This window comes from Poecilia mexicana, unplaced genomic scaffold, assembly GCF_051168715.1.
Source record: "Poecilia mexicana isolate PSO_F unplaced genomic scaffold, ASM5116871v1 scaffold_10, whole genome shotgun sequence".
NCBI lineage: Eukaryota > Metazoa > Chordata > Actinopteri > Cyprinodontiformes > Poeciliidae > Poecilia > Poecilia mexicana.
The window spans coordinates 23,690,071-23,760,541 of record NW_028263379.1 but is presented as its reverse complement, the minus strand read 5'-3'; the positions used below and the strand labels follow the sequence as shown (position 1 = coordinate 23,760,541).

Below are 70,471 nucleotides of genomic sequence, written 5' to 3'. Positions count from 1 at the left end.
TGCATGATTTTGTAAATCATGCAAAATCATGATTTACAAGAGTTAATGCAACTTTTAGAGCAACTTTGCATTAAAAGTGTCATTATTTACAAAATGACACTTCATGACAACTGTCAAACATTCATAAAGACTTCTTTAAAAACAACGATATCAAACTGAATTAATATTCTGAAAATATTTCACATAGCATAACATTATGACTAAAGTAAGAAACTGAACGCATCAAAAACATTTTCTTACCGCTCAGTTTTGCAGCCATGCTCATGTGCGGTCCCAGGTAGGACTGAATGATCTTAAGGTGAAAATATAAAGGGAAATTCAAAATTAGTGAAAAACATCCATTTAAATTTTTTCCACGCCTTTAACCTTAGAACGTTAAAGATGCACCGAATCGTTGCTTTACACGCAGATCCGTAGCGTTAAGCATTAAGATTCAGCGCCAAAAACGCAAACGTTTCCCACACACAGAAAAGAATATTCAGTCGGTAACAGTTTGTTTTTCTGGCTTGAAATTTATTTTTGTGATTTCTACCAGTGAACACATCGTGGTTGTTTAGCTAACTTGGAAAAAACTGCTCAACTGATTATTTTAACTTAACAGAAACACACCGAACTGCGCAGCACGACATGTTAAGGTTAACATAAAGGAGCTGCTTCCAACTCCCTCGAAATTTGTTAAAAATTAAAACCTTTTACTGACCTGTGAAACGTTGGGGCTTGTTTTGTAGCGTTAGTAAAACACTGTGCTCCTTTCCTGTACAATTTGAGAGATAAAGTCGCTGTTGCTGGCAAGCAGGTCTTTTTGAGGGAGCTGGATCTCGTTTGAATACTGAATGCTGATTGGCTGTTTACTAGAGGAGTGTTTTTCAACCTCAGTGGCTCCTTTCCTTGTGACCTCATCGAGGTTGCCATTTGCTTGTGGTATTCCCAGGTACTTGTAGCTGTGCTCTATGCTACTATTGTTCCTTCTGGGAGTGAGACCCCTTCTGTGCGGACGACCTTCCCTCTCTTTGTAACCATCCGGCCACACTTCTCTAGTCCGAATGACATCTCAATGTCAGTGCTGTAGATCCTGGTGGTGTGGATCAGTGAGTCGATGTCTCGCTCGCTCTTAGCGTACAGTTTGATGTCATCCATGTAGAGGAGGTGACTGATTGTGGCCCAATTCTTGAGTCGGTATCCGTAGCCAGTCTTGTTGATGATTTGGCTGAGGGTGTTCAGGCCTATGCAGAACAGCAGTGGGGACAGAGCATCTCCTTGGTATATGCCACATTTGATGGACACTTGTGCAAGTGGTTTGCAGTTGGCTTAAAGGGTGGTTTTCCACAGCCTCATCAAGTTTGCAATGAAGGCAATTAGAGTCCTATTGATGTTGTACATCTCTAAGCATTCAATGATCCACGTGTGTGGCATTGAGTCATAGGCTTTCTTGTAATCAATCCAAGCGGTGCCCAGTGTGTCGGGTTTTGCAGTCTCGGGCGACTGTGTGGTCTACAAGGAGTTGGTGTTTGGCTCCTCTGCTGTTTATGCCGATGCCCTTCTGTGCCGTGCTCATGTATTTATCCATGTGTCCGCTTATCTTAGCTGTTATGATGCCTGACATGAGCTTCCATGTTGTAGAGAGACAGGTTATTGGCCGATAGTTGGATGGGACTGAACCCTTTGAGGGATCCTTCTGGATCAGGATTGTGCGCCCTTCAGTTAACCATTCAGGGTGAGTCCCATTTTGTTGGGCTGTGAGTTTCTTCAGCCAGTAGGCATATATCATGTCAGGTCCTGGTGCTGTCCAGTTTTTCATACCCGAGACTCTTTCTTGGACATCTGCCACAGTGATGGTTACCGGGGCTTGTTCAGGGAGGTTGCTGTGGTCCTCTCATAGAGAGGTTAGCCACTGTGCATTGCTGTTGTGGGACGCCTCCCTTTCCCATATGCCTTTCCAGTATTGTTCAGTCTCCAGCTTCAGGTATGGGCATCTGGCTGTACTTCTTGGGTACTGATCTTTTCATTGCACCCCTTTGGAGCTCTGACAGTTGGCTCACTTCCCTCCTTGTTATCTTGATCTTAGCCTCTAACTGTCTTTTCCATTTCCATGGTGTGTATTGGGTCTCATGGTTGCTCTTATAGCCAAGCAATATATATATATATATATATATATATATATATAAATTTAATTCCCTTCTCACCCTCTGCGGGTGGTCTCTCTTTCATCCTTTGAGCTCGGGTCCTCTACCAGAGGCCTGGGAGCTTGAGGGTTCTGTGCAGTACCTTGGCTGTGCCTAGAACTGCACATTTCTGGACTGAGATGTCTGATGTTGTTCCTGGGATCTGTTTGAGCCACTGCTCCAGTTTGGGGGTGATATATATATATATATATATATATATATATATATATATATATATATATATATATATATATATATATATATATATATATATATATATATATATTGAAAAAAAAAATATATATATACATATATATTTTTTTTTTCAAATATATTTTTGTAAAAACAAATCACTTCATATTGAAATTTTGTGTTTTTGATATTATAATAACATAGAAATTATTACTTTAAAAAAAACAATCAGCTCCACTGAGGGGGCCGCTTCGTGGCCTTGGGGCCCTAAGCGGCTTCTTTGCTCATGAAAGAGACTTCTGAAGCAGGTTCTCCAGCCTTAACATTACAAGGAAGTCGTTGGCCTTAGCATTACATTGAAGTCATTGAATTGTTCTTTTATCTGTCCTGGCTTTTAGTGAAGAAGACACATGTGCCTGCTGTCCAGTCTGCTGTCTGTCCTGTAACCAAGTAGATTATCAAACTATGTGATCAGAATGGACTCTGGCGTCACAAAGAGGATCCGGCGAGTTGGAGAGGTTGAGGGCGACGGGAGATCGGATGTATCGGCCAACCTGAGGAGTTTGTCTTCAGTTTACCTCCAAAAAATTGAACGAGGGGAGTCTGAGGTCTCGTCTCTGCGACTGCCAACTGACTGGATCCATAAGAACCTGAATAAATGCATCGGGTGAGGACTGCTTCAATTGGGTTTATTTTTTTTCCTCATATTTGCTGGGACAGGCTCCGACTGCTAGTGAACTAAAATTAACTGTCTAAAGAATAGATAGTGGGTGTTTTTATTCTTTTTTCACCTTTAAGTGAAGAAAGTAGCTATCTAAAAGGCAGATAGTGGGTATTTTTGAATTTTTTTCACCTTTAACGAAAGAAAGTAACTAAAAGGCACATAGTGGGTATTTTTAATCATTTTCACCTTTAACAAAAGATAGCATCTAAAAGGCATATAGTGGGTATTTTTAGTCTTTTTGCACCTTTAACAAAATAAAGTAACTAAAAGGCACATAGTGGGTATTTTGAATCATTTTTCACCTTTAACGAAAGAAAGTAACTAAAAGGCAGATAGTGGGTATTTTTAATTATTTTTCACCTCCAAGAGAGAAAGTAAAAAAAGTAATTATCGGAAGGTAGTGGTGTTTTTGTTCTTTTTTCGTGCCTAAAGAAACAAAGTAACTATCCAGGAAAGATAGTGGGTTGTAAGATTATGCCTTTCAAAAATGGGAATTTATTTTAAGGAACTTGTTTAGTTATTACAGAATACTAGTACTGTGTTGTAATTTAGCACTACCATCACAAGGTGATGGATATGAACTTTTGGATGAATTATTTTTGCATTACTTGTCATTAATAAAGGATGAAATCTATTTATTATCAATAGCAGGAAATCAAAAATAAAAATGAAGTGTAATTTAAGTACATTATATTAATAGTATATTTAAAATATATTTGAAGTATATTTAATATAATTTTGAGAAATAATTATATAATTATTATATTCTTAATAACACTCAAAATATAATTATATCAAAATATAATAATAAAGCTCTGAAATATGAAATTTAAAAAGTATACTTTAAGTATACTAAGTATACTTGAAGTTGTTCCAAAAAAGTATGTATAGTATACTAAAGTATATTATTAATTGTAATTTTATACTATTTAAATACTACTAAAGTATACTAAGTACAAAATTAGTTGTTCCAAAATAGTACAGTTGAAGTACATCAGTAAAAGTATACTAAAGTATGTTAAAATTTAGTATACTAAAGTATGCTCTTTTTTTTACCAGGGTGCAGCGGCTCTATTTCCCTCCTGTAGTGCCAGATCGATAGCCCTCAACTTAAAAGCTGCATCATACGAGTTTGAAAACATTTCTCTGTCATGCCTGCTGCTAGCATGTGGTTGTTCTAAATGAAAATTAGCACGTTCTTCTTTGATTTACAATTTTGACTTCTAATGATTCACTTCCTGCTAGAGAGCCCCCTGGTGGTTGAAGAAAAATACACAGAAAAGCAACACCGGGATACAATCCCGCATGGTTCAAAGCTTAGGAAAAAAGTAGCAGCTTATAGTCCAGAAAATATGTTACCGTAGGTGAAATTGAATAATTTCCATGGCACACCTGACGATCACTCACGACACACTAGTGTGCCGCGGAACAGAGGTTGAAAAACACTCCTCTAGTAAACAGCCAATCAGCATTCAGTATTCAAACGAGATCCAGCTCCCTCAAAAAGACCTGCTTGCCAGCAACAGCGACTTTATCTCTCAAATTGTACAGGAAAGGAGCACAGTGTTTTGCTAACGCTACAAAGCAAGCCCCAACGTTTCACAGGTCAGTAAAAGGTTTTAATTTTTAACAAATTTCGAGGGAGTTGGAAGCAGCTCCTTTATGTTAACCTTAACATGTCGTGCTGCGCAGTTCGGTGTGTTTCGGTTAAGTTAAAAATAATCAGTTGAGCAGTTTTTTCCAAGTTAGCTAAACAACCACGATGTGTTCACTGGTAGAAATCACAAAAATAAATTTCAAGCCAGAAAAACAAACTGTTACCGACTGAATATTCTTTTCTGTGTGTGGGAAACGTTTGCGTTTTTGGCGCTGAATCTTAATGCTTAACGCTACGGATCTGCGTGTAAAGCAACGATTCGGTGCATCTTTAACGTTCTAAGGTTAAAGGCGTGGAAAAAATTTAAATGGATGTTTTTCACTAATTTTGAATTTCCCTTTATATTTTCACCTTAAGATCATTCAGTCCTACCTGGGACCGCACATGAGCATGGCTGCAAAACTGAGCGGTAAGAAAATGTTTTTGATGCGTTCAGTTTCTTACTTTAGACATAATGTTATGCTATGTGAAATATTTTCAGAATATTAATTCAGTTTGATATCGTTGTTTTTAAAGAAGTCTTTATGAATGTTTGACAGTTGTCATGAAGTGTCATTTTGTAAATAATGACACTTTTAATGCAAAGTTGCTCTAAAAGTTGCATTAACTCTTGTAAATCATGATTTTGCATGATTTACAAAATCATGCAAACCAACTTTGCATGATTTTGTAAATTATGATAATTGAATGCAAAGTTGTCATTTTACCCCAATCCCATGAAGATTATATTTATTAACAATGCTAATGTATTAGGGGTTGCACCAACGACTAGTCGATTCTTTACTCTGCAATGACTTTTACAGGCGGTCAGTCCACTACTTGCAATCACGTGACAAAACTAATTTTTCCAAGAAAATGAAAGATCAACTATGAGTTTCTCAGACAGCTCGTATTGTATAAAAATGTAAATAATTCATCAGAGAGATACTGCAGACTTTAGCAAAAACTACCGCAATAGGGGCGCTATGTAGGGGGGCCCCACAAACACAGACTGTAGACCAGTGAGGCCCAAAGTGGGTCCTGGAGGCTGGGATCCTGCATGTGTTGGTTCTCTCCCTGGTGGTAGTAAGAACCATTTCAGCAAGTCAATATTCTTAGGCCTCATGAGCCATCATTTGATCCAGGTGTGCTAAACCGCTGCTGACAAAGATCTGTCTCTTGTACTTTTATTCCTGCAAAATAGACTTAAAGGGTTTTTTGTCAATATTTGCTGTGAATATGATTGCCTCTAAGTTGATATGAAGTATTTTTGAAATGGTACTATGACATCACTGCGATGAGTCCGACTTCTACTCAACTTTTATCATTTTATAGTCTACCTTAAAATATATGAAGTACATCAACCCCTAATACATAATCACACCCCCTTAACATTTCCGCCTGCCCCCTCGTGTATCCACGGCTAGAACCTGGCCTGCCCTCCAAACATATATGTATATTCAAGTAACGTTTCAGTCTGGGAGCACTAGGACCTGAGCTTGGTGCAGCCACAGAGATCTTCCAGTCTGAAGTTTCTCACTTTCTTTCTGAACAATTTTCAAGCAAGTGCAAGGCTCAGATAGGAGTGCTTGGATTGAAACGGTTTTTCTGCTCTTGGAGTTCTGTGAACGTGGACATACAAACTGGGATATTTTTCCGGAAGCTTCAGGAATTCTACATCTATGGGAGAAGATACTTTAAAGGTAGGTGGATTAAAAGTTCATTTACAATGCATGAATGTGCCATTACACTGTAAAAATAAGCAACCAAAAATCTCATTATTGAGTAAGCAAGCAAGCTATTTAAGATTTTAAGCTTTAATACACATAACATTTTGTGAACCGTCAGATAAAGCTTCTGCATGTTGGTGTTCCCGCTAAGTCCTGAATATGCCCAATTTCGGTTGTCTTGGCCCTTTTATCGCAGCCTGTGGGGTTTACCCTGACTGGGAACGAGAATACAACCTGCTGAATGTGACAGGTAGCCAATCAGAACGCGTGGTGACGTAAGAACAGAGGGGAATCCCAAACAGCTGACATATCGCGCAACTGTGAGTCCGGTGGATATCGGAGATGATATGTGGAAATGTTTATTATTATATGTAAAGGTCGTTATTATATATGTTTATGTTTATTCAGTTAAAAATGTTAACTATGAAAAAACATAGTCGCCTCCAAATCATAGTGCAGCAAATAGAGCGGCTGCTCCCGTCGTCTTTTATCCACCGCTTTTTCTTTTTGTTTCTTGTATCTCTTAAAATGAGTCCACAAACTGCCACTATTGCTTCTTCATCGTCATCCGTGTTTGGTTATTCTAAATTCCCGTATGCTATGTTGGGGGTTTTGTGGATTTTCTTCTGGAATCGCGATGTTTGTTACTGGAATCGGTTTGTGTTGCTCCTGCCTTGTGGCTGGAGACACAAACCGATCGAACCTGTTGTACTTTTATCAGCTCTGTGGTCACAGAGGTTTGGAGAATCGCCCGACAATCCTTAAATCTTGCCGTCTAAACCAGACTTAAGAGTCACAAGCTTTACTCATCTCCTCTCGACCACTGCCCAAACGCTCTCTGACTCTGGTCGCTATGGTAACGTTTACATATCCCTTGTGCCACAAAAACGAGCATTTTACTTTCGTGAAAATTTTAACTCACGATAATGACTAACGGGAGCTCTGAGCTTGTTTCTCTGCAACGAGACGGTCCCATCTGGGAGTGACGAGAGACAATGACACCTGAAGTGTTGCTTATATCCACAGCCTGCTTGGTCTCTACGAGGCGAAGCAGTTGGAAACTTCATTGCCTCATTAGCAGTCGGACGCCGCATGTTACGCAGAGCGGCTTGTAATGTGGGACTCACCTAACGGTCCGGGATAAATCCATTCTCCTGTCTCTTCTCTGGGCCTTTTCCCCTTTGCAAATAAACTTTCCAAAGACATCTGATCTGTTTCTTACTCATTTTGCTGCTTGTGGGCTCAATGTTGGCGCACAAGTAACTGAGAGAATCCGGTTAAAGAATTTTCAAAATAAAAGATCCTCCAGACTCAAATAATACATAAAACGGAAATATTTAATTATTTCTTGCGCAGCCCGGTACCAATTGGTCCACGGACCGGGGGTTGGGGACCACTGATTTAGACTGTTTTGACTGTTTTTGACAAGTAGGAATATAGTAACAGGGATCCAGTTTTGTTCCAAAGTAACATTTAAAATTGTGTATATTTGTTATGTAACAAGCAAACCTCAGTGAAATGGCTTCTGCTGTTTAGGCTGCACCCTAAACAAAAAGCAACAGAGGAAAACTGTCATTTTATCCAATGTTTAAAAGGAAAATAGAAAGAGACTACTTTTATTTTGGAATGTTTTACTCCTTGCTATTTTAATTTGTAAATGACTCTGTATGGTGAAACGCCATCATTTACATTTTGTCCATGTAGGTCAATTCTATACCTTTACAAAACTAATATTGCTAAGCGCTATCAAAAATAGCACTTAGCAATATTTATTTCAAACATTTTGAACTTTTGTGTCTTTTACATTAATGCAGCACATCTTAGTAAGGTAGATGTGTGTTCTATAACTTTTGTTGTATTAAGCACAACTGAAGAAGCTGATTATCAGCTCATTATTTTGGTATGTTCAGCATGTGATGAGCTGGTGAGGGGAACAAATCGTATCAACTTCTTCTTCCTGTATTGGTCTTGCAAAGAATGTCTTTACAGGGGGTTTTATGAGGCGACTGAGGTACTTTCTCGGCTTGTCTCTCAACAGGACTGAAGAGTTGAGACTTAGGAGGGCAGAGGTGTTCTGCATGGGGGCCAAAACCAGGCCTAATGGCAGGAGGCGCCCAGATCTGTGAGCTATAATCACGTCCTGTAGGAGCCTCTGAGGTGAAACGGTTCACACTGAGACACTGAAAAGTATGGCATGGAAAGTTGCCATTAAGTTTGTGTGCAGATATAATTCTGTAAATAGCATTTTCTTGGCTATTTATATAATTTTAAGCTTAATATGTAGGATTTGTGAAATATTTAACTGTATACAACATTCTGACTGTATTTCATCTAATGATGAAAGTTGTATAATGTTATTAAATTATACATTTTAACTTTGAACTAAATGTGAATGGTATTATTCTTATGCTGTCTAGGAAACTTGTACATCATTATTAATAAAAGATAATTAACTTCACATTATGTTATGTTGTTTTTATAGGAACTGTTGACATTTTAGCTTTTAATGTATTTTTGTTTGTCAATTAATTACATGTTTATTATTTTTAGTCGTCATCAAAACTGTGGTAAGTATTTGGATGACAAACTGGTTACTTTTAGTTGGGGAGATTACGAACCATTTATAAACTACTACAAATACATTGGCTATTATTCACCATGTACTTCAGACAGTTTTTACTTTTATACTTTATTTGAAACTTTGGGTCCTAATTACTGCAGAAGAGGTACAAGCCTCCCTAAAAAGCTGAAATTGTAGAAAGCTGTGATCTTATACACCTTGTTAGTTTTTAGCATTCAGCCAAATATGAAATGTAAAAAGGCAGAATGCTGAGCAGATACAAATAAAAAAAGAGCACAAAGAAATTATCCTTAAGATTTTATTTTGAACAAATTGACTATAGTGGCCTGCAAGTGCATTAAATTTGAAACTCTGACCCATTTGATTAAAAAGTTTGGACACCTCTGCTTGAGATCTTCTGAAACCTGTTAACCTGGAAATCCCAGAGCCAGATCTAAACAAGAAGGACCAAAACATAGTTTTTCTGCTACTTACACATAAAGGTCAGGTTTTATTTAATAGGTAATTGTATTTATCTATTACCTTATTAAACCACCAATTTAATCTTTGCTTTTTTTAGTGTGAAGCTTAAACTTTATTATCATTGTTTTTAAGTGTGTCATGTTTTTGATTATCTTCATCTGTGTTGCTTTTACTCTTCTGTGAAGCAGATTGAGTCACCTTTTGTATAAATGCTGCTATTCAGATGGACTTGCCTACGACCAAGCAGAAAATAAACTGGTGACCACACAAAGGTTTTAAATCCATTAGAGTTGGCTAAAAACGAGCACAAAACAAAGCTGAAGGGTGACTACTGTTTATGACTGCTGATGTTTCTGTAAAGTAGCTACTAAAACAGTGTTTTTCACATCAACGTACCAGAAGCTGGCGTCTTCTTTCCTTTGGATGTTTTTTTGATTGTGTTGTAACTAGAGGTGTGCTGATCGATCGCCCACCGATCATAATCGGCCGATTTCCGTGAAAAAGTGTATGATCGGTGATCGCCGACCACGGTCTCTTGTTGCCGATCACACAAACCGATCATCACCTGCATCTCATTTCCAGCCTGCCTGTGCAGCTGGTCTCCTCTTTCCTTCACTCTGCGCAAACGCGCAGCAACAAATCCTAAGCCATGTGGAACTATAACGCACTGAGTGAATGGTGAAGTTTGCGTGTTGCAGCAGATAATTGAAGCAGGTCAAAATGCATCAATACGACGAATCTAATATGGCATAAAAACAATGCCATAGTTGACGGAGTTTGGCTACATCGAGGCTCACTGCAGTAAGAAAGACATATGGAGGATCAGATAGCAGGTAAAGCAGCGCACAGCTACAAACACTCACCCGGATTAGCATGACGGTCAGAAAGCTAAACAAATAAACCGCAAAATAATTTAAGTCTTCGAGCTGCGATGTAAGACGCTGGTTCTGCTCTCCTGTTGAACCGCTGCTACGCTACAGGTAGTAATATTTCACAGACGGAGCGCCGCTTCTGCTCCACCTGGTAGTGACTCTCACACCGGACCTCTGCTTAAAGCTGCAGCATCTAACTTAAAAAAATACATTTTACATACGTATTAAAACTTTCGCTGTCCTAACATGAGACAGATAATCTCTAAAAAATAATCGATCTCCTCCCTGTTCTGCATAATTACTCCGCTCAGTCAGAAACAGCCACTCAGAGCTAGCAGTAATCAGCTAGCCGCCATGCTAACAGGAAGTTTTCATTCAGTAACTCTGGATTGTTTAATGTAATGGAACCTGTTTTTGCCTTTGAATGTTAAGTTTTATACTTTAATTTTTTGGCAATGTTGAGAGGTTTTATTTTGGCTCTTTGTATTAATTAGCCTCTTCAGAGCCTTCATATGTTATCAGTCTGTTAAAGGTAGTATTATCAATAGCAGTACAATTTGCACAATGCCTGTTTTGTTTAGTTTTCTTCTTGGAAAAAGTTATTAAAAACAAGTTTTTGTCTAAATTAAGGTGAATTCATGGTTCCTTTTTCCACATAATGTAACCGGTAGTGTTTATGATTAAAAAATAAATAAATAATTATGCAATCGGTATCGGTGATCGGCCGTCATGGGTGATCGGTATCGGTATCGGCAGAAAAAAACCTGATCGGCACATCTCTAGTTGTAACAGTTGTGTTTGCTCTTCTCATTGGTCATCTCAGATTGTGTGCCCATGAGGTCATCCATGCTGGCCGTGTTTCTCGTCTTAGCCATCATAGAGGTCTTGTGCAGCGTCACAACAGCGCAACAGGACGACCCCGCCTCCATTCCCTCTGTGGACCCCAAGCTCTTCAATAAGCGCCACTACTTCTCACCCAGGGTCCTTTTCAGCGCACAGCCCCCCGATACGGAGCCAGCAGGGCTACAGGGCCCTCCACAACGGGGGGTGTTCTCGGTGTGTAACAGTATTAGTAACTGGGTGCTCAACAAAACCAATGCCACAGACATTACAGGCAGGGAGGTGACAGTGCTTGGTCATGTGACAATAAACAATATTAAAATGAAACAGTTTTTCTTTGAGACAACGTGTCACGACAATCCATCTGAAAACTCGAGATGTTTGGGAATTGATGAGAGGAAGTGGCGCTCCCACTGCATGAACTCGCACATATTCGTCCGAGCACTGACTTCATTCGAGTCAAACGTGGCTTGGAGGTTCATTCGGATCAACGCGGAGTGTGTGTGTGCAATCCGCCGCAAATCGGGGTGAGTGAAGACTCACCCATAGAGTGAGTCTTCACTCACCCATAGAGTGAGTCTTCACTCCTGGCACACAGAACACAATGTAGACGGATGCATTAAAATGCAGGCTGTCTTATCACATAACTTATCACCAATGACTTCTCACGCTCTGCACAAAGTCAATTATTCTTGTATGTGTCAAAGTATCAGGACTGCATGTATGCACAGCAGACCTGGGTCAAAGAGTATCTGCAAGTAGTTTTAGCCATTGAAGTATTAACATGATTGTGAAGGTGTTTTAATCAGCTGTTGTTTTTATAAAAGAGGCAGTGTTTTGCAAAAACAAAACAAAGATATAGGAGTTGAATAATTTGTTTGATAGCTTTATACATTTAAATGTGACATAAAAGCAAAAACAGAATAAAATTTCAGCTGTAAAGATTTTTTCACATCACCCCATCTATGCAAGTCATACTGACTGTTTACCTTGCCAATGTTTTGACCTTAAGATAAGAGAACAATCCTAGAATCCAGCCAGCCTTAAACTAAGCAGTGATGCAGGGTTATAGCATTCAAAGACAATTGACCACAAGACAGAACAATTTTATGTCTCTCATAGTGCTTTTTGTTCTCTCCTGAAGGAACTGAATAATTGTCACATGTTTGTAAAGAGAAGTGAACAGTATTCAGTCGATTGCAGTCTGGCCCTTTACCACAAGATATCGCTAAGCCACAGTAAATTTAATGCAATTTGAAAGTTACATATAAGTAGAATCTCTTGCTAGTTTAAACTATTCTTTAATATTCTCTCAATTCCAAATGATCACTTTTATAAAACAGCCTTAGTTTAACAGGAATTTTAGTCCTTTCTTATTGCAGTTGAATACTTGCTGCTTAAAAAGGAATTAGGAGGTACTATCCAGTAGACAAAGAAGCAGGCTTGTGGACCCAAACCACAGCTGCACTGTAAACCACAGCTTCTGAAAACACAGCATTTTGGTTTACAAGTCTATTTGACTGTAGCTTTTACAAAGCAGAGGCTAAAATCTCTGTTGCTAATAGCAGCCGAGTCGATCACAGTAAAAATCCTGTAAAAAAAATTTGGCACAGCAACACAGTCAAATTTTTGCCTCACTGTTCACCGTCTTAAAGAAAACGCGTCTAGCTGAGAAAGATTAATAAAACCTTTCAGCAGATACAATTTAACCCAGGTCTGTTATAAGCAATTTGTTAATTTTTTAAAATAATAAATAATTATGATGTTATTTATTATATGAACATAAACTGTATGTTTCATGAAGTGGTTCCTGCAGCTATGAAGAAACATTACAACAATCTGTGTGAGATTTGCAGCTTTTGTTAAAAAATACAGACAAATGTAATGTTTTTGACAGATCATGAACTTGATTTATTGCTTTGCCTGGTCTTTATGTTGATTCTTCTCACCATCATTCAACAATTGATATGAATCAAGAAATATCTATTAAAAAGTACAACAGCAAATGATTCATGAGTCCTACTCACTGATTATATCATGGCTTAGCATATTCTTTGTTTTAGCAGTGACATTTCACTGTTGTCTGCACACAAAAAATTGGACGGCTGGCATTCAATCGGTATTAGTTGGGACATTTTTGGGTTCCCAGCCCAGGTTTGCGTCACAACTTGTGTTCATGAGCCAGTCTTGTGAAACTCCGGATTGGAAGCACAAGGGAAACTGAAATGAAATGATGAAGCTGGAAAGGAAGTGTTTTACAATAAGACATTTAACTTGTAATAGTTTCAACCTGTCAGATATAAATGCAGTTTTTCAACCGGAGCTCTTGAATCTTGAGCTACTCAAGAGCTGCTCCCAAAATCAGATGCAACACTTCCCTCTAGTGGACAAAGGCTAGAAGTGAACCTTGTCAGAACCTAAACCTACTGAACATGAGGAAAATCATTCTAGTTTCTACAGAATAAACAGTTTGAAATTACAGTCTGGTGGTAAAATGAAAAATACAATTAAGATGTTATATTTACTGAAACAACTCTAGAGGAAATATAATAAGGTTTGAGTTGATTGGATTTAGTCCTGTGTTCTACATTTACTCCACAAAAACCTGGTTAAGTCCAATTTAATTTAATTATTAAAATAAATGTATTTGTTAAAATAAAATAAAGCTAGGAGTTAAAGGGGGGATAGTATGTAAAATCGCCATTTTTGAGATTTATAGCATTTTGTTCCGTTTTTGCCTGTTTGAGAATATTAATTTCTCAAACATGCATTCCTCAATGTCTTTAAAAAATATGTAGCTTTATGTTATTAAAGCTAAAGTTTAATCTGTAATATCTTCATAACAAATTTATTTCGATCAGGATTTATGCCAAGTTGATATAACAAAGACATTCTGAATAATGTCAGCTTTGTATTAAAAGTGTCATGATTTATTGAATGACACTTTATGACAACAATCATAAATATTCATGAAGTCTTACAGGTTCATGACAGGTGTTATGTCATGTTTATGACGGTGTCATGATGACAGTCTTATTCAAAACCCACCAAGTAAAGTGTTACCGAACAGACTGTTCTGGCTAATATTAAGGGTATAGAACAGTATTTTCAAGTTGGACGAAACAGCTGCATAATGTATTTGCTAAAGGTCAAATCCAGCTGTTTTTGTTCACTACATTATACTCTGTGTTAGTAAAAAAAAATTCTGTATAATTAGTGTTATTATTTAGGTAGATATTGCAAAAATAATCTCACACAGACTCACAACACTGAGTACGGTATTGAATGCTTATCAATATTCTGCACATTATTCATATTTTTCTTTTAGCCAAACACTCATTTGTAGCTGATGGATTTTCCCCAGTCTTGTTTGTCGGGAGCAGCCTCCGATGATGCTGCTCCCGACCAGCTGCTTCTTTATGTTTTATTAAGACTGGTGAGATCAAAGTCTTGTCGCCATGCATTGTGTCCACCAAAGTCTTTGGGTCTGATTTGTAATCTGCAGACTCAGGTTAGATGTCTGCATCTAACCTGAGCAGTTTTATTTTCAAAGAATTTTCATCACAGAAAATTGCCATCAATCCTGGGAAACCTCAGAAGAAGATAAAAAAAAAAAACAACGCACAAATATATTTAAAATATATTTTGTGTATATTTTAAATATACACTTGAGCAAGTGTATATTTACACTTGGAAAAATACATATTTTGTTCACTTAAAGTATACTTTTACTTATATATTAAAAGTGTATTTTGGTACAATTATGTTTAAGTGTGTTTAAAGTTATAATTTCGAAACTGGTATAAGCATGCCTTTAGTATACTTCAGATATATTTATAGGTAGCACACTTAATACTTAGTATACTTAAAGTGTACTTTCATAAATGCAAGTATGTTTGAAATATACTTAAGTATACTTTTTTTCACCTGAGAAATATTGATTGAAATGTTTAGTATTGGAGTTAATAATCAGATACAAAAAGGTTTTGGGGGATTTTTTTATATTTTTATAATCATTCGGAATTAAGAAGTACATTTAACTTTCACACAAAATTATCCCAGATTTTCTGTGGCCTCAGAAAAAGTGGAATGAATCGATTGAGTCGTGATATCAACACAATCTCTCAAGAGTCCATGAGATGCTTTATTAAGTTGAGCAGAGGGTTGGAGTTGTCACATGGTGGCAGCAAATGGTCAGCCTGTTCCTGTATCCCCATAAGGAGGCTGAGAGGAGCGCAGACAAATCTGATGCCATAATGACATTTTCTGCATTGGAAACCGTGACAGCAGCTGACTTCAGGTCATCTCCCCCACTCTCCTCGTCTTTGGAGCCCCTCTACTTTCCGTTTTTCTGCTGGTAGCGAACCCGGAGATGCATTCATTTCAAACAGAGGGCGGCGTTAGTGATGACAGGCCTGTGAACACACTGACTGATTCGGCTATCGGACATCACAAGTCGTCCCCTTTTTCCTTTTGGCTGATATTTTATGAGTTTGGCCCTGCAGCACCAGCGGGTTGGTGCAAGGGCAGGCTTTGCTCCCGGGTCTGTGTCATCATCACACATTTACAGGGCAGCTCAGCGTGATGGAAAAGAAGTCAGAGTGAGGATAATTGTGTCAGGGATTTTAAAACACACTCATGAACCACCTACAATTCTTCCTCTTAAACCTTAAAGCCCGCTGCTAATTCAGTGCGCTAGCTAGCTGCTTTTGGAGACAAACGTAATATATCGTTTCAATGCTGTGGAAACTTCTCAATTTTTATTCATAAAACCCAAGATAATGTCAATTCAACCTTCTGGTCATGTGACGTTATGTGAGTTTGTGATATCATCTACAGATCTTTTTTGATGAAATATTGCAGCCAAACATTATACTGTCTATAAAAAAAATAATCTTGGAAAAATAAAACAATTTCTTGAACAAAATGTCAAATAACACAAACTGATATCATCATAATATTTGACAATCACAGAAAAAAAAAATCAAATATTGTGACTGAGAGTAAACGTGGTTTCAAAGTCTTTTTTTATTGGGCATATAGGTAAAATCTGTAAAAGTGATGAACAGGTAAACTGGAAGCTATTTTTTTACAATGATTATCAACCATGTTTTATGTTTTGCATTAAAAAAATCACATCTGATGGTTCTGGTTCTTCAGCCCAATTTACATAAAAAAAAAAATCAATAACATTTTTATTCTAAAACAAACACTGACCAAGATTAAGAGGAAGTTGTTATGTCCAGCAGATGGCGCAGCCGATGCACAAATGACAAGCAGGGGGAGAAGTTTGAAATAAAAGTAAAGACAGAGGGCAGCAGAGTACTGCGTCACGCTGCAGGAGCTCAGTCCAGCTTGTTCAGTTCATCTAGGTGAATAATTATTGTTCAAGATGGATATGATCAAATTAAACTGTATCTTGTGCTTCTTGATTGGGATGTTCTCCACAGAATATAACATTTAACTGGAGCCATGTGAACAATTAGGCAGGACAAGCAAACACTTGATCTTCTATGAAGCAGAGCCTATAACCACTGACAAAACAATAGTACTCCTAACACATCCTAACTGCACTCACACTGGCATGTTGGAAATGCCTCGCTGGAATACCAATGAGGAAAATAAGATTGCATTATGGGGAGGGAGTAGTTTGATTTCTCCTGGTCTTGGCAGTCAGCTTTCACTCATTTGACTACTAATACTAAAAGGCAATGCAGAGCTAAATCTGTCTAAGATGAAGGATCCGGACTATGTCTCGTGAAGTCCAAACCTCGCAGGATGCTCTGAGATCAAATCAAAACGTTAGTACTCAGAGCATTCTCTGTGAAAACCTTCAATTGTTCTGTAGTTTAAAGAATTTTGAAAGGCAGGAGTAGCAAGCTGGTATAAAGAGGAAGTGTATTGATATAACCCAGAATAAATGATTTTCATCCTGGTCGTGGAACACTGGACCAGCTCTACACCCTCAGCAGGGTCAAGGAGGGTGCATGGGAGTTCGCCCAACCAGTCTACATGTGTTTTGTGATGTTGAGGGGATCCGTTTTGGTGGCCTTAGGATCGCATCTCTGCTTTTTGCGGATGATGTGGTCCTATTGGCTTCATCAAGCCGTGTTCTGCAGCTCTCGCTGGAGAGGTTCGCAGCCAAGTGTGAAGCGGCCGGGATGAGGATCAGTGCCTCCAAATCCGAATCCATGGTCTTGAGCTGGAAAAGGGTAGAATGCCTTCTCCGGGTCACGGGGGTCATCCTGCCTCAAGTGGAGGAGTTTAAGTATCTGGGGATCTTGTTCACGAACGAGGGAAGAAGGGAGAGGGAGATCGACAGGCGGATTGGAGCAGCGTCTGCCGTGAAGCGGGCGCTTTACCGGTCCGTCGTGGTGAAGAGAGAGCTGAGTCAAAAAGCGAAGCTCTCGATTTACCGGTCTATCTACATTCCCACCCTCATCTATGGTCATGAGCTTTGGGTCATGACCGAAAGAACGAGATCATGGATACAAGCGGCCAAACTGGGTTTCCTCCACAGGGTGGCTGGGCTCTCCCTTAGAGATAGGGTGAGAAGCTCGGTCATCTGGGAGGGACTCAGAGTAGAGCCGCTGCTCCTCCATGTCGAGAGGAGTCAGTTGAGGTGGCTTGGGCATCTGGTCAGGATGCCTCCTGGACGGCTCCCTGGTGAGGTGTTCCGGGCGCGTCCCACCGGGAGGAGGCCCCGGGGAAGACCCAGGACACGCTGGAGGGACTATGTCACTCAGCTGGCCTGGGAACGCCTTGGGGTTCTCCCGGAGGAGTTGGAAGAAGTGGCTGGGGAAAGGGAAGTCTGGGCCTCCCTTCTGAAGCTGCTGCCCCCGTGACCTGACCCCGGATAAGCGGAAGAAAATGGATGGATGGATGGATGGATGGATGGATGGATGGATGGATGGATGGATGGATGGATGGTGTCATTTTTCTGTGTAAAACTGACTTTCATTTTTCATCTTCATTTCAAAAGTAGATATTGTCGAATATTTTATTTCCTTTGCTGATTTATGGTGTTTTATATTGCAAATAACACTCCTGAGTATTCAAATGTTATATTTTACTGGCTTGCCCCCTCCCAGCTGTCTGGCACCCCAACAAACATAAGTAAAGCCCTCAAACCTGGCCAGAATTTGAAATGTATGTGAAAACACTGGGAAAACCATGATTTATGAGAGGCATGACTCTTGGTTTTAATATTTCAGACAAAAAGAAGATAACCTGATTTGTTTTCCCGCTGACAGAGCCAAAACCGAAAGGAATTCATGATTGGTCTAAAGAAACCAGAGTGGTTCATCGTCCTGGACATGCAGTTTGAAGGTTTTCCTGGAGGTGTGTGCATTCTTCTGTGCTCTGTCTGCAGAACAGCACAAATCTTTAAACATGATGTGTTTTTTTCGTGCATGGCCGTGTCAGTTTTGAAACAGTGATATATAGATGACCCATACTGCACTTGACGGGTTCTTATTTCAAATGGATTAAATAAAACATTGCAGGCCGAAGAAACAATATCTGTTTTTCTACACTCATTTACACTACCTTTCAAAGTAATATTACTCTTTACACATTTTAATATTTAAATTTATTGATTTTTTTAAATTATTTTTTTATGACAGACAAGCAAAACTTGCAACAAAAATGTAAGGTAGAAGGAAAATGACACATAGTTTAGTATACTTTACTAGCTCAGGCTCAGATTGAATTGAAAGTGTTCAATAACAGAAAATTTCAAGAATTACCTCAGATTCCTTATTGAGTTTAGACCTGGGTCATTGTTCCTTGATCTGTAGTTTGTAGGTCTGCAGTTTGTTCACTCTTCTATTCCACTGAATCCTTCCTAGAAGAAGATTAAATTACGCAGAGGGGAAGTATCGGTTGGTAGTGAAGGTCGTCTGGGCAGGTGAAGGCCTGCATTAGAAAGGGAAGCTCAAGCTCAAGGTATAAAAAATAACTTCTGTCTATAAATTGTGCCCTAACTGAGTTTTCTCTTGCCTTCATGAGCAGCCAGGGGTGAGTTAATATTGTAATAAAATGCAATGAATTTTGTGGCTGTAATCTAATGGAATGTTAAAAATTTTATTTTTATTATTTGCGAGGCACTGTAAAAGTCAGGATGAGCAATCATGAGGTAATGTGAAGTACACAAAATAACAGCTGCCACGGTCATTTTCCAATGTAATCACTTCCCCTTTTTCTCGATTTGGAGCCGGAACACAAACGAACCGCCGGCGGTGCAAATTTAAGACAGGTTTATTTTGAGCAGTTAAACAAACACGGTCGTCACCAAGTGCTTTACAGGAAACAAATACACATACAAACAAGAATCGACCCCACCACCCCCACATACACACACAAAAAAAAAAATAAAACAAAAATGTGTTCACAATTATCTACTTCATGGCTGTCAAAATAAAATACAAAAACAAAAGAGGCAGCACAAATCTGGGAACTCATGACACCAGCCCAACTTCTTCTGGAATCAGAGACAGCCAATCCGCCCGTTCAATGAGCTGTCATGTATTGCACAATTCTTTGCTTCAAGTCAGAGCAAGTGAACTTGATTGTGACCTCAAAACAGGCAAAGGAAGCTAAACTTAACTCTTCACCCTATCTTATTTCATTCACTGAAGTCAAGCCAGAGCCCAAACACATTCCTGCTCTGAAGTCTGAGAACTTTCTGAACTTCAAGGAAAGAAAGAAAAAAAAACAACAAAATTAAACCTGATGAAACCATGTAATTTAATGCAGAAAGAGTCATACCATACAACCCAACTCAATAATCACCAATACAAATCAATTTTTCATCATAATGCATTTGTGTAATCTGTGTTCCACAAACAAATGTGATTTGGGATAAGATAAAAAGAAAAAACTATTAAGTTTCACAAAATATGAATTTAATGGCAGCAAAGCAGAAAGCTGATCTGAAAAAGGTAACCCACGTGTGTTGAGTGTACAAATACACTGGCCTCTACTCTTAAATGTACCCCACGCCCAAAGTTGGAATGAGTCAAACCTGAGTCGTCTTGTGTGAGAGGGTGAGTTCAGCATATACAGCAGCTTTCCTGACAATGTAAGATTCCCCTCACAACTGTTTTAAGACCCTTCCAAGAAACATATCCCTCCTCATATCTTCAGGTCGTCTATTCTAGTCCGGCTGCTGCTGTGCTTGCCGCCATGACCAGACCTAGTTTGCGTAGGAGACCCGGGGGCTGATACTGATCCCTTTTTTCCCTTCACGTCACATTCCTCTGGCTTGCTGCTGCTCCTCTCCACCGCCAAATTGTCCTTATTCTGCTTGTAGGCAGCCTTGCTGTGGTAAGGGTGGAAGGACGAGTCTGTTCCCTCAGACAGGGGAGTGAGGTTGTAGCTTGGTACCGGAGGGTAAGACGGCTGGACTTGGCTGTGCTCTCGGAAGTAGTCATCGTAGCTTGGTACCAGAGGCACAGGAGTCTCCCTGTGGCCCTTGGAAATGCTCCGCAGGTTCTGTTGACCCCTCCTGAAGGTGATGCCCTGGCGGCACTTGGTGAACCCCAGGTGGTAGATCTCTATGAGGTTCAGGAACAATGAAACACTGGCCACCCCAAGCATGAAGATGATGAAGATGGTTTTCTCTGTAGGACGGGATATGTAGCAGTTGACCACATTAGGACAAGGTGGTCTGTCACACGTATACATGGGTTTCAGCTCAAAACCGTACAAGAGGTACTGGGCTACGATGAAGCCCACCTCGAACAGTGTCTTGAAGATCACGTTGAAGACGTACGTGCGCAAGAGCTCCCCCTGAATCCGCACCCGTCCCTTCTCGTCCCTCACGAGAGCTTTCTTGTGATGAGCATCCACAAAGGGAGCTTGTTTGTCAACTAGCTGTTGCCTCTCTTTGTCTTTCTCCTTCTGCTTCTCCTCCATCCGCACCAGGTGTAGAATGTGTCCCAGGTAGATGAGGGTGGGCGTCGACACGAAGATGATCTGCAGCACCCAAAAGCGGACGTGAGAGATTGGGAAGGTGATGTCGTAGCACACGTTCTCGCAACCGGGCTGCTTGGTGTCGCAGGTGAACCCCGACTGCTCGTCGCCCCACACCTTCTCGGTGGCGGCGCTGAGGATGAGGATGCGGAAGATGAACAGGACAGTGAGCCAGACCTTTCCGACCACAGTGGAGTGCTCCTGGGCTTTTTCCAGAAGCTTCCCCAGCAGGTTCCAGTCTCCCATGGCTGTGTCAGGTCACTAAGATAGAAATGAAGAGTTTAGAGTATGTTTTCTTGTCCTAAATGACTATGGACCGTCTAAAAAGTTACAGGAAACTTAAAACAGATAGGCAAGTCCCTGACGAGTCGAGGGTTCAGCGGCTGAGCAACGTGTGGCCTCATCCAAGTGGATGCAGACAGGATTATATTTACTTTAGGAGAGTATATATTTGGTGGGTGCAGACAGGAGCAAGGCAGGTTTCAGGCATGATTCTGCATGTCCTGGCCTTCATGACCTCAAGCCATGGCAACATGATCCCCTCAAGAAGGTGAAATCAAACACTGGCCAGATGTGTTGGAGGTCCAAACCGGAGACATTTGAGTGATGCTGCTACTGTCGGCTTCTGATAAAAGCTGTGCTATAAATGTTTTCCATCTCAGATAGATTTAATGTTCAGCAGAATGATGCTACTGTGAATTGAACTGATGTCTTGGCAGTCACTGCAAAGACAGTTTTTAAATACTTTAACAATTACAGGTAGAGCTGTTTGTTAAAAACAAAAATGAATATCAGTCCTGCTTACTTCAAGGTAACAAAACAGAAACTCAAATAATTGATGCCGATTAAAGGTTAGAAAGAGCTCGTCTTGAAATGACTGAAAAACTGGTCATAAATCTACAACTGTTGACTGTAAACATAAAAGGTCACAAACACTCAAATGATACAACTCACATTTACTGGTGAAAACCACTTTGTGAACACAAAACATCTCCTGGAGTGAAGCTTTTCACGTCTCGAAGCGTCCATGGAGCCGTCATGTTCTGCAGACAGGCCTCGGTGTGGCGCCTGATCCGAGGGCCCTCAACCAATGCCCTTGAATGGACAGGAAAAACGAAGTCCGTCTAGCGATATGCTTCGTTCATCACTGAAAAAAACCCATCCGACTCAGTCGTCCATCTTCAAAGCCTGCTAACAGAAATCAGGACCCAGGCTGCGGCCCAGGGGTCTTCCACGGACACCTAGCGCATTGGAAGCCCTCTTAACCATGTCCAGCTCGCTCTTCCACGTCACCCCCTCCCTTCTGAGGTTAAATTTGGCACAGTGGACTCTCTCTAATGTAAACTTCTGAAGACCTTCTTTCTCAGCTGTTGCACTGAGTGACAGGGAAGCGAGCCAATGATGTTTGTCCGTTATGCCTGTCTAGCCAAAAGAGCTCCTGGGGACTAAATATAGCACAGGGGCCTATCTCCTATCACGGAGGGTGGGTGGGTGACATGGCTGGGAGATGAGCAGCCTGTGGTATCCTTGTGTTACAGCCTGAGGGAAAAAAGCCAGCTATTGGTTGTAAAATGACATGACAAGTCAATTGATCAGGTAGTTTGTTTCTTTATTACACAGTGCGTAATAACCCAACATACTGCATGAAGGGCTTTTACCTGGGTGTGAACCGGTGCGTTTATGCATGTAAACAAACATGCATTTGAGAGCATAAAAATGTGTTGAGTCAACAACAACGTGAAAACAATGTTGGTGTCTTTTGACATGAAATTGTCAGACCTCGACAGATGCAAAGTAAGCAATACACAGATGCACGTTCTAATCAGGATCTGCTGAAAAGCTGGTCAACGTCAAACATTTACTTGAGTCAAGAAGAAAGCAACACCCACCTCAGTAAATGCTAAATTTGATTAAGTTTAATTTTATTTACAAGTAATTTAAAACATTAGTATAACTAAACTTTGACGTTTTCAGTTTGTTTGGTCATAAGAGAAATTAAATAAATTGTTGTTCGTTGATAATTTTTACTTAGAAGTTGAAATTTCCAGTTCAAATGTTGAATATTTAACAGAGCAGAACTACTTCAACTTACCCTTCTAGTTGAAGTTAGCCTGGTTGCTGCACACATTATTGAGCAGATCCCATTAGTTTATGACCTGCAACATGGTCAAGTAAGGTTTCAAGAGCTTTGTGATTATTAGCAAAAAATAATTGCTATTGTATTTATTAACCCTATATCACGGATTGTTTATTTTACCTCACAAATAATTAATACTAACACACTAAGCCGACTGCAAATAAGGAGTTTTCTTAGATGAATATTTACAGAACAGCAGCAAAACAACTAAGGGTGACCCGGAGGGGGGTGGAGAACTAAAACATTAAAAGTAATGTTCTAATTTTTATGAATAAATCCTGTGTTTAATTAAAAGCATTTTGTCAAAATGTGGTTTATTTATATGACATGTTCATTTTACAGGCAATTTTCTAGCTTTTTATATCTTTTTTCTTTTTGTTATACGAGTCTGACCGAGACTACACCCCACCTGAATTTTTACCAATAATTAGTTTTTTTTTTTTTTAAACACAGTCTAAGGTATGCAGCCGCTTCTACACAAAGTTAGACATTTTCATTGAGAGTAAACAGCCTTGTCTCCGAACACTTGCACCAGATTAAATAAAGGCATCAATAAATATTACAAATAAAAGCATATTTCCTCATCTGGCTTATGATTGCTCTAGTGATGTTCATCCTTATTTAGAACTTTTTAGTTGTAGTTTTGTAACCTTAAAAGTGTCAAAATAAAAAAGTAAAATATTACAGAGTCTGCTGTACTATACCCTCATGTGCAAACTGATCGAGGACTGGCTTTCAAAGTGATACATTTACAATGTAAATGTTCCACAGCACCTACTTTTTACCAGATTTTTGTGTTCTGGAAGAAGTCCCTCTATTTCACAGCTCATATATACAACTGTGCTGGCAGTAAACTGGAAGCTTTGAGAGCCTGGACCAACTGCACCTGCAAGAGCCCATCAAATGCATCCTGCTTGTAATGCTCCGTCATGCAACAAATATGCAGCCGTGAACGAAACAAATTCTTATGGTTTTCTTAAATCAGTCAGGTTTCCCTCAGTGTCAACTCGTGTGGGAACAAGTGAGAGACACAGAGCGCCACAACCTAACGCATTGTGGTGTCGGATTTGTAAGAAATCATTACTACGTCTTAATATGCTGGAGATGATTTAGGCAAGAAAAAGCATCACAATTAAGTGAATATAAAAAGGAAACAAGTAAATGATTTTATTATGCATATATATATATGTATATATAAACAGTAAAATAAAGAAATATACAGTTAAGGTGTCGTTAATGCAGAAAATACCATATTACAGGCATGATTTATTAGTTTCACGAAGCTTCAGAAGGCAGAACACCTCTCGCCCTTTTCGGTCGGACTCTTTTTGGTCACAGTTAGCTTCGACTTGAGCGAATGATCTGCTATCAGCTGATTGATTTCATTTTGTCTGTATGAAGACAACCTTTGAGTTATCCAAGCTGCTTTGGCCTCGTCCTCGGGGCGATTCATGCACCGTTTGCAGGCCCTCGCAATGAGGTAAACCACCTCGGCCAGGTTGAGCAGCACGCACACTCCGGACACGGTCAGCATGAACACCGTGAATATCGTCTTTTCTGTTGGTCTGGAGACGAAGCAGTCCACCGTGTTGGGGCAAGGGTACGAGTCACATTTCACCAGTCGCACCATTTTAAAGTCAGGATAGATCAAGTAGAAGACGTAGAGGAACGCCACCTCAAAGATGAGTCTGAAGACGATGCTGATCATGTATGTCCACCAAAGAGCTCCTGTGATCTCAAACTTCTGGTTCTTGATGTGCTCCAGCTCCTTGGGGCTGCCGCGGCCCGACCTTTTCAGGGCCTTCTTGTCGACATGTCGCCTGTGGGCCACATGCATGGCTACCAGCAGCGCCGGGGTGGACACCAGGATGAGCTGGAGAGCCCACAGCCGGATGTGTGAGATTGGGAAGAACTGGTCGTAGCAGACGCTGTTGCAGCCGGGCTGCTGGGTGTTGCAGGTGAAGCCGGACTTCTCATCGCCCCAAACACTCTCGGCGGCAACCACCAGCACCAGGATGCGGAAGATGAAGATGACGGAGAGCCAAATGCGTCCGATGCCGGTGGAATGCCTGTTTACACCGCTGATCACGGCATAAAAGGTTCCCCAGTTCATCTTCGACTCCAGGTCTGCAGAAAGGTCAAGGTAGAGTAGTTATTTAATTACACTGAAAATAAAAGGAATGCATTCAATTTTTTAAAAGCCCCTGAAGAAAAATAAAACAACCAAAAGACAAACTAAGTCTTTCCAGCACACTGCCAGTAGTTGGTCTCCTAAACAACCTCCTTCTCTGACAATCTTGATTAAATCAAACTGCTGCAAGAATCCAGTATTCAGCCTTACCAGGCTCATCCGGCTGTGCAAGCGGCGTAAGCAGCACCGGGGCCAAAGATGACCATCCTGAGGCTTGACAGGAACATCAAGCTGGACTCGTCGGACACAGCTGACAAGAAATGCCAAAGTAGCCCTGCCGGCTCTATAAAAGCAGGGGCGATGGCCTAACACAAAGCACCATCACAAGACGCAAGAAATCGAAGCCAATTGCAAAACTTTTGCTGAGTCACGTGGCTTGCTGACCCCATATTAATACTGTACTCCAAAACTGGCCAACCACTCATTCACAGACAGACAGACCGACAGAAGGACAGCTGTAATTCCTCCAAGGAGCCAGAAAGCCATTGTCTAACGGCAAAAATACCACAAAAAATACGATAATTTCCTTTCAAACAATACGAAGAATATGCCACACAAATACTTCTCCTGAATTATCTGTTAGGATACTTTCTAGTTGGATGTTAGGAGCACATCAGCTACATCGAATCATTTCTCCATTCCCAATTGATGTTAGTCTATACAAAATTAAAACCAGAGTGTGTATTTTACCTTCAGCTGTGGTGGTACACAAAAATGTGTACAAAATGGGAAGAAAATTAATAAAATATTTTGTTTTTCAGCAAGCCAAAAGGCTGGAATGAAAACACAGTGCGTTTGGAAAATGCAAATCATCCCTCCACCACTAGCCGCTGCCCTGCACCGTAGCAGTCATATGCTCTTATATAAACTATTTACATACAATGGTGGCCTTTATCAGGCTGCAACAAGACTCTTTAGAATTCAGATCAAACGCCTCGATTTCCGCCCACCCCGGGGCAAAAGAAGGAATCTGTGTGGACACAAAAGGCCTCAGCTTCGCCACATTATTTATTGTGCTTGGCGGTTCAGTGACGTGAAGGAAGCTTTTGACCTGGGCCACTGCTGCGGAGAGTCAGGTTGGCAGTTTACAAAAAGCATGACTGTTCAGATAATCTATGGATAAATAATGTGATGATCCTCTCAACTGTTCCAGCACATTCCTTTTAATGCGTTACACAGTTCAGTGCCATTCCTGAATTGTTTTCAAAACACCCTGGCAGAAACCCTGGCCAGACTCTTAGCCCGCTTTTGTTAAATTATAACAAATTATCAGTAATTTACAACAGCACAGTTTGTGCAGTCTATGAAAGAGTCTCTGCTGCACACGAATTGAAAGTGAAACGAGATGAATCACTCGCTGCTCGGGCTCTTAAACCCACCCGGAAACTTTTATGGCTCCACGAAGCGATTCCTTACAGTTGGTTCTCGTAAGTCAAGAAGAAAAAAATAAAATTAAATGAACGATTCAGAGGAACAAACTGAACTCCAGCGGGAAAACAATGCCCGTTTGTCATCTCGCATACATTCAAATAATCTACAGCAGTACACTGTGCCATTTCTGCGTCACTTCTGACAGGGCAAGTGGGAGGGTGTGCGTGGAGAAGCCGATTCTTTGAATGAACTCGGAAAAACTCATTTGCATTCAATCCACTGACGGGAGACGAGAAGCACAAACGGTGCCAATGATAGTAACTTTATTTCAAAAGCAGGAACACACATGGAAATCGACATGCAATTGGACATGAAACCAATGTGGCTTTTTGATCTTAAGCAGGGAACTTTGAAATGAATTTAAGAAATAAAACTAATCTGATGTACAGACAAGTCAAGTAGAATTTTATAATACAGAGAATCCAGGTGCACCATCAGTTCAGACACTCTCCAGGGGGACTTCTTAATCATGCACCTTATGTCCCTCCTTAAACCTAAATATCACATATGCTTTTTTTACACAAAATCTCAGTCTGTGAGAATATGAGTTACATACATTAAAAACTTTAAAGGAGCAGCAAAAAGAATAGAACAAGATGTTGAGGGAAGAAATTGGGTCGTTTTATGTAGGTCAGTGTTTCTCTCTGGAGGTACCAATACAGTACAGTAGTGCTGGTCTGGCTTTTAATGGCACTTGGATATAATTCTAAAGCAAAAACTATTAGCACGTTTAAGTACAAACCTATCAATTATAATGTAGTGAACCAATTTATGCTATTTTCTAGAGACTTCTGAAGTTGAAACTTCATAAAGGTCCAGTTCCAAGTCTGAAACCCAGCTGGGTTTGCTGGTCGATTTGTTTATTGAGGAGGCTAACTGACAGTAGCAATATACGCTTAAAGTAAATTTTCACATACTTTCACAGTGTTCACTGAAATTTGTTGTAAACAAAAAAAAAAGTAAATAAAAACAAAATACTCAATTTAAAGGCAAACTTGCAAAGAATGTAGTTCTACAGTAAGTCCAGTCAAAAAAAAAAAAAAGTGAAGTTTCTACTCAGGATTTAATTATTTAAAATAAAAATATATATTAATTCAATCACTGCAGTTTGTATAAAAATTACACATAACGAACACTCGCTTTGGGAAGGCGATGCACAGATCAAAAACTGAACCCAGAGTGAGTTCTCCAAGTTAAAAGGCTTTTGAAACCCATTTTGAATCCACTGTATATATTCACACACTGCAAATCAATCAATACTTCAGAGCTACAGATTGCGTACATTAAAAGCTTCTTTCACTACATGGCAAACGTTCTCACAGCAGCTTACAATCTCCTTCAGTGTCGGCTCACACGGTTTATTTTTTATTTTGAGAGTAGCATGAGATGAGATATTTTTCCCATTCAGATTCTTGTTCCTTCATTTTACGTTGAATAGCACCTGCACACAAAAATCAAAAAGGTGACAAAAATAAGAATTATAAGCAATGCGAGCAACACAACTGGGAGGAGATTCACTTGCTCTACTTACTCTTTTTCAGAAGACAATTGTTCTTCACTTTGCTGTGCCTCGCATGTCCATTTTGGGCTAATCTCAAAGACAGAGATGCACCCCTCCTAAAAAACACACACTTGCTGGCGTTTTCACATATTTACAGTGACTTGCATAAGTATCACTTTGCAACAAGAAAATGAAACATATTCAGTAGATTTTTTTATGTGACTGATCAACAGAGCAATGCGTAAGTAATAATTTTTTAAAATTCTAACAATCTGATAAAAGTGTTATGCATTTGTATGCAGTGTGAATCCTTTGTAAAAAAACACTTTCATGCTGTTAGTTCCAACTCATTTAAGTGGCGTCTCCACCTGCTTCGGAAAAAAAAAACAAGGCGAATTCTGTCCATTTTTCTCAAGTTAACAAACTCAACCTGACTGGACAGATCATCGGTGATGATTCAGATTCTTAACTGGATTTAGTTCTGGGCATTAATTAGGCTTTTCTAACATGTCGGTGCTGCGATCGAAACCACGGCACTATAAAGTGCATTTGTATGACTTTTCTGAGATCTCCCTACGGTAATTATCAATGGTGTATGATGACATCATGGAGCCGTGTACTATGTTTGGGGATTCCTGGTTTAGTACATTGACCGTTTCACTGTAAAGCTGCATTACCATTTCCTTTTCTTTTTTTTTGCTTGTGCATGATTCAGCAGATCTTATGGTGCAACACTGTTGAGAACGAGAGTCTCAATCGAGATCTTATGGTGCAACACCTATACATTTATAATTTATATTAATATGCCTGTTCAGTTCCATTTTCTTATTTTCATTATTTCAGTATTTTTTTTTTTACTTAAGTCAATAGTTTATTCATACCAAGCCACTGTTCAACTTTATTTACTCATTTCTGATGTTATTCTCATTTAACTCTACACTAGTCACTACACAGAAAACAAAATATTGGTATCATTTGCAAGTAATATAAATTTCAGTCTCTTTGAGAGTGTTTTGGATGTCGTTTTCACCCATTTGTGCTAATTAACTGTTGTTGTTTTTTTTGGTAACTTAGTGCCATGTTCAGTCCGACCACTGATGCAATACCATGTAAGTCGGGAACTATGAACCGTATAAATACTTTAAGTTCATAAGTATACATACTGCTTTTTTTTTTTTTTTTTAATTGTAGCGTTTTGAGATTTCTTTAACCAATACCAATAACGCTGGAAATGTGGATATTTTTCTGATACAGCTTGATTTTCAAGAAAAAACGTTGTTTCTCAATTAATTAATCATCTAATCTACCTGTAAAGATTCTCTTCTTGGAGAACTGAGATAAAGAAACAGGCCAGTAATTTGTAAATGTCCCCTACCTGCTTTATTAAGGGGTATTACTATTTTCATGTTAAGGTTTTATTTAGCCAATTATACACCTTTGTGCTTTATGCACTTCTTTGTGTTGGTTTAACACATAAAAAATGCCCCCGAAAACACAAGTTTGTGTTTATAACATGGCCAAAGGAAAAATGTGAAGGACCATGACTACTTTTGAAGGCATTGTACACAGCCACTATACGTTCCAGATGATTTGGACTTACCTTGTAATTTAATCCACCACTTCTATCTGGCTCCCCAATTTAAAACCACTACTTTATCCCCCTAATGACAAACTGATGGCATTTAATAATAATAATCAATTTAATTTGCACCACACTTTTCATTAGCAAAAATCTCAAAGTGCTACACAGTACAACTAAAATCATAGATAAAATCAGCATCATAAAAATCATGTGGAGGTAGAATAGGCTTGCTTAAATAGTAAAGAATTAGGGCACTTCCCTTATTCTCTAATTAATGAGTGGTTTATCATAAAGTACCTCATAGCTCCAAGTTTGCCCTTTTCCAGGAACAGCTCAACTGTAACCGTGGGCCCCTGTGGATACAGTCTGGCATACAGCGTCCTGTCATGTACCATTGCTTTGAACCAACCCACCGCCTCCTCAGTCCAGTCTGTGCCATTAATGGGCATCACCTGAAGGGGAGGAAGCAGAATAAGTACCGTGAGCTGAGTGAATTTCCTTCATTATGAGGCAACAGATAAAGCTGTGACTAAGTAAAGGACATAATTAGCCTTTGTTACAGAGCTGTTGGTTAACTTTTCCCATGAATACAGACATTAGTTCCAGAAAGTGATGTAGCTGGGTGAACCCCAAGAGAAAGCTGCTGGGTTTGGAGTATTGAACCACTCACATCTGCCATAGAGACCTGCAGAGCCTGAAGTGGAAGCACCGCCATTTCTGGGGAGAGCTGCTTAATATTGCAGAGTGACACACAGGAGCTGTCACCATAGTCCAACCTGTTCACCTCCACGTTTATGGATGACTTCTTCCCAGTCCCATCTATAGCATCCAAGACAGAACAGGTTAGTCTGAAATTCCCAAGAGGTGACAGTCTGTCTGAGTGACACTGCTACCATCTAGAGGCAAGTCTTTGTAAAACCACTTCACATTCAACTAGACTCACTGCTGCTCACTCCAGAAATCCCAGCCACCTGAGCCCTGAACCACTGCTCGCTTTGCGGAGACCAGTAGACGACCTGAGCTCCGATGTCTGGGATGCAGTTCTGCTCGGCGTATAACTGACCGACTTTAAGGCTGCAAACCAAAAACAAGACACAATTACATGAGAAAGAGCACGCCAAGAATGAAAAACGATAAGGTGAAAGTGTATTTAATGTGTAAACATGACGTACCATACCATACCAACTTTATTTATAAAGCACTTTAAAACAACCACAGCTGATACAAAGTGCTGTACATCAAAACACAACATAACAATATAAGTTGTGACTTATGACTGAACAAATGACTTACTCTGTAAAAAGAGCCTCCAGTTTCCTATGGGAGTCTGCATGCTGAATGTAGAAGTGGCTGGGGCTGACAACATGAGACACCACCACTTCGGTCTCTTCAAACTTCCGGATCTCAAATTCGGGAATGTTTACAATATTAGTTGCCAGGCGACCTGGATGATCCGAGTCGTTTTTTTCAAGTCGGGTTTGTGTGTGCTGCGGGGTTTGGGGTTTTAATTCTATACCGATGCTAGAATTCTCCACCTGAGCAAGTGCTTGTTGCCATTTCTCAGTATCCAAAGCAGTGCTATGAACAGATTCCTCCAGCAAGACCTCTGTGAAGATGTCTCCTATGTCCCACAATTCAGTTTCCGTGGCAATGACGCAACTGTAGATCAAAGATCCGCAGGAATGGACTCTTTTCACTTGGAAAACCGGAGCCTGGTTAACGTTTGCGTGCAACGTTTTAGGACCCAGCTCGTCTACAGAGTCGTCTGTCACAACATGTCTGAATTGATAGCCTTTTGTTTTGACGGTAGGCGACGACCGCAGGAGAGACCCTGAATTGTTTGCCTTGTATTTGCTTTTAGTCTGCTCCAAACAAGTGACCTTGAGTGAACCCTTGGTTTTAGCTTTCTCTTTGAGAAAGCGCAGCAGTTGGGAGGAAGTTTGCTTTTGGTACAGCACCTCGACGTCATCGCCATGGCCCCAGATTACTTGAGACTTCAGGTTGCACTGAGACTTCTCTGAGAATGCGTCTTGGATAGGAGGTAGTAGGACTTCTGACTTCCCCTCACTCACCACGTTGCTCTGAATAATGGCAGCTGGGATGTGCATGGAGACTTCTTTGTTTTTATCTTCAGACGCGGCCTTTTCCTTTTCCGGCTTTAAACGGGAGGAGCTTGGAGTCAGAGGAACGTTGACCAAGTCTGATGACTTGCCACCATCTTGCTGCCTTAAAGAGCGCAGGGAATCGAGGGAAACTTTAAACTGCTGATGGGACAGAACGGCTTTGAGTGGCTGAAAGTAGTTGAAGCTCACCCTATCAAATGATTGGTAGTCTGTGAACATAGAGGAAACAAGAAAAGATTGTATTCTTCAAAGCCTGAAAGGATTTCCTTCACTTCAACCTTCAAAAGAACTGAATGATTTGATTTATTTGACTTACCAGCTTTGTGATTCTTTAACAAAGCCGAGAGCTTCCCAATTTCATTGCACTTTCTGTCCAGAGCCTTTATGACATCTTTGAACCAAAGGTTTGGGATAGATGAGTTGAGGACACCATGTGCATCTTCATAGGCCTGGTGGATAGGACACAGTGGTTTATCAGAAGGGGAGGAAAAAGGCAATAGGTTTGTCTTATGAGCTGAAAAGAAACATAAAAGATTAAAAGTTCTGGGAATGAACTGATACTGTTCAGAAAACACTGAGCACCAGTCATAAATCGTATCAAAACAAACAGACCTAAAGCAAAAAAAAAAAAAAAAAAAAAAAAGTGGAAAACAAAGTGCACCCTTTCAACTCAGCTGCTCATAAATCTCTCCATCTTGGATCAAACTAAGAAGCAAGAGTGGATTAATTTGTTTGCTGGGATCTTTTTTTAGTTTAAAGGGTTCCATCACACTGAAGGAAGACCATAACTTGTCTGGGTTTGTGTATATTTTGCAGCAGAAATGGGAAATACCAGTGACATTGGCTGGCCTTGAAGGCACAAAATAAAAATATTGCCAGATGTTAATTTTATGTTCTTAGTAACTGATCAAAAAAACATGTAGTCTTTCAAATTTCTTCTAGAAATATTCCAAAAAAAAGATAACATTTGCCAAATTATTTAGCTGTTCTACTTGTATTAAATGAGAAAGACCATATTTAAATACATTTTCTATTTAGATGGCTCCCCACATCTCTACAGGAGATGGAGGCATTTTTGTACTTCTGGTTTTTTTTTCTTTCATACAAGGACGAGGTGATACAGCAATAATTTAATATCCCAACTTTTACAGTACAATCTCTGTCATGATTTTAATCACAACAAAAATAAAAAACCTACACTGATGATTTTTTTCTAATTTTCCCACCTAAAAAGAATGAAAAGGTCTGTATTTTTCATCCGAAATACACATCAACTATGAGAAAATTAAAATAAATAAATAAATCCAGAAAATCACATTGTATTTAAACAATTATTAATTTTGTTAAGGGAAGTTTTTTAAGTACCATTATCTATGTTGTATTTATTTGATTAATCTGTCCCCATTCTGACTTCAATAGTTTTTTTTTTTAAAAGCATTAACATAGCGACAACAAACTAATTGTTTAGCTAACACCAAGGTGATTTGTGAGTGTCGCGGCTCTTTTCATCCCTGTAGTTAACAATACCTGGTTAGTGAAGTCCCGAAGTTCTTCCTCCAGCTTATTTCGAGCCTTTTCCAGCAAGTACAGTTTGTAGGTTAACTGCGCTTTCTGGATGATTCTGGACGTGTGCGGTTCCTGGTAGACGGCAATCTGCTGGGTAGCCATGCTGACCCTGCCTCTTTTCTTCGTTATTTTCCTACGTGTGCGCACAGAGGTTCAACTAGCTGTTACGTTCTTTCCTTGAGTAATTTGCCAAATTAGAACAAAAATATTGTTCCGAGTGTAAAACTACAATTTCCTCCGTGGTGCGAACTGTTACCACACCACAGTAGTCCCTCTGAATGTCTGCCGGTTGACCACGCTGGTTTGTCGCTCATTTCCCTAAAGTAATCCTCCTCTCAGTTGTCAGCAGCAGCCGTTGGTTTTTGGCCGGATAACTCGGTGTTTGCCATGATGCCTGCTGGTGTTCACTCTTTGTTTTGAGGAGTTTTAGTTCCACTTAAACCACGAGCAACAAAGTTCGGAGTGCTGTTGGTTTTTCTGACGAGTTTTGATGGACCAGGCTTGTGACGAGTAATCCAGAAGGATTTTTACGAAGGCCTGTGGCTCCGGAAGTGTTTGGCGGACGAGGCTCGTAAGGTGGCTGTACCACGTGACTGACTCAGAACGCGGTTGGTTTGACCTTGCAATTTAAAACATGATATGGCGGCATGTTTTGCATGTCGTCATTTAAAACATGACATATGTGCAATATAGAAACAAGAAAACACATTGAAGTCTGCGATTATTATTATTTGTTAAAATGACCTGCTAAGTCAGATAATTAGTTACAGTTTTATTTATAAGATCTATTTTGAAATTAAAGTACATTTTTCTTTTCTGAGTGTTACTGGGCCTCGAGCAACTATATAGTCCAGAGAACGCTGTTGTTTTGTATTCTGGTCATTTGTAACTCATCCTGGAAGTAGCTTGAAAAGACAATAGGAGAGGTGAGCTGAATCTGCCTAGTAGGGCTTTCTTCTTCCATCCCTCCTTAAAAATGTATCTGCTGAGATTGGCTAAAGCGGTGACCTCCCGAGCCACTCTCACCCCACCAGGATGCAGAGTGTTCCTGTCAGTTGCTCTGCAGTTGCCATACCAAGATGTAATGCAGCCTGTCAGGTTGCTCTCAGCGGTGCCCTGGATAAAGGTGGTGATAAATGGAGGACTTATCCCTTGCTTCAGCCCTCCGAGGGAGCCCTTCCTCACTCTAGTGAGTGTTCAGCCTTATGAAGCATATCATCCCAGCCCCTCCACGCCTATATCTGAAGCTTTCTCCTCACGAGGCTTTCAACCCAGTCCGAGACACCTTCTTACTGAATCTCTGTCATGTGTGAAACGACGCCAGCGAAATGGGGAGTTGGAAGTTGATTCACCACTAACACAAAAACATATGGCTTCACAAGGCCATATTTTTCGCGCTGATAAGATGGAGCCAATGTGTGAAAAGGGCTTAGGTCAGTGTTGCATTTATCTCTGGCATTTTGTGTGTAGACTTTCTCCACTCACCTGCTTGGATTCTCTCAGAAGCGTACAAATACAAATACAAAAAAAAAAAGTAAATAAAATGTGAAGGATTTCATTAATAAAGTGTTTACTGGATAAATAAGTTGCAGATTTGTATTGACATTTTTTTTTCTGCAATAAGCAGTTTAGTTGTGATTCTAGGTTTCACTTGCTTGCTCTCATATGCTACTAAAAAAGCTGCAGCATTTCTAAATGCCATGCTACTACAACCACCAAGAAGAATGAATGTAATTTACCACTTGCATTCCTTTGGTTTCACACCTAACATGCACTCCGCATTGTGTTCTCGGAGTCCTCTTTGCTCAAACTTGTCAAGCTGCTACTTGATCTAGAAAACTTGTGGGGTGGGGCTGTTATGTGGCTCAAGACCTGAGTGATAAGCACTCTGGCTATTCTGATGCTCCTGCTGGAGTCAGTGACTCAGCACTAGAGGTAGATAAAATTCAAAGGGCACAAAAAAGAAAAAAGTTATATTGGTGATTTACACCATTTGAAAGGACAGTGTTAGCAGGGGAAGAGGTGAAGACAAAATGTCCTGCAACACTAGTAAACTCCATTGTTTATGCTTCGGTAGTATATAATTAAAGTTGAATAATGGGCTCTTAGTTGAGTAAATATGATACGGTTCAAGTGACAATGACAAATTCCGGTAACACCCAAGTGATTCACAAAAGTAGGCACACCCCTGTTAAAATGGCAGGTTTTGAATGATGGAAAAAAAAATAAGACCACAATAAATAATTTATCTTAAATTATTGATTAAAGCTCTGTTAATCTGACACAAATCCTGCACTATTAAAGTGAAAAGAAAAAGCCTTTTCTTTGGAGAAAGACCCAAAGAAAATAAGTTGCTTAAGATTACTGACATAATTACTTTGTTTAAGCACCTTTTGGTTTACTTCTAGTAGGACATTTTCTTTCAAAGGGCTCTGCCAGGCCAGCATGCCAGATCTTGACTTGGCAAAATCTGCCTTCTCTGGAAACTAATAACGTTTTCCAGTTCCAGCGAGGACACCTTTCGACACGTCTGTCCACATTACCACAAAGATTTATTTATGGTCAGTTTAGTACTGGACTCTACTTTGTTCTAAAGCTTTAGTTTTATTCACAGAAAGAGCCATTCTTATGTTGACTTGGATGTATATTTAAAATCAATGTGATGATGGACAATAAAGTTCCTCTTCACGTTGTTGAGCTTAATCTGATGGATATTTGACAATGTTCATCTTTCTTGACATAAAAAAAATGTTCCACATAATCCAAGAACATGAAACTGTGCCCATCAGGTTTCAGAACAGGTTTTGTATTATTTTGAGGAGGTTCTTCTTTTTCCTGGTTGATACCTTTAAACTATGATTCGTCTGATTCTTTGCAACCTCTGTTAAAGCTTTAAAATTCCAGCCAAGAAAAAGTCAGGAGAACACCACTAGCACAGCTGAATTTTATTTATGCTAATTCAATTATCTAAAAATAATATGTGTGAACACAAGATGAATGAATGCTATAAATTCATTAAATAGTGCTTCAGCAGAATATGCTTAAGTGTGTGCAAAGTTATGCAAGCAGGTCTTTACATTTTCCAAGCTAACAGATTTCCTTTATTCTTGTTTTGGCTTAAGTGTACAGGACATAAGTCATATAAAAGGTGGAAACTATTTTTTAAAGTAATTTATTATGTTGTATTTATTTTAGTGCACAAAAGCTTTGCGTTTTAACACAAGTGTTCTTTTTTTTTTAACCCTACTGTATTTTATGGTTCACAGGAAGAACATCTGCTGGGCTAAAAAAAACAAAAACAACAAAATAGAAGCTGAAATTCACAGAAAGGGAAACTGATCCACTTCCAACTTCGTATGATTTATCTGTAGGTATTAAAGCAGAAGATTCAGACTCTTAAATAAAGACTGCCAACATATTGTGGTAATTAAGTATAGCATATTTATTAAGTGCAGCAAGACTGATGCAGAATGACATCTTCCAGGGTTAAATCCACGTCTGTTACAAAACTCAGATTGATGTTTGATGTTTGAAGAGAACCGTATATCATTTTCTCAAGGATTCATGCTGAGAGTGTTACTGTTATTTTCCTTTTGATGATTCTTGCTTGGATTTCTCCGTTCTTTATTCTGGGAATCTTGTGGAAGGCTTCATATCCAAAGTATTTCAGCTCAAGCTGTAGTTTGATATGCTAACAAATGTTTCACAAAGTTCGGGCAGCGGATCTGTCCCTCTGTAGTCAACACAACTTGGGAGCCTTGGTGTTGATTCAAATCACAACTTTTGCACTGAGTTTGTGATGTGAAGTGACATGTTTTGTAAAGATGTGCAGAGAACTTCACATTTGCCAACTTATACAGGAAATTTTGCTTCCTTTAGGTCAAAAGAAGACAAGTGTTTTCGCAGACACTTTTCTGAGTCAAGCAAAGTGAAACTCCCAGGAGTTATCAGGAAAGCTGATCTGTTGTCCAGTTTGCCTTTGAGTGTTGATTGCCGACTTTAAACATAAAGTTCTGGCCAGAGGTTAACATGCACTCATCAAAGACATTACTGTCATTTTAAGCTTTGATTAAAACTAAAAATCATACCTACTTATATAAGCAACAACAAACAATTTCAGGGATTTTTTTTTTTACAACATTTAAGTGTTTTTCACATGGGCAATCAGGATAAAAGCAACAATCAAAAAGTATTTAAAAGTTGATCAGTTATTGGTTAAAGCTCCACAAATCACCCATTATCAAACAGACTATACGTTCTGTACAAACATAGATTTTTGTTGTTGTTGACACTATGGATTCAAGAACGTCAAGAACAAATTATCTCAAACCACCCAGGTCTTGTTTTTTGAACGCGATTGCAATTTTATGTTCCATCATCATTCCACGTGGTAAAAAGAGCAGCATTTAAACATTTAGCTGGAGCTTTACACGGTGCAGACTTTGTAAATATCACACCACAGAAGATCCTGGAGTGCAACAAAGCTTCCTGCCAAAAAAAATGAGCACTAATGAAAATACAGTCACAAATAACAATGTTATGACCATTCCTCCAAAATGAACTCCCTGCCCATCTCTTTCAAAGGAACAGTAAAACAAAGGACTTTTTAGGTATTCTGACATCGTCAAGTTCCTCTCTTGCGTAAAGCATTCGGCCTGGCTAATGTCAGGCAGCTCAATCCTCATGTCATTCAAGACTGTCAACCATCTGCTGTCACAGCAGTTGAAATGGTTGCCGCTAATATACACTGTAGTCAGATTTGTGGATACAACCTCAACCAAAGAATAGTTTATAGTCATAAAGTCATTGTTTCTCACATCGATTACTTTAAGAGGAGAGCACCCTAAGCTGCTAGGCGTTGCATTAAGTTTGTTGTTTGATATGTTGATCTCAGTCAGTGCAGGCATGCAGGGTAAAGACAGACCTGAGCTGTTTATGTTTATCCCACTGACTATCAGGGACTGTAAAGTCGTTTGCACAGCTTCCAGCGCCATCTCATGTATTAGCATGTGGAGGTTTTTGGCAAGATTTAAGGAAACGAGTGAGGTCCCCTGAAAGGCGTTTGGCGGAAGTATTTTTATGTTATTTTCTCCAAGATTGAGGTGTTTAAGAGTCTTCAGCTGCCCAAACGCAGTGCAGAAATGATCAAAATCTATTCGATCTTTTGGCAAAGACCCACTCAACATGCCACACGGTTGCAATGAATTGTCTTGTAGATTCAGTGTTTCGATTTGTGTGAGCGCCTTGAGGAAGAGCAGGGGCAGATGGGTCAGGCCGTTGCCCTGCAAGTCGAGGTGCTTTAAGGAATGGAAAATTATCTGACGAACTTGCCTCGGGTCACTATAATTTCTAACATCCCAGTTTATGTTTTGCAAACAGTTGTGGCTAAAATTGAGCGTTTCTAAAGAGTTAAGCAAGCTCAACGTTTCAAGAGGAAAAGAGGCAAAGCGATTAAAGCTCAGGTCAATGTAAACCAGCGGCATCAGCCTCCAGTTTGCATGAAAATAATTCTTTTGAAGTGTCGTCTCATTTACAACGTCCTGATAAAGAGAGTTTACTTCAGTTACCATCACAGCCTCCGAATCCAGAGCACCAAGCAAATTGTTCTGCAAATGCAGATACTTTAGTCGGTTCATTTTTGGTAGAACTGGGAAGTATAACAGCTTGTTGTGACTGAGGTCAAGAACTTCAAGACTGTACAACACAGCATCCTCTGGAGTAACAAAGAACTCCACTGAATTTCTGCTCAGATTCAGATATTTCACCTGGTGCAACGTAAAATCACAGATAAATGCAAGATTGTTTCTCGCCAAGTTGAGAGATTCTAATCGGCTTAGTGGTTCAAACGTCTGCGGTGCTATTTCTGATATCAGATTATCCTCAATAATAAGACTCCTTATACTTCTGCTCTCTCCAAACAGGCTGGGCGACAGTTTTATTAAAACATTACCAGTCATGTTAAGTTGATCAAGGGAAGACTTGTTTCTCAGCAATAGCTCAGCAGCGCCATTGCTCAAGCCGTTCATTGATATATCCAAGCTCCTGAGTCCGCCGAGGGATCTGAGGGCTTTGCTGTTGCTGCCAAGGCTGACGCTCAGTCGATTCCTGGACAAATTCAAATGTTCAAGCCGGGCCAGGTTTCCAAAAGCCGCCTCGGAGATAAGGTCCATCTGGTTGCCGCTCAGGTCAAGCTCCTCCAAGCACGGCAGAGCAAACGCATGTAACTGTGTGATGAAGTTATTTGACAGGTCGAGCCTTCGGAGCCTTACATCCAGATCCAAGGGGACAGAGGAGAGGTTCTGATTGTTCCAGGACTGATTCTTGAAATGAAATGAACATTAATCATGGTTAAAATAAACTACACATCCCAAGACTACTCGGGCCTAAACGGACCTCTTTTAAGAATTTGCCGTTGAGCCTACCTTTGAAGCATGATGAATCCCTCCAGGTCCGTAAAAGCCGTGGGTAATTGACCAAAGAAGTACGAGATTAGAGAACGTATGTCTAATCATTGTGTCTGCTCTGCTGTACTGTATCCCTGCTGTGTTCAGAGCTCATACACACCACCTCTTATAGCCCATGCTTCACAAAAAAAGCAACAGAGTAAACAGCTGTGGACAATAGATACAGACAACGTGGTTTCTATTTTTAGACAGAGGCTACTGATTATCTGTCTCTTTTTATGAAGCAAACAGATCTCCTTTAATTTAGAATATATAAATGGATTTCCAACACATATGCTCATATTTTTTGTTTTAGTTTCTTGCAAGTTAGGGAAAACAAAAAGAGCTGTAAAAAGGTTAACAATTACGACACCTGCATAGGCTTGAATTATTTAGGCATTTTTAATTGATTAAAGACATTATAGCATTTACATTGCCTTGCGCAGCTTCATTTCAACCAAGCAAAGCCTTTACAAAGTGATATAAATTTATACATCTGTTTGTTCCTGCCAAAGTCTGAGGAAAGCGGAAATCAGTCCTAAAATAGAGGAGAGGAACAAATAAACAGACAACGCGTTGGTGGAGCAGGAGGGACCGGCGAGGTATAAAGAGACACTTTAAAATAGACTGATGAAAGATCCTGGCGGGACAAAAAAAAAAGAGCAGCAGCAGACAACCACACAGGGGGAAAAAGTTTTAAAATATACATTTTTAAGGATAAAGAATTCAAATTAGGTTTTCTTTTATGCTGAAGTTTTTTTTAACTTATCCAGGAGGTTTGTGTTTCTGTGGGGTATAATTATAACTTCACAAAGGCTCATTTCTTTAAGCCACATTTATTGTGCCGCAACACACAGCGAGCACAAAGGTGAGGGAGGTGAAACAAAAACTCTCTAAAACATTCCTACTGTTAAGTGTGAAGGATCTGTTATAGCCTAATGTGTTTCTTGAAATACAGATAACAAAGCTATCTCAAATTTATGTCAACATCAACACAGAAATTGTTGATTGGATACAAATCAACAATCCCCCATTCCTCCCAGTTAATCTGTGGGTAACTAGTGGGGAGAGCTGAGAGAAGACTCAGGATTGGGTGATCAAAAATGGTCAAAAATCCATCTTTCTGCATACGCTCCAACCTCGTGCAACGTTATATACAAATAATTGAAACATTCATTTGATTTGGTTAAAAAAAAATCCTTCTTAATGTCAGTTTTATTTTCCCAATATTATAAATGTGCTCAAATTAAATGTCCAGCTTTGTGTGCATATCTTTAACAGCTGTTTTCCTGTTGCTGATAGTTGTTTATCTGCATCCTTTCACACAGCCCTGTGGCAGTTTCCCCACTTCCTGCAGTAACGCCGTTCATTTATGTGGACTTGCTTCAGTTTAGCTGTACGACACCAAAAAAGGTCGAGTCAGCCTCCAGAGAGATCAGAGCCGGCGGTCGAAAAGGGATCAGCATTTCCAGTTCATCACCCTGAAGCAAGTGCACGGTGCCTGGAACAAAGAAACGTGAGGTTGTCTACAGGTTCAAACTGAAATGCTTTTTTTATTCTTTATACGTTTTCCCATTTTTTCTGTATTTTTTTTTTTTTTTACAGACAAAATATAACTTGATGAACAACTTATCATTATCCTTGAACTAGTCTGGATAGGCTTTCAACAACTTTAAAGGGGCGGTATTGTGTATTTTCTGGGCACAGTAGCTTTTTAAGTAACTATTACTTTCAGTTGTTATGAAAATGCTCTGTATCTAAAAACTGGTGCTCTTTCTGAAACTCCTTCTTCAGGAAGTCACCACAACAGTGCTCCCCTATGAACCCTTTAACAAATTTTCACCTGCTATTAACTGAGAAGTATGAGCTCAGTTCCACCAGCTGTTTGCTAATAGATGCTGGCTAGTCTGAAGGAGCTCCGAGACAGAGTTCGGTCCACCCAGGCGTTTTGCACAGCTCAGTGGTTGCCACTGGAGATTAAAGAATTTCTCAAACATGCATAAAAGAATAAAGGCAACACTCCAAGTATATTTTTGATAAGGAAATAACATTCTAACATTATGTAAAGCTAAAAAACATAAACTTTACATAATAGTGTGCGTTTAGTAATTTAGGGGCTTATTGAGGCTGCTTTTTGTCAATAAAGAAATTTGTATCGTTTGATTAGACACGTACCTAAAACCAGATAATCATACTTAAAAATGATAAAAAATTATAATGATCTACGTTATATTTTTGCTTAACATACACATTTATTACATGGTTTATTTTGAGAGTAAATTGAAATTTCACAACTTAACCTCACGCTCAACGGCGGCGTGAAAAATGGCTCTAGAACTACTTCTGAATACTTTCAAAGTTGTACCTTTAACTTTGCAAATGGCTGTGATTCCTGCTATTTTATCCACATATATCATGTTGCGGTTGGCCTGATACAAACTGAGTAGAACACAGTTCAAAGAAGAGTGTATATGTATTTCGACACGCATTAAATCATTTAGCGAAAACATCTGCCCATAAGAGTAATTGTTATGGTTCCTCACTCTTATGTGTAACTATTTAAATATGTGGGTCGGTGCTGAAAGACGAGCTGACTTATACAAGAGCAGAAGTGCAGGTTTAAAAAATAGGAACCTTTTTTTTAGGTAAAAGCTTTTTTTTCTTCTCCTGTTTGATAGCTACACTGACAGTGGAAGGTAATTTTCTGTAATCATAGCATGCTCTCATCTCATCCTTCTTGCTTAGACGTCCTGCTGGTTAGAATTAAAATCAATGATACCTAAAATCAAATTCCTAATAGTAAAACTTAAAGTAAAACAAAGTTTCTAAATCTAAAATTGTGTTTGGAAATACAAAGATTACTGTGTCTACAAATGCTAAAAATTTATAGTTATTTCAGTCCAGTATTCATAATTTTTTTTCCGGGTCAAAAGGAATCTCTTAGATATCCAGCAGGAGTTTTTAATTATCCCACAACATTTTACATATTTCAACCATTATTATTCTCCTCAGGACAAATTAGTCAACAAATGACTTTTGTCCAAACTCATGTGGGTGCTCACAGCTCCACATAGCCATAATTGGATAAGTCATTTAATTAGCATTGTGGGTATTTGACATAATACTTTTCAGATATCTAAAGTCTTTTTTACTATTCACTTAATTTCACCTGGAATAAGACTAAAACGACCTCCCAACTTGTTCCTTTTTCTAACTAAAATGTTGCTTGTGGTATTCAGAATAACTCTTGCAGGTTCACATTCCTTACAATTACAAGTTATGGGGAGTTTATTTTTTATTTTTTAAAGTACTTTCAACAACCACATTAACTTTTCATGTGGGCTATCCAAAATAACTCATGATCAGAACAGTAAGTCAGTTTCACGTCGTAAAAGTCCTGCACATAAAATATTGATAAAAAGATTGGCTTTGGAAGAAGTTAGACTTGTGATATGTTATGCTGACATTCTGGAAAGTTGGACCTGTTCTTTTCGGTCGTAGGATGGCCCTCGTCGTTGGAGCACCTCAGACTGTTGACCACATAAATTTCTGCCTAAAAGCCTTTTGTTTTCCTCAATTCTTATAAAATATAGCAATTCTTAGTGAACCCTTGAATTTGTCTGCTCACATGTAACAAAAAGCAGCAGCTGTTGGGTCTCACTGACCTGCGGAGTAGCACGTATTGTCACAAGCTTCCTCTGTTCCATCCTGCAGGCAGCGCAAGAGCTCTGTGGGCCTCGTCTCTGCCTCAGTGGAGCTCCAGCTTTGAATGACATGACCCATAACCGTGCTTTGACTTTCAAACAAAACCTGTGAGTTAAGTAGAACATTAGCCGAATACTTGGAATAAATCATATGCGATATCAACTTAGTTACGCTTCATTTGGAATGACACAATACTTGTCCAAACACCAAGTAATAACCATCTTCTTGGACAACGATCCTATTTTCCCTCTGTGAAATTGTATTTCCTCGCTGCGCAGAAACAGTCCAGGGGATCACAGTTATATTTCCTGGGGGGAAAGGCAAAACACATTTATTCAAAAATAATGGCAGAAAGGAGTCGAACCGAGGCCAAGGACTTGAGTTTCGTTTTACCTCTTCTCTCTGGCTGTTTGTTAGTGTCAGCTCTCAACTGTAGGAACGATAACGGCGCTGGCAAGAGAGGTAGATAAAAATCATGCTTTAATTTTATTAACTGTGAAGATATCATTTCTGACCCCACTACCAGATTACACTGTAAAAACCCAGCACCATATCTCAACCCATAAATGAGATAAGTTACCATAACTTGGCTAAAAGTTCCATCAAAAATCGGCGCTTGATAAAAAAACTTAGTTGCTTTGAAAAAACTAACTTTTGCACGTTTACATTTCATGACTTAAATGTGTTGTCTCGACTAATACATTTTAAGTTAAAGCGGCCGCCATCTGACTAGCTGTTAGCTAAACATAATATTAACCAAAGCTAATAACGTCAAAGAACCTCACCTCAAAAAAATGCAAATTTACAATTTTAGTTGGCGTCACTTAATGTAGACATTATAGTGATAATTTCTACGTTAGAAAATATCTAAAGTTTTGTGAACTTGGCAAGTTGACAGACACCTTAACAGCAGGCTATATTATGTAGCCTGCTGGGTTACAACTTGATTCACTCGTAAGTACTTTTGAAATCAAACAATGCCTGTCATTTTAATCATATTAAAAGTTTATGTGCATGTTGGTTATTAAACTGCTTTGAAGCAAGAGGAGTTTTCGCCTACTGCTTGGGTTTTACAGTGCAGAGCATAGCTAATAAGCACATTTTATTTATTTTTTTCGTTCTCGGCTCCGAACCCACCTCCGCAGCTGCTCTGTTCTCTTTTTACTCTCCTAGAAAAGCTCTCCAGAGAACTCTGAGCTCTTTGGAAAACACTTTGCTTCATGCCCTGGGAGAAAACAACGCATTGAGAGGAAATTTATTATTGCAGCACTATCTGAATACTCGCTAATAGTATAAATCTCAGTAGCACAGTGTCCAAGATGACGCCATAATGCGTAATCATTGACATACCTCCCCTGTTTTAGACATCTTGGCCGGTTTCCCATGGACTCCCCCAGAACGTTGCTGATTTAATTGCTGACTTATGTCCCCTCCGAGTTTCTGAACGTCCTTTTCTAAAACACTGACCCTGTGCGCTAGGAAAAGGCTAAGACAAAACATGATCGCCGTTAGCGAGAATAAAGCTTTATAGAGCATAGTGAGACCTGCTGACGGGATGTTCCTCCAGCTACTCAAATGGGTGAGGTCGCACATCAGTGCACGCCGGAAACCTGCAGTTTCAAAATGAGTTTCTAAATGAGGAACTGTCCTCTTGTTGCCTCTCGGAGATGGAACTCATTTTTCTTTAAAAAAAAAAAAAAAAACTGCTGAAACTAAAGCCAACTCCGTGGCTTGTTGTGAAACTCGCAGACAACGTAAAAAGCCACATTTTAATAAAGACAAAGGCCCCGCTCGCACAGCATCGTTTGTCCTTGTCAGCGCTCGTGCCAGTTCGGGCTGATATGAAAGGGAGGTTGGAGGCCTTTAAATGAACACCACCGGCTGCACAAACACAGAAGACGAGGGAGGCGCACTTAGGCAGAAAATGAAAACATTTTAATCCATCAATCAACTCCATTTACAAAAGTATATTCCATTTTATATACATTATGTACAAGCATGTATTAACAACTTGTTTCTCTACATGGATTCAGTCATAAAGTAACTAAACAAAAGCACTGGGAGACATATCACTGGTATTTTGCAGGGATGCTGTAGTGCAAATGTGCGCAAAAAAAAAATATATATATATACATATATAGTGCTGTTGCTCTTTGAATACCTTCCTCTGTCCTTGCATCTCGTGGAGTTTTCAACTCCTCCTTCCATGACTTATAGAAAAGGCTTAAATAATAGAAATAGGAACTAAATCATGAGAGAAACAGTGCCTCGCTAAAGTACCTTTTTTTATATCTTACCACAATACAATCACACACTTTTAAGGGGTTTTTTTTTTGCAATTGGAAGTTTATTTGATGGCCTTAGAAAAAGAGCTGAGAAATGGAAGGAAAATTACACAACGGATTTAAACTTTACTAATAAAAATATAAAAATGTCATGTCATCCCAACGGCAATATCATGTTGAAGGATTTTTTTCTTTTTTCCCCCACCAGCAGGAACAGAACAACTGGTCAGAGTTGATTGGACGCCAGCTAAAGCCAAGAACAAAGCGATTCTGAAAGACAGTTAGTTAGTAAGCAGAGGTTCAATTTTTATCAAGATGATCCCAAACAAAGCAAGAGCTCCAATGGAACGGTCTGGATCAAAGCATATTCATGCCAAATGCATAAATGAGCCAAAGGCCAAACTTATATCCAATTGAGACGCAGTGGCAACTTAAAATCTGTTATTTACAGATGGTCTCCATTCAATCTGTGAGATTGATGAGTTCTGCAAAGTCAAAGTCAAAGTAGCTAACATTTTAAAGCTGGTAGAGACATTTCAGGTTTTTATTTGTAAAAAAAAAAAAATGCTAACTTTATTTTCCTTCCACTTCAGATCTAAGGACATCTTTATGTTGGTGTATTGCATAAAATGTTCATAAAATATATTCATGTTTGTGGCTGTGATGTGATGAAAGATTTGAGGAGTGTGAATCATGAATAAATTTGCAAGGCACTATCACTGTTTTTTTTTTTTTGTCATTGTTCAACAGCACTTAAAAGTACGTAATTACTAAGTACCTATCAGCACAGTGTCCTTCCTTGTTATAAAGAGAGCTGCTGCGCGTCGAGGGTGACTATAAATAGAGATTTTGAAGTTTGACGAGGATATTTGGTTCCAAAAGGCGTATCTCTGCACAGATTCATGAGGAAGGGAAGTATTTGAAGTGTTCAGAGTCCTTTTTTTTTTCTTAAAGGCAAACGTTTGAAAGTGAACAAAAGTCACCAAAGCTCGCCGAGTGTCCTCTAGACATTGGCCTTGAAATGAACCCAGCAATCCCACATCAGGCAGGACGAAACAAGACAGCAGACGGCGAGTGCGGTTAACCGTTCTGTCCAGCAGATGGAGCCTCTCCGAGCCTGACGCTGCCCAGGAAGGTGGTGTGATTGGTCATGTTTATGAGCGTGTACTCGTGGGCTATGCGTATGGAGATCTTCTGGCCCGAGCGCAGCAGGCTCACGCCTGCCGTGTAGCAGGTGTTGAACTTGCGCTGGCCTGTCTCGATGCTGCACGTGCAGCGCAGGAACGGGCTGGAGTCCACCATCACGTCATAGCTGGCAATGTCGGTGAAGTTGAGGTAGTACACCTGGTGAGAAAAGAAAGGAGATCCGCACGAGACTGAGAGGGGTAATCTAAACGAGGGCGGCGTGAGCATTTAGGGGGTTCTCTGAGAGCCTGAGCGGCAGCAGAAGCACGACTTCCAGAGCTGCACACTGAGCCACAGAGGGAAGAGAATGACTCAGACATTAACAAAGCAGGCAGGGTTTCTTTTAAGATCAGCTGCCAGCTCTTTTCGACTGTAATTTTAAAGGAGTTACGTCAAGGACCGTACTCACTTCTACCTGACTATATATGAAGTAGACACCGTCCAGCAGCACCACCAGCTCTCCGGTGCGAGGGTTCATCCTGAACACGTCTTTATTGATGGACACCATCTTCCAGTTCTTGAGGACGCCTTGAGACAGATCTAAACATGTCACAACAAACACAGGGCGAGACAAACGGTCAACATAAACAACTCGTGGCGATGTTTTAACGAAAAACAGATCTTGGCACTGACAGAATATAAACCTGCTTAATGATCCTTGTGCTCCGTCTTAGGAGAAGGACTGAGGTAGCATGCGAGCCGTTCAGTCCTGACGTCAGGCCACATGGCTCTGACATTTAACGCAGGCTTACATGTGTTGAATGAACATGAAACGGCAGTGAGATTACAGTTAGGCCGCTATCGTCCTGCACAATGTTAAAGTCGCGGAATCACACATTTCTCCAGCTGGAAAATTTACTCTCTCATTTCACAGCAGCTCTGACGTTCATCCTTCGCAATTCAACTGAATAAGAAATAAATTTGTGTAAAGGACCAAAAATGAAACAATGAGATTTGTTTGAATATTGTGAGCAATCAGTCTTCGTTGGTGGCGGTCTGTGAGCGCCTCACTCCTTCACTTGGCAGCGTTCAGTCCCTCCAGGAAGTCGTGATGTCGAAACTTGACGCAAATGACCTCATCGTTCACAAATTCACTTCTCTGCAAATCTTTCCGAGCAAGTTAACGTTTTCTGTCTTTTCTTCTTTTCTAACCAATCACTGCAGCTCGGCTGTATTTTGTCCAATAGCCTTAGCCCACTTCTAATTTAACCTCATGTTTCATGATATCTTGTGAAGGTCGAACCTGATGGATGAAAGCATGTGATGCTAAACGGTAACATTTTCCTTTTTTTTTTTTTTTTTTTTTTGCAAAAGCCTTTGAGATATTTGTAGGATTTTCTTACACTGAATCTACAGTTCATGTTAACTTAATTGACCAATATGGAATTACACTTTTGGACTTTGACAACTCCCCAAAACATGATTTTATTATGAATTACGGGCGCTAGAATTACTTGAAAGTGTTATTTCCATTTTAATTATTAAATATGGCATAATATCGTCTTTTTTGGGGAAGTTATGTGCAGCAGTATCAATTATTTCTGTAAGACCACGCTATGGCAAAAATAAAGCTTTAAAAAAATTGCAACTCTGACTGCAGCTTTTTGAAAAAAGGCTCATCCGTACCAAAACCTGAATTTTCTTATTTTGTTGGACTTGGTTTGACACAGAAAAAATAAAAATCGCTCCTCATCTTTCTACCAAGGACCTGAAGACTTTGGGTCAAAGCTACTCATATCTTCATCCGTCTTGACGAAGCAAAATTTTCCAGCTAACCCCAGATCATGATACAACCATCACCATGTTTCACTTAGCATGACGTTCTTTTAGCGTTAAAATATTTGCCCAAGGTTTCAGTTCGTCTCCTTTAGATAATAAAGATTCCCCACACGGTTTGAGAGGTTTTAGTCAGACGTGGATGTTTTCTTTGGACAAAAGAAAAAGGCTTCTCTCATGTAAAACTATTCCTTAGTCCAAACATATGGAGAATACATAAGACTGTTCTCACAAGGAAGCGTTCAGTGGAAATTCCTGCAGATTTCTTCGGTGCTGCGGTCCAGCAGCCTCCCTCGATATCTGTTGTGTAGCTTTAGTTTTAGAGAAACCCTCAGCTTTTGGAACCATTGTCCCTTTTTTTTCTCTCTCTAATAACTAAAGATTTTCTTTACTGTGCCAAGATACATTACTGTGGATTCTTACACTCTTGTCCTCACCAAAATCTTTGAACAATGAGATCCTTTGTAATCTTTCTGCGATGTATGCCTTTAGCTAGAGGTTGAAAATCAGGTCGACTTCATTTCAGTTTAGTTAGATTAGGTTATTTGACTATAATTGATCTTAGGTATGTGCCAAAGAATGGAAATGTGCTTCAACTAACTATCAGGTAAAGGACGGGCACTAATTTTGCAGTTTTTCCTTCTTAGTTAATTGGAACGCACTACATGGCCTGATATGTGTAAAAACATGAAATGATTTATTTCATTTTATTTTCTTACGTAGCACGAGCTTTACATTTTAACAGGAGCTTGTAGACGGTTCCATATTTCAACATAAAGACCATAATCCCCTCAGATGTGGCGTGCTGGATCTCTCGAGCGAACCATCAAAGGCGTGCCAACAATCTAAAGAAATGTCATTTGTTTTCTTGTAATTTCAATGTTTGGCAGGCCCGTCTGTTTGGTATAACTCCAAAATTGTGTGTTTGACAAACAGCAGTGACAGGGATAATTCGTGCTTATTGCTTCGTGTCAAACACGCTAGTATATCTCCGAGTGAGCATGTGCAAGGCACCCACCTTCCCTCACTTGGATTGTTGTTTCTTGTCCTTGTAAGTGAACCACTGCCGGCTGGAAAGAAAAGAACCCCAGGTGAATAATTTGCAAGGGGCGGGGGGCAGGCGGGCCCTCTCATTGACAAATATTTTTAGAATTAGATTTAATTCAATGAAGGGTGTACTCTTACCTGGAATTTCTTTGACTTATCAGAAACCCCTGCAACAATAAAAGACAGACATGATTTTTTTTTTTTTTTTTTAAACCCTGCAGTTCAATGCTGGAGAGAAACAAAAGGACGAGCGGTGATTAAACAAAACAAACACTGACATAGTTTAAGGATAAATCACTGCTATTCTGCACAATGTTTGACAACCTGAATCAGACAGCCTCATAGTGGAGGCAATGAGTTAATCAATTTTGACAACTTGAGCCCCCCTCTAGTGTGGGAAAGCGTAGATGTGCTGGGGGAGCACTGTAATCTAGGTGGAAAATCTCCGAGCTCTGTTTTCTCGGTTATCTCAGCGTAAGTTGCGCGGAGTCTTTGTACCTGCCGGACCTTGAGGGCCTGGAGGTCCCTGTGGCCCAGGGGGCCCGGGAGGTCCTACGGGCCCCACAACGTTGCTTCCAGGAATGCCGGGGATCCCAGGGATGCCCGGCGGGCCCTGTGGCCCCGGGGGACCCGGGAGACCAGGCGGTCCAGGCCTTTTCTTCGCTGTAGAGAGAGAAAGACGATAAAGTTACTTTTGTTGGAATCTAATCTGCGTGATCTTAAGAGACGTGGCGATATGAAGACGGGCCAGAGCCACGAAGGTTTTGATGGAGAGCATAAAACAAAATACACGCAAGTATGTTCATATTCCAAATACTCCATTTTGTCTCGTTACAACCACAAACCTCACTGTATTTACGAGGATTTTTTATGTGATAGATCAACCCAAACTTGTGTTTATTTGGAAGTGAAATAAAAAGCTGCATAGTTATTATTTTTTTTAAACAGTTAATAAAATAACTTCAAAGTGAATAAAGTTAAAAGTTCGAGTTTAATTGTGGACACGCGAAATCACTGAAACTCAGTCAGACTTTATTGAGAGTGTGAGTGGAGATGTTAATTTTCATGTCTTGCCAGATTTTTTAATAAGTTTCGTTGTGGGCATGGAACGTTGGGCTCTAGGTTTTCTGCCACGCAGACTTTGGCATGTTTCGCAAAAAGTTCACTTTTGGTCTCATTTGGCTAAAACTTCTTCTGCATGTTTATTCCAAGTTTCAACATAGCCTCTCTTAATTTTATGTATTTATTTATTTTTGCATGTGTCAAATGAAAAGCCGGACTTCTCATTGCTTTCTTTCAACAACTGCTTTCATCTTGGCACACTCTCACAAAAGGCCAGACGTGTGGCCCTGCGTAACTAAAGGTCGGTCCGTTGACAGATCCTCCCACCTGAGCTGTGGATGTCTGCAGCTCTTCCAGAGTTACTATGGTGACAGTTTCTCAGATTGCCAGGTCTTTCTGTTTATGTTGACGGCCTTTTTAACGTTACATTTGCAGTTGTCCACAGCTCTTTTAATTTTTTTTTTTTTTTTATGAAGAATTAGTCCAGTGAGATGCTAAAAGGTGGGGATGACGCCGGCTTTAAGCCTGCTGGAACCACTTAAAAAAAAAAAAAAAAATCCAAAAATGACCTATTCATGACCCCAGAGGTCATCACAGAACAACTCTATTTATACTAGAGTTAAATATTTACCAGTATTTAACTTACTGGTAAATATGTGTAGACTAGTAAGCTGATTAATTGGTTGTGCTGGATTTATTTAATAGTATCAAAGGAAAGATTGCTGAATACAAACGCATCCCACATTTTTCAGACATTTGTGTAAAAAAAGTTTGAAACAATCTAGTTTTCCTTCTAGTGTTACACTACTTTGTTTATCACATAAAATCCCAATAGACATCTTGCAAGGCACAGTACCTTTTTTCCTCTCTTTCCTCCTCTCCTTTCCATTTGATTCTGAAATAGTAAGAAAAAAAAAAAGAAAAAAAACAGCAGCATGATTATTCCCGAAATAGTTTCATGAACAATCACCGTCTTGGACAGCATCCCGAGCGTCCGCCTCGCAGGTATCCCATAATCGGGTTTACCAGATTCAGACGGTGCGCGGCGAAACCCACTGGAGTGGAGGTATGTCAGTCTGCGGTATCTCGTAGTGTAGTAATTTGTAAGTGCGGTTTCACCTCCTCTGTATGAACAAGTGCCGTAAGCATTCGCAGGCAGTGGAACTGGAGAAGATCATTAGAGAGATACTTTATCCTGCCAAAATCCTTTTTCTTTGAATTAGACCCAGATGGAGAACACAGATGAAAGTGTGTGTACATGTGTGCATGTGTTTGTTTAAGCATACATTCACAACCGGCAACCAACCCCCCCACCTACCCGATCCCCCCGCCCCCGTGCCCTGCGTCGCCGTTGTGTGCACGGACGCACACGTCCGGATCTTCGCCGGGGCATCGATGTCACTGCTCCGGAGTTAAAATGCGCGCGCGTACATATATGCTCAGCTGAGGAATCCTTTCAAAAAGCCCTTTTGTGCATGTTTACCATGTCATTAGAACTACAAAGGCCATTTAACCTCACAGTTTGAGTCCCCCCTCAAACATATGGGCCGGCGTTTCTCCCCTGGCTAAATGACTGGATGCATCCGCGTAGATTTCTCTTAATGAGCAGCCCTATCTGGAATCTGGTGCCCGTTAGAGGAGCGCTGCAGACACACACACACACACACACACGTGCAAAAAAAAAAAAAAAGAAAGAAAAAAGGACACACATACATAAATGCACACAAAACAGCACACATCTAAGGCTGAGATTACAAAAGCCTTTGTCTGTGCGCTCGGCGTAGAGGAAAGACCTGGGAATGATTAGTGTTTAGAGGCTCGGGACGTTACTGATTTATGTAGAAACTCTCAAAGGTGAGTTTTTTCTTCTAATTTAAACACAATCACTAAATTCCCCCGCCGCCGCCACACCCCAAGTATTCAGTGTCACGCCACAGACGCTGGAATGCCTTGTGATCATGGTGCACTTGTTGCACTCAGACATGAAACATCAAAGACTTTGCTTTTTTTTATTTGCATAGCTCAGATTCTAAACAAAAGCTAATTCAGACATACTGGCCATATGGCTTTTTTGTTGTTTTTTTTTTTCCTTCAATGGAGTTATTAGTTTACATAAATCAGCTTAAAATAACGAAAGCCATCAACACTGCTGATTATTATTCTAATATTCAGTTGTGCGATGATAGGTGCGAGCGACATTTGAGAGACTGTGTTATTTTGAGACCGAGGGAAATCGAGAGGATTTCACTGTCTGTTTCGAATTGGTGCAACCCTCCCAAAGCCCTTGTTGTCCTTGCTTGCTTTCCAAGTATTAATCAATCCCATTTCACTTAATGTTTTTGCTATAAAAGCACAGCCAAATGATGTGGTGGGGTCGCTTTGTAAAGTTAGCACAAAGAAGTTTAAAGAAAAAAAAACTAAAATAATTCATTTCACAGAGAAGTGAGAAGCCATTAACATCCAGTTTTCGGAATTTAGGAGCCGTAATCCCAACATGAGCCCTTTATTTACACAGTAACCGAACCCCGTTACTACAGAAACAATTGCTCAATAGTCAAGTCAGCAGGTGCAATGCAGTCAACAAGAGTGGACTAATCCAGAGGACAGCATCTGCTGGTTTTCCTGTGAAAGGATTTGACTGTTAATCAGAAGTTCAAGTATTACAAAAAAAAAAAAAAAAAAAAAAAAAAAAACTCAAACCCATTACTTTATATTCAATAAAAAACATAAGAACTCCTAACATATTTGTTTTGTGATTTCACCCCTACATTCAGATGCACTTATTTATTTTTTTTTTTTTTAAAGTTTCCCAAAAGTGAGATAAAAGCTGGAGAAACCTTGAAGATTATATTTCATTCATTTTCTGCTGGATTCAAAACTGAACTGTTACTTCTTAAAAGCAACATACAGCACTTGGTGTTTGTTATAGTCCAAGATAGGGATGTATAATTTGGAAATTTTTACATCTGGAACCATTCCAAGATAATTAACCCTGGAGGCTGGCCCTTAAAGCATCAGTGTTTATATCAATATATACATGTGTATAGTATTTTACATATTTGTTAAAACTATCATTATGTTCTGAAAGCATAATGAGCTTCTCTTCCTTCTCCCTACGCAGAGAAGGGAGAAGGCTGTCAAGTCCACAAATAAGCTGCTCCATCAGAAATAAAACAAAACATTCACAGTCAGGCGCAGCATCTTAGTGCTGTCAATCATCCTTGTGTACGTGCTGCTCACACGCTCCCGCTTTCTCTCTGCTGTGCTACAGCTTCTTCTCGTCAGCAGAGTCCGTCATGAATGCTCAGGTTAGCAAGCATGGCCACCGCTTTAATAGAGATTTTAAATATAGTCGAGGAAAGCACGTTCTGGCACAGCGTTGACTAAAACAACCAGACTTAATGCCATTAATCTTGAGCAAATTAATGTTATTCAAATCACATGCACATGGTCTACTGCGTATTGTTGGGGTTTGGAGCCAAATGTCGCCACATTTCTTCCTCACATAGACACAGCTTTATAAACTAATGCTACAACTGTGACGACATTTAGATGTCTTTACTTTAAGGGAGCAAAATAAAAAGCTATCTATTTAAAAAGTCTGAATGTGCTCTCCCCCCATTGTCCATACTTGAATAATGTTATTGATATTCCTATTTTGTTCTTTTAACAACGAAAGAACTGAATGACCAGTAAAATAATTCAATTTTGATAAAGTTTTGCAAATAAATACATCTGTTGAAACCTTTTTTAATGGCATTATTTTCCATGGATCTTTGCCTATGACAAACGATACGTTTATGTTTATGTTGGCCAACGACAGGGGTAAGAGCACATTGCATAAAATTGGCCACGATTTTCATTGAATTCCAACAAGGTTCCAATTTGAAATGATTTCCAAATGTTCATGGCTCACCTTCCCAAGAAGATTTACTGTAAACATCCCTCCCATTTGCAAAATTAGTGCTATAAATATGTTTGGAAGGTCAGACCTCAAAGTAATTTGGAAATTGTTATCAACCAGGGAAAGGCCTAATTGGTGCACCTCTAGTAGTTAATCTACAGGCGGAAAATGACAAGGTGGGAAACGCAGCATCCGATTACAGCTTCTTTGTAAGGGTGTGGATGAATTAAAAAAAAAAAGAAAAAAAAAAACGCCTCACACCTGTTTCTGTTTCCCTGGCAGGACTCCTTTTTGCTCGTCGCGTTCTTCCTCTGCTGTCTTTTGTGCCGTGGAAGTCGTCGTCGCCTCTGTAGAGGAACCTCTCCTGAAGGGGACACAGGGAGGGTAAGGGAAAATTTAGGAGTGGAAAATTGCCCAGAACTCAAAACGTGCAACAAGCGTCAAAACAAAAGAGCCCTGAATCGAACAGCTGTGAATATCAATAGCAGCAATGCCATCTGGGATGAAGTCAACAGAAAATAAAGGAAAAACAATCCAGGGTTTTGAGAGGGAAACACACGTTACAAGTATTGACTCTATTCTTGGCATATAATGTTTGCACAGAAACAACTTGGGGCATTTAAAAAGACGCGAGCCGAGACATTCACCTGTGGCCAAGTCATTGTCTGGCCCAGTACGGGCGGTAATTTATCCCGTAACCCGAGTCGTTTCTGTCTGTGTCTGAACTCGTCACCTGGCCACGGACGCTCTAAAATTCACCTTTTTTTTTTCTTTTTCAACACAAAAGGAGGACATGAGGTGGGGTTAATTCGAGAGCAACACCTATTCATGCGCACCTGGTCCCGGCCTATTCACTGGTGACATGAATAACCAAAATTAAAAAAAAAAAAAAAGTCCAAGAAACAGATCTGGTGTGGCTGATTTAAGATCCGTAAATCAATTTTCCCCACTGCTCTCTTTTTATATGACCTACATATTGGTGTGCTGATCAGGGTCAGACTGTCCTGAAACCTGGCACCAAAAACATACCAAACCACCATTCAGACTTTATTTTATCGTATCTTACAATGTGTACGTATATTTCTTTTCATGTGCAGCATCACACATGCCCTTTATTTCCACCTGTGCAACATTTAATGTTTGAGTTTCACATGTCAGATCAACAAAAGACGGACATATTTGTCAAATGGCAAGAAAATGATACATATTTTTTATTTCTTTATAATGTTAGTGCTGTACACTATACCACAATTATTTTGTCAGTGAAATATGAATCTCACAATGGAGGGCTGAAGGTCACAGTGAATGAAGAACAACAGAAAACCCTTAGGGGACTGATCACATAAAAAAAAATATTTAAATATTGCTCACTATACATGTAAAATATTTTAGAAACTATAAGCAGCTTTTATTTTTTTCTTTTTCACGGTTTTATATGCCATGTGTCAGGCTACAACATAAAATCTTAATAAAACACATCGAGGTTTGCGTTTTTCAAGATGGTAAAATGAGAAATATTTCTAAAAGTTCAGTCACGAAGCCCCGACAACCCGATATCGCCCCCTTTCCGAAGCAGCGTGAACTCCCAGTGCCTCCCCAGTGTGGTTTTAAACCAAAACCACTGACAGACCATAAGAAGACAGACACAAGAAGTTATGCTTCTAGTTTTCTATACCTCTTTTCAGATGTGGGAACACCCACCCTCCCGAATGCCTTCCCTGAAGCGAGCGATGAGCTGAATCATGTCGAACACCTCCCCAGCCGGCTCAGAGTGCAGTTAACATCTACGTCCCTGACCAGCTGCCAGCTACGTCCGACCTTACGAGGCCCGGGAAATCCAGAACCGAAGAACGAGCGCAAGTTGGAACAGTTTACGGACAACACAGCCGCTCCAGATGTTCCTTGGGAGCAGAAACGTTTGCTGTTCATTTGGCGTGCAGGTGCCTCCACATCTCTTCTCCAGCTGTTGGTGTGTAAAAGAACGAGGCTGGGTGGAGAGGAGGGGGGTATCTCAAAAGTATTCTTGGTGTGTATGTTCAGCCATATGGCTTTACACTTTCGTCTGTTCTGACAGCCAAACATGATCTCGCAGCCAATTTCTGGCCCGAGATTAAGGGCCCGGCAGGACGACGAAAGACAAACAAGCAGCCTGCGAGGCTACTACCAAACCGGTGCAGCTGACAGATGAAGGCAAAAGAGCGGGGAAGAAAAATTAATTTTAAGCTAAAAGCTCCCATTAAAGTGCCATGCGGAATGGTTTCACACTCTCGCTTGCTTGGTTTCACATCATTACAACATTTGCAGCCCTCATCGTCTTCAAAAGCACGCCGAGTTACAGTAAATCAGGATGACAACGTGTTGGTATGTATGCCAAGTGCCAACTATTGAGTAAACCATTCTTTTTCGGCACAAAGGGAAAATGCAATTAATTAGAGGGCTTTCAAATCTTCAAAGTGAGGGGGGTTGCTGTTGCGAGCCGTGGACGCGATTCCCTGTTGCTTCGTGAGGATATGACTAAAATTCAGTCACCCCAGGCTGTGTAATTTTGCTATTACAGGATTGCTCCTTTCGCTTTAATTAGCACCACTCCAAAAGCCTGTATGCTTGCCAGCACTTTTAGACATCAGATTTCCTACATATTTATGACGACTAAAGACAACAAGTAGATTCTCCTTTATATTTTACTGCACTAAATATCCATCCTGGTTGCGGCATAGATATGCGAAACCCAATAGCGCTTAAGAATGTGAGGTTACAAAGTTGAGGAGGTGAAACCGAGGCCTGGTGGCTGATGTTGCATGTCGGGTGCCCATCACCGCTGTGCAGGCATTACTAACCCCAGTGGCATGCATCCTCCCGAGAGCCGACGGCTCGTGATACTCCTGTGATTCAAGCGATCGAATTTGACGATGACAGCGTGTTTTCTTTTAAAACACCACGCACAAAAAGGGCGGCCTCCCCGTCTTAAACGCTTTCTCTCCATGTGTCTCAAACCATAACCCGGGTAATTCAATAACGGTAAGCATACACTATGAAGTTCAACATGAGGGAAATGTAGCCCGTCAGCAGCCAATCACCCCTCGGACTGTTGCAACACTTGCTGGCGGAGAGATTCCTCACTCGAACGCGTCGAGAATTTATTATTTTGGTTGATGTTTGCGACGACTCTGGACTCAATCTGTCTGCGCCATCTGCCTGTCAGGACGATTCAGGCTGTGTGCGTTTATGCGTTTGCCTCCTCACATCGCCGATGTTTTAACCTCCTATTGGGCTTTTACGACGGCTCATTTATTTATGCACGATATCCGAGTGAACAATCACAATACTTGCTGTTTTAGCTATCGGCAGCAAATTACAATCAAAGAGGGTCAAAGCCCACCCGGCGCCTCGACGCTGATCGCAAGTAAGGACTTTTGAGTTTGATTCCCATCAAACTAGCTTTTTTTTTTTTTAATAGCCATTAACCAGACTCCAGATGTTTCAGCATGTGCTCTCTCTGAGACTTTGAAGGCACAGATCAGAGCACAGAATTATTTCATATAACAGAAGGCCCAAGAAGAAAACATGAGCCGAGCTAACACGATCAAATAATCCTTAGATCACACTTTAATACATTTCTCTGGCTGATGTCAGGTGGACAAAGGCACAACATGCTCAAACCCCACATCTCGCTGCCATCATAGATATTAGCGCTGTACACACCTGGACGGAGGTTGTTTTGTTTTTACTGTTGGGAACTGAGCAGATCTGCGAAACAGCTGGAATTTACTGCCTTGCTCAAGGGCATTACCAACAGCGAGGTGGAGGTGAGGACTGTTAAGATCACTTCCCAGACCCAGATCATAAATCGCCAGCTCATCTGCTTGGATTAAGAGAGCAACTGGAAGGATTTGGTGAAACTGTGAAGTTTTTGAGTGGTTCTTAAGTTCTACCTGCAATCCGGAAACGGCTGCTTAGTTTTATGATTGTTTCTAAAAAAAAACAAAAAAAAAAAAAAACCTTAGAGATCTAAGCACTGCCATTCTTGTTAATGGTTGAGATTAATACTTTTCACTGACACGGAAAACTAAAGTCTGCTGGGTGTGACTTGCATTTATCATCATCAGTTCCATTTCTGCTTATACACACACAAGATTTTTGGTCTCTAATACCTATTAGTGGCTGCTTCCTTCTGACTGGATTTTCATCTTCTGGTTTACTACCAAGACTGACTGAGATAAGTCAAAACATCTACTCTAAGAGGAGGCAGCAGGTTATAGCCGACAAATATGCAATAAAGTGTGAATATTAGCCCTTATAAACAAGTTCAAAGAAATGCTCCTTTACCAACTTGAACCCACACAATGCCATTTCTTTTCTATTTACTACCATTTTGTGGCAGTGTACAAACAAATTCCTCTCTGAAGTATTCAAATTGTCTTTTGTCCTTTCCTACTGCCTCCAAACAAACCGAAGTAAACAATGAATGTTCCTAAACTTTTATCGGTTTATTTCTATTACTACCTAGGTATTTTCTGATTAATTTTACAGGTAAATAATTATAAAAATAATAATTCTACATTCTAGAAAATGACCTAAAATCATCTGTTCTCTAAGTGGGTATGAAACCTTCTTTTAAGACGAGGTATAAATTGGTAATTAAACATTACTTGAGGCACAGCTACATTTCCTACAGAACTTTTCCTGAGTACAAAATGTCTAAAACTGCAAAAGTTATCAACTGTCCAAAGGGTGAAGTGACCTGGATCCATATATTTTTTTTTTACGGTTCAGTATTTCCATGGGTTATGGAGACAAACGCAGTTAACATTTATCCATCGTTTTCTATCAGAGCCATGGGGTGTTTAGCGGTCGGGTACACCATGGAGGGGCCTCTGGTTCATTACATGGCAAAACTACTAGTAGATATTGTACAATTTAATTCACTTATGTATTGTTTTAAAGCAGACATCTACTTTTATGAAATATGTAGCACGGAACGTCCGTTGGTGACACTTGGTAGATGGCTCCATCTAACACCAGAAGAAGTCTGCCAAAAAAGAAAAATGTCCAAAACTACGAAAAGTGAGAAACGTTGAAGGGACAACGTGGAGTTCTAGTCATTTTGTCCCTTCTCTACTTCTATGTTTGTAGTTTGGTCATACCCGACTTGTTAGTTGGCGTTTCTATATGAACCTAGCGTTCACTTGTATCCATATTGACGTAAATTAACTTTCCATAATCTACTCGTGGTCTGTTTTATGCAAAGTTAATTATGTGAGCTCATATAGAGTCCTTTTGGGTCGTTATCTGTCATAATGCACATGAGGAACCAGAACCAAAATTAAAACGGGATAATAGTTAACCTAAGTTTTCAGAAAGCAACATACAATAAAATCAAATTATGGGTGAAATATGAACATTTATCAGCAATTTATCATTATAATTATTGGAAGAACCTGTTCACAAAGTATATAAGTGCAAAATGGTTTAGTTATAGACACAAAAAGGCAACGTACATATGTGAAATAGGGGTATGATATGGTAAAGAAGTAAACTGACCAGAGTAACACTTGACAAAAAAGGCAGAGATAACCCATTTCTGTTTTATCTGTTGACACCTACAGTAACAGTGGGATGTCAAGCAATCATTCTCTTCTCAGTTGGATACAAGAAGCTGCCAAGCAAGAAACAGCTCTTTTTTTTTTCCTTTGAAATTCTTTTGGATGCACTTGTTCATAGAAGCAAAATGGATTAGTTTCGCTAAGAAACTCTGCTGGAACCGATCAGACGCATGCTTCAAAATGTTTCCAAAGCCGTTTTACCATAATGAAGGCATCCATACTACCTGCCTTTCTCAAAACATAGGTTATACGCACAAAAAAACAAATCCTGGTTACACATGCTGTGAGGGACAGTTGAGTACCACTTGTTTTATGTTTGCCACATCAGATGTATGCTGATTGTTCTGCTACACTTGCCTGTATACCTGTACGTCACGTCAAATTTCAACCATTCCCGCTGAGGGGGCCCTTTGATGCAGATGTGTGTGAAGATTCCAATAAACATTTTTTAACTCTACAAGAGAGATTCTTCAAAGGAAGGGACTTGGGGGAAAGAAAAAAAAAGGCTAACAAGTGCGGCCTCAATGCCACATGCTCCTGTTTCTCCAACTATGTAAACTGTGGGACGTGTAATCAGAGTTGTTTAATGCAGACATCTGGCACGGACAGCATCACAGCACTGTTAAATATTTACAGCTGGGCCACAGTCTTTCACCTCATGAAGCATCACCATCTGGGCCGAATACCAGGCCCGTCTCACTCGGCTACAACAAGGGAAACAGCTACTATCTAAAATAAGCCAAGCAAAGAGACAGCTAAATAAATATCCCGAGCGCGTGAGAGAAAAATGTTATGGAGAAATCCCGATGCGAACGATGGATCTCATTAATGTTTCCTCCTGAGGAATAAATGTGTTTGCACTGGAAAACTTAAATCCCTCAGGGTGACAGCTACAGGTCCTGGCCAATGTCCCACACAGAGGATCGTTTTCTCCAGCGCAGAGCTTACACAACCGCTGACAAATGAGCAGGATTGAGACAGCAACGTAAAGTTGAGAGGTGCAACTTGGTACTTTTCGTGCTGATCAAATTAGGGAGTGGAGGAGTTGGAGTGGGGTGGGGGGGAGGGGGGGGGAGAGGCTGTTTGCCAAAGCCACAGACAACACAATGAGTGTTCAATCAAGCTGCTGCCAAAAGGGAAAACACATGTGAGACGGAGACTGGCTCTGCTCCAAGTACCAAGTGCCCCATCTAAGTCCTGATGAATTTACATCAGCCCTTGGGGCTTTGCACCTGCTGGTGATTCAGTTAATGTGCAGCCCACCTGCTCCAGCACACTCACTGACCCCCACCCCCTGTGCGTTTCCACCTGGGCGAAACTCTGAGCATCTAACTCTTTCTCTCTTTTTAGAAGAGGGGAAAAAAAGATGACAAACTGGAATAATGGATAAAATGTATGAGTTTATTGCAATATATTCTCCAATGGGAGATGCTTTATTGAGGCAGGGTAGATGGGTTTACCTGATTGATAGATGAGGGAATCAAATATTTCTCTCAACATACATCTCCCTGGGAACTGGGTTGACAACAAGCTGCTGACAGGATTCTCTGCACATGAAGTTGGCCAGTAAAACATGCCGAGGCCACAACGCGCACACACAACCTGACACCCTGACACAGAAACAGGAGCAATCAACCAGCCTCCGATAGAAGAAGCGTGCTGAATCTCATTACAGGTTTTCTTTTTACCTCTCGATCCTCTTCGCTGTGCCTGCTGCCGGTGTCCACTCGCGGGTGGCCGGGCGGCAGAACCCCCACCGGGTCATCCAGGTCAACCCCGGCGTGTGTCACCACGGAGTCCCGCTTCTGGTGGGTAATTTCCCTTTTCACCTCGGAGCGCAGGTCCAAATAGCAGACCAGGGTGACTGCGTGTAGGGTGAGCGACAGCAGGAATAATCCCAGAAAGACAGCGCTGCCGCTCCGACCCCTGCACTTCTTGCCGCACATGCAGGGAGCCCCCCTGGGCATCACCGTGTCCGGGAAGTCCTCCGCGGGTGAAGCGTCATCGCATGCCATTATCGGAGGGAGCGCGGGTCATATGCTCCTTATCTCGGCATAATCAGCTCGTCTTGTGGCGCGTCGAGCCGGGGCTATTCATTTACGTGAAGGCTCATAGGTGCAGCAGCAGCAGGTCGGCCGCAAACTTCTCCCAGGATCTGTAGTAACAATGGATGTCCCGCCCATCTCGGCTGTGATTGGTCCAGAGCGCTGACTAACCCAGACGGTCCGGGAACAGAGGCAGGGCGCTGGATTCAAAAGGGTCAGTGGTTGAGCGACACCTAATGGGCAATATTAGGTACTACAACACGTGTAGATGGGACGCTGTGAGAGAAAATAAAGAAGTAAGGAAAGAAAAAAAAAAGAACACCTGGATTTAACTAAGCCAGTGGTTCTCAGCATTTTTTAAGGGGAACCACCTTGGTAAAAGCTAACTTTCACATACAAATGTTTATAACGAAAGAAAGCAATTATTTAGGTATTCACAGACCAAAAAGGCAATATCTGCACTAAAAAGAAATTCTTATTATAAATAGAAAGAAAACATCAAAGAAAGCACATTCTCTGGTTCTTTGCTTTCTTGGATGTAAAAAAAACAAAACAAAAAACTATTTTACAATAGAACCACAATCTTTACAGACTAAAACATTTCTATTAGTCTAGTCTGTCATGTTATATTGTACTAATTGCTGGATGATTGGTTTACGCATGTCGCTGGATTGTAGTCATTTAGAGGATAGAGTACTCCCATGACAGGTCTTATTTGGGATTTCCATGTTCGCAGTGAAAAAAAAATCATAATATTTCCAGAAAGGCAGAATACTGTGAAGGGAAGTCAGATGTTTCTCAAAACCTCAAAACCCAAAATGGCTGCCCTGCATGAAGGACAGTGCAAAAGAAGAAGAAGAAAAAGACAATTTATTTTCCTGACTATTTGTAGCTCTTTAAGCTATTAATCCTTTAGGGAACGTGATGCTACAGTAATTTACATCACACTGGTTTCAAACTTTTAACTGCAATATCATTATGTTTGATATTGTTCTCAATTAGGAGGCAAGTAAAGCACAACAAGTGATCTTTCACACAGAAGATGGAAATACAGTATGAAGGGGAGAACCACCGATGATCTTCCTGTGTAAAACAAAGACTAAGAACATGCAAAGTGACGGTTCTCAAACTACGGTACATGCACAACTGGCAATAACTACACCAGCCTTTAATGGAGCATTTGGTATGAACAACTTACAAGTTAAATATGAAGCATATTATTTACCATGAACTAAGCTAAGATGTAAGAGCCAATAAGCTTAGACAGAAGGGTAAGCTCTTCAGGCACACAGATATCTGGTGCAACAAAAACAAAAGACTCGTAAAAGGCATGCTGTGCAGGATATTTGGGAACCACTACAGTAACTGAAGTGGTCAACAATGAACTGGGAACAAATGTTAACAGTCTTTTAAGGCTGTGTTTCATTTCCAGAGATCTCAGAATACCATTACGACAACACAACTCAGCGTATCCAGTATAAGAACTGCAGCTATCGCTACCCTTTTAAAAAAAATATGAAGCACATGTTGGATTTTGAGGACGACTTTTAGATCAGAGTAAATGTCTAATAAAAGAGTAGGGTAAAAATAAACAAAACAATGTTCACTTAAACAGTCATAATATTGCTGGTTTAAAACCAGTTTAAAGTGTAGAAGGGTTAACATTTTTCTACTTTATTTATGACGCAGTTATTTTGAAAACAATATATTTTGTTCTCATGACTTGTTTCACGTAGGAAGATCATTAGCTGCACATTGCTTTCGTTCTCCTATTCCTGTGTAAAAAAAAAAAAATCAGCATCTGTATAAATATCAACCCAGCGCACAAATGAAGTTGGTTTAAATGTGTGTGAAAACCATTCGCATATAGACCACCGGCCATTGTGAGATACAATTTTTTTTTTAGTTAACAAGGCTAACTAGTTAGCTCGTTTTGATTGTCTCTTTTGGACTACATATTGGAGCCTCACTTCAAAAATAAATCTGAACTATTTATTTAAGCAGGAAACTCTTTGGAGAGACAGGATTTGTAGTGTTGTATACTATGAAGAGTTATTTTCACTCAGTCAATAGAGGTCACATTGTCAACTTTTTAATCCTAACGAGAACGTGAGGGGTTTCATAAACAAGACCTTTGCAGCGGTCTGACTTTCTCATTAAACAACTTGGCAAAAAAAAAAAATAAAAACCTCTTTGCCACCCTGGAAGGAAACATTGTGATACTGAACGCTTTAATCTTAGACAACAGTTGCAGTCATTGTTTGCTGTTATGTGTGGTCCAGCACAGTATTAGTGAACATGTAGGTGGTTGTTGTACACTGTGTGGTACCTTGAGGCTGGAAAATACATTTCGTGACATTTTTTTGGTGACGTAAGCATGAACAGAGATGGGTGGTCACTGATGTAATGCGTATTGTTTATACATGTGTTTTAGGGGTCTGGGCATGCTATTTTTCACCAGTGGACTTTGTTTGGCATTGTGGTTTTTTATGTTTGTGGCAGCTCATGGACTGGTGTTCCTCTGTAAATACCAGCCGGTGTTTTTGAGGAAAAAAGGGCATTGCAGTTCACGATCGTATTATCATCGTAGAGTTAAAAAAAGAAAAAGAAAAAAAAAAAACAGTGTTGCGAAAAGCAGTTAAAAAAGCTTTTAAGAAACGATATCACGTTTTTAAATGTGATATTTTAGCATCTGGCTGTATGAAGAGGCCTGGAGGAGAGACAGTGTCACAATGAGGTCAGAAGCACCATCAAATGCAGTGAACATGTGTCGCTCAGCTGGGCATGGGGAATGGTGTGACATTTATGTTAGCAAAGTGGCGACTGAGGACAATTCCTTAACCAGATTAGATGTGGCTTTGAGGTTCCTGCAGTCCCAAAAATCTGAAGCTGGGACAATTTTGTCCTGACGCAGACGCTTTGATCTGCTATTCAAGGAAATAGAAGGATACTTGCACATCGAGGTTGTCCTTGAGCATCATCATGATGAAACCGGCAGCCTAATCAGGCCTGAAACATGGGCCCGCTGATGGATCACCACCTTAGATTACATTTTTGGGCATGTGCCACGACACATTTGTCTTTATTTTTGGCGGGACAAACCCGGACATTTAGGTGCGCTCGACTCACATAGAGGCGCGCTCCCTCATGGCTAAAGCTCGACCAGACAGAGTCTGAGGAATCGTTTGGGTTTCGCTTCAAATTGCAAAGAGGAAACAATGGAGAGGAATGACTTTTGGAAATCAGAAAAAGGGAGTTTTGTCACAATAAAATATTTTTACAATCTGAGGCTGGTTGTTATGGAAAAAAGGAACTGAAATGATTTATTCTGGTTTACTCTCTTCCACATTTTATTTTCCACAAGCATAAACAGTGTTATTTAAAGAAAAACTTGATCTTCAAAGGAAGTTATTCTAGCCAGCTGCCACTGAAGGGCAGCATTGCCAAGCTATAAATCATTATGACTGCATTCCTCTGTCTTGATGAAGTTAAAAAAGCATCTTCAATATATGACAAAATTTATTATTATGCTTTTGGTTTATATAGCCTCTCTGTAGACTATTGATCTAAAAACAAGCCATCTCTTCTTTCTCTGCAGTGAAGTTACCCCCTCCTTTGTTAGCTTAGTAGACAGAAAAAAATAAAGAGAGAAAAACATTCAAAGTAACTCTTATAGGGTCTGCGGCTAAGCCTAAGCGTGTTCGCCACGCTTCTCATTCAAGCAGCCACAATGACTTTGAGAGGCAGGAGATTCGGGGCTGTAAAAGTTAAGCGCATGCATTATCTGAAATTGTTGCCCGCTCCTTGGTGTGTTGAAATTATTTCTCGGTATGTATGAACTAATATGCAGAATTGCATTTCTTCTGCCAGATTTAATTAGTTTGCTTTGGTAAATCGGGGGACAGAGCTGAAGGTCAGAGACGACGTCGCCGTAGCCGATCTGCTGCCTTGCTACAAGACAACGTGCCACAACGACATTAAACCTGTAACAAATGACCGCAACTGGTTCTGTGATTTCTTGCTGTTTGCCGTTAAAAGGAGCAGGAATAATTCCTAAAAATGTACCCAGGGCTTCCAAGCAGCGTTCATAAACGCTGAGCCACTCTATCCCCTCTGAGCTTATAACAAGATTTAGTGGCTTTCTGTGCCAGATGATAGAAGTTTGCAGGATGAATAGGTGCTCTTATATTATACCACCACAAGTCAAGTGGCGCACTGCTCAAAGATGACGGATGCTTGGTCTTACAGTAAAGGAGTGCCCATGTAATTTCTCCTTTCTCTACTTGAACTGATAAAAGAGCAATTCGAACTCTATTTTCAATTGCTTTTACGGGGCACAGCATATAGGCTGGAGTGATTTTTAGCTGGAAGCCCAGAACAGTTTCGTATTACAGCAAATTGTTTGACAAAACTCCTACTCATTTGTGCAGTCTTAGGCAGAAGTCTGTGCTTTAAATCGTGGCAAATTTATAGACTGTGGCATTTCATTTTTTAAAATCTCCACTAAATTGGTCCTTGTCTGCCATTTCCATTAATTCACTGTCATTGTGAACGTCCTTCTCCATTGTCCTTTTAAGATCACACGGCTTCCTGTACTCACCGGTCTTTCTTCCCTCTGCAGCTTTTTGCTTCCTACTCTGCTCTCTTTTCTTATGTTGGCTGACTGGGTTTTACAAATAACTTTCAATAGATTCGCACCCAACAGATTTGTTAAATTACCAGATGGATTCAGAAACACTTAGATTGGCAAATAGTATTATTTCTGCATGTTTTTCTTAAGGAAACTCTTTGATTAGGGCCAGGAAACATCATGTTTTAATAAAATTAGGATTTTAATGTCATTTAATAATAAAACAGACTTCACCAGAGTGACAAGGATCCAGGATATTTTGTTGTGCATAAGCTGAGAGATTAGACCTTAATCACATTTGACCAGAATATCTTCTTAGAGGTGATGTAGACAAATCCTAAGACATTTTTAGCAAAAGGCTATTCTGCAAAGTGTTTACTCGTAGGTGGAGAATTCAGATATATGCCACACTTTTCAAATGTTTAGCTGTAAAAATGATTAAACCCATGTACCTGTTTCCTTCCACTCCAAATTCAGGTGCGATTTTTATGTTGGACTGTCACATAAATCTTTAATAAAAGACATTGATGTTTGTGTTTGGAATGAGACAAAAAGCAAAACGGTTCAAGAGGTACAAATACAACTGGGAAGCTCTATGTGTCACAATAATGCCTAGCTTTGATATCGCACTCTCTCTTTGTTCCTTTGACACATAGGGGAAAAAAAAACATAAGAGTGAAGTCTAACATCCACTGTTTAAGTAAATGTAAATTGGTATCTTCTCAGTGCTTAAATTGCTGGTGTATGGTGGATGTTTCAATGACAGACATAAAGTGTTTACATGCTTTACTGAAAGTTTTTGAGCCCGAGAGCAGTTTTCATTTGCCAAAACAGTTTAATAGAATATATTAAACAGGGATGTTTTTCTGAAGAGGCTGTCATGTCTTGCTTTGCCTCAAGCTCAGCAGTCCTCCTCTGTGAGTAACCTTTTCCAATGCCCTGCAGCCCCATCAGAGGAGACATGATTCTGCTATTGTACATATTAATGAAAACCAGCAGATCTGGAGGCCGCAGCACATGCTCACATGGCACAAAGTGAAGATCCAGTGACACACAACAATACATTTGTTCCCTCGCTGAAGAGCTCATTAATGTGTTGCCACTAAGACTGTGCTCTTAAACTGAAACCCTTTGAATACATGACGTTTTTTTTAAATGCTTCGATAACTAGGGTCTTGGGTGATCTGGCACTCAAATAAAGAAGCCGTTTGCTAAAACAATTTCATAATTCCCCTTTCAAAGTTCATGAATATTTGCTTGTGTAGGCTGATGAATACCATGCAAACTCAACCTGACATGGTTGAGTTTGCATGTGCAAAGCCTGCCTCCCTGATTTGCAGCTGAATGTGAAAGGACACATTTAAAATTGCTGGCACATGTTTTATGTCTTTTTCAGCAAAGAGAGTTATGTTTCTGCAAAAACCTGAGAGAGACAAATAGTTCTCCTTTTTTATAGCAAGCTGGCACAATTTCTGGAGGACTTCTGTATCTGATGTGCGCCCAGCAACGCAAAGCCACTCGATAACTTTGTTGTGCTAACGTGGCGCAGAAACCAAAGTTTGAGATCAGAGGAGTTGTTAGTATTTCTTTATTTCTTCTTAAAGGTATTTCTTTGTAACGGGATGTGATCCTTATTGTAAAAATTAAATCCTTACTGGGATTATCAAAATAATCTAAATGTTTAAAAGTAGGAAAAAGTTGATGCATTGCAGCAAAATAACATGGCGACGTCCGTGTGACAGTCTTTTATTAAATGTAAACACAACAAAAAACAGCCTAAAGTATTTTTGTTGTGCTGTTTTTACATCTCAGTTAAATATTACTCAGATAAAGTCTACTATTACAACTAATCATGGATCCCTTTAAGGTTTCTACAAACTAATCTGTATCATATTTATAAATTGAAGCAAGACTACAAAGTTATTAAAATAAAGACATATCTTCTCCAAAATGGAGGAAACCCATATAGGACTGGGTGATCCATCAGCAGGGTAATATTAGGTTTCGTAAAAATGTTTTCCAAATCCGTGCCACAAAACTATTGAGCATGTGTGGAAAACGTTTACAACTCACCGGTTTAAATATATTTTACCAATCACGAGAAAGCGTTGTTCATTTTCCTGGAAAATTTGTGTAAAAGCTTGAAGATAACAACAAAAAGAATGTGGTTAAGATAACACTTGGTTAGGGACATTTATCCAATTAGATAGTATGTACATTTCTGAGCATGTGTGTGTAATTTCAAATCTTTGTGAACTAGAAAAAAAATTCTCAATAATAACAAGGTTATGCGCCCGATTGTTAGTTTACATGATTATTCAAGATTAACTTCCTGAAAGACCCAAAATAGTTTGACATTCATGCCTGTGAGTGCATGAAAACCTCACACAGGAACTGTATTTCATTCAGTCTTAATGTGGAAATTGCGATCATTGCTGCCTGATTAATTCTGAGATGAGAACAAATCCGACGTTCATTTTCAAATGGGGCAAAGTCCCAGCTGCGGATGAAAGTGCAGTGAAAAACCAAGTTAAAGGACATTAAGGATTCTGAAGAAACGAATTAGCAGACTGTTCCCCAGTCACATCCAATACGCTCCGCCACCATCTTCATCACGTGGGGAGTGTTTACGTTTTGGCTTTTTAGGCATTAGATTGCTCCCTAACCCTCTGCAGGTACAGTTATTGAGATATAACGGAGACTATCCTCATGTACACACTTGAATACCTCACGCAACCTGTGAAGCCAGTGCCAGTAAAGATGTGAAATATGAGCAAGATCCCTGTTTATATGAGCCTTTATATGTGCCAGGATGATGGTTTACAGCCTCTGTGTTCCCGGGATGTTTTCCACACTGCTTGTTCTAAGGCTCATGCGAGTCTGCCATCTTCAATAAACAGTCACTACCCTTATCAAAACCTCTAAGCCAGACCAACAGCATGATTAAGAGGCACACCTGAGGTGAACCCAAAGGTAATTTACCCTGCAGGTTCCATTTCTCTGCTGCCCCCTCTTTGTTTATTTCTCCCCGTCTTGCTTGTTTAGATTTTCTGTAGGTTCGGAACGACTACGATGTTTTGG

The 70,471-nt window shown here is 40.0% G+C and overlaps 7 protein-coding genes across 9 annotated transcripts; 1 reads left to right on the top strand and 6 right to left on the bottom strand.

Moving 5' to 3' along the window:
- Positions 1–11,187: 11,187 nt before the first annotated feature.
- Positions 11,188–13,098, top strand: LOC148157118 (nerve growth factor-like). Its single transcript, XM_088009248.1, has one exon. It carries the CDS (start codon positions 11,194–11,196, stop codon positions 11,728–11,730), a length of 537 nt encoding a protein of 178 aa, XP_087865374.1. The 5' UTR covers positions 11,188–11,193; the 3' UTR covers positions 11,731–13,098.
- A 6,342-nt stretch (positions 13,099–19,440) lies between these two features.
- Positions 19,441–21,458, bottom strand: LOC106929554 (gap junction alpha-3 protein-like). The gene has a single exon (XM_015006582.2). It carries the CDS (start codon positions 21,418–21,420, stop codon positions 20,335–20,337), a length of 1,086 nt encoding a protein of 361 aa, XP_014862068.1. The 5' UTR covers positions 21,421–21,458; the 3' UTR covers positions 19,441–20,334.
- A 2,996-nt stretch (positions 21,459–24,454) lies between these two features.
- On the bottom strand, positions 24,455–25,433 carry gjb1b (gap junction protein beta 1b). The gene has a single exon (XM_015006594.2). It carries the CDS (start codon positions 25,422–25,424, stop codon positions 24,597–24,599), a length of 828 nt encoding a protein of 275 aa, XP_014862080.1. The 5' UTR covers positions 25,425–25,433; the 3' UTR covers positions 24,455–24,596.
- Positions 25,434–27,174: 1,741 nt separating this feature from the next.
- Positions 27,175–35,220, bottom strand: LOC106929559 (uncharacterized). Its single transcript, XM_015006586.2, has 8 exons — positions 33,667–35,220; positions 32,456–32,588; positions 31,310–32,348; positions 30,960–31,090; positions 30,687–30,835; positions 30,314–30,468; positions 28,465–28,550; positions 27,175–28,374 (listed from the first exon to the last, which is right to left on the bottom strand). The coding sequence occupies exons 1-8, from the start codon at positions 33,805–33,807 to the stop codon at positions 28,292–28,294; spliced, it is 1,917 nt and encodes a 638-aa protein (XP_014862072.2). The 5' UTR covers positions 33,808–35,220; the 3' UTR covers positions 27,175–28,291.
- A 1,903-nt stretch (positions 35,221–37,123) lies between these two features.
- Positions 37,124–40,242, bottom strand: LOC106929558 (transforming growth factor beta activator LRRC33-like). The gene is made up of 2 exons (XM_015006585.2): positions 40,128–40,242; positions 37,124–40,025 (listed from the first exon to the last, which is right to left on the bottom strand). Exons 1-2 carry the CDS (start codon positions 40,215–40,217, stop codon positions 38,157–38,159), a joined length of 1,959 nt encoding a protein of 652 aa, XP_014862071.2. The 5' UTR covers positions 40,218–40,242; the 3' UTR covers positions 37,124–38,156.
- A 294-nt stretch (positions 40,243–40,536) lies between these two features.
- On the bottom strand, positions 40,537–45,628 carry LOC106929561 (tumor necrosis factor ligand superfamily member 13B-like). The gene is made up of 6 exons (XM_015006592.2): positions 45,204–45,628; positions 44,991–45,078; positions 44,247–44,303; positions 44,049–44,161; positions 43,814–43,958; positions 40,537–41,649 (listed from the first exon to the last, which is right to left on the bottom strand). Exons 1-6 carry the CDS (start codon positions 45,444–45,446, stop codon positions 41,534–41,536), a joined length of 762 nt encoding a protein of 253 aa, XP_014862078.2. The 5' UTR covers positions 45,447–45,628; the 3' UTR covers positions 40,537–41,533.
- Positions 45,629–45,766: 138 nt separating this feature from the next.
- eda (ectodysplasin A) lies at positions 45,767–63,435 on the bottom strand. Of its 3 annotated transcripts, none has more exons than XM_015006590.2 (8): positions 62,404–63,435; positions 55,374–55,476; positions 52,065–52,103; positions 50,645–50,809; positions 50,285–50,313; positions 50,118–50,169; positions 47,739–47,863; positions 45,767–47,482 (listed from the first exon to the last, which is right to left on the bottom strand). In XM_015006590.2, the coding sequence occupies exons 1-8, from the start codon at positions 62,728–62,730 to the stop codon at positions 47,219–47,221; spliced, it is 1,104 nt and encodes a 367-aa protein (XP_014862076.1). In that variant the 5' UTR covers positions 62,731–63,435; the 3' UTR covers positions 45,767–47,218. The 3 variants fall into 3 exon arrangements, with proteins under 3 accessions (XP_014862076.1, XP_014862077.1, XP_014862075.1); XM_015006591.2 differs by having other exon boundaries at positions 47,733–47,863; positions 50,654–50,809; XM_015006589.2 differs by having other exon boundaries at positions 47,733–47,863; positions 62,404–63,434.
- Between the last annotated feature and the right edge of the window lie 7,036 nt (positions 63,436–70,471).

Coding starts and splice junctions, on each gene's coding strand:
- LOC148157118 (XM_088009248.1), top strand. CDS start 11,194: ATGAGGTCATCCATGCTGGCCGTGTTTCTCGTCTTAGCCATCATAGAG.
- LOC106929554 (XM_015006582.2), bottom strand. CDS start 21,420: ATGGGAGACTGGAACCTGCTGGGGAAGCTTCTGGAAAAAGCCCAGGAG.
- gjb1b (XM_015006594.2), bottom strand. CDS start 25,424: ATGAACTGGGGAACCTTTTATGCCGTGATCAGCGGTGTAAACAGGCAT.
- LOC106929559 (XM_015006586.2), bottom strand. CDS start 33,807: ATGGCTACCCAGCAGATTGCCGTCTACCAGGAACCGCACACGTCCAGA. Junction 30,469..30,686: donor TGCAGGTCTCTATGGCAGAT/GTGAGTGGTTCA, acceptor CCTCCCCTTCAG/GTGATGCCCATTAATGGCAC. Junction 28,551..30,313: donor GGCAAACTTGGAGCTATGAG/GTACTTTATGAT, acceptor TGTGTTTTTTAG/GAGGGGTGCATCTCTGTCTT.
- LOC106929558 (XM_015006585.2), bottom strand. CDS start 40,217: ATGATTAGACATACGTTCTCTAATCTCGTACTTCTTTGGTCAATTACC. Junction 40,026..40,127: donor GGATTCATCATGCTTCAAAG/GTAGGCTCAACG, acceptor TTTCATTTCAAG/AATCAGTCCTGGAACAATCA.
- LOC106929561 (XM_015006592.2), bottom strand. CDS start 45,446: ATGTGCGACCTCACCCATTTGAGTAGCTGGAGGAACATCCCGTCAGCA. Junction 44,304..44,990: donor AGAACAGAGCAGCTGCGGAG/GTGGGTTCGGAG, acceptor CTCTCTTGCCAG/CGCCGTTATCGTTCCTACAG. Junction 43,959..44,048: donor ATTACTTGGTGTTTGGACAA/GTATTGTGTCAT, acceptor CTTAACTCACAG/GTTTTGTTTGAAAGTCAAAG.
- eda (XM_015006589.2), bottom strand. CDS start 62,730: ATGGCATGCGATGACGCTTCACCCGCGGAGGACTTCCCGGACACGGTG. Junction 50,314..50,644: donor AGGCCCTCAAGGTCCGGCAG/GTACAAAGACTC, acceptor TTATTGTTGCAG/GGGTTTCTGATAAGTCAAAG. Junction 47,864..50,117: donor AACAATCCAAGTGAGGGAAG/GTGGGTGCCTTG, acceptor TGACATGTTTAG/ATCTGTCTCAAGGCGTCCTC.